Consider the following 72,089-nt stretch of genomic DNA (forward strand, 5'->3'; position numbering starts at 1 on the left):
AATACCATGCAGCATTGTAGAGAGAGATTTAGCTATGTAATTACTCTGGTAATTACTCTGGAAGGACCCCCAGGCTCTGCTAGACTGTGTGAGGAGAGACCAAACCCCAGGAGGAGGGGGATGGGTGCCCTGAGGGGAAATAGGATAATGTTGGCCCTAGACCCTGATCTGAAGTCAGATTTAGCATTTTTGTCCCTAATGGAAAGGTTAGGAGTTGGGGAAGAAAGAGTGCTCCTAGATCTGTCTCTAGTGGCAACTGTTGCCCCCTGGGGGGGGGGGTGAGTTGACTGTTGGGGCCGTATCAGGCACCAGGGATCTGCAGAGTGGGTCTGGTAACTGCGGAGTGTGAAACAACAATTATACCATTAGAAGCTAGATGCATTATTGAGGAAACATTATTGTTGTTACACTTGGTATTAACATGCTCATTTTGTTATCTGATCATGATGAGCAGCACCTCTTCACCTGGTATTAAAATACAACAGTCAGTCTCTCACCCATCAAGTCGAGTCAAGTCATCTTTATTTATAAAGATAATTTAATACAACTACACAATAAAGGCAATACAATCATGAGATATATATATATATATAATCACAATATCACAATCACAGAATCACAATATAAGGCAAGTTTATTTGTATAGCACATTTCATACAACAGGGGCAATTCAAAGTGCTTTACATACATTATTTAAAAATACAGCAAGAGGAGCATGAGATTATTATTTTTTACAATGAATAAAAGCAAATATAAAAAGTAAATAGATAAAACATTTAAAAAGACAATAGTTAATGGAAAAAAGACATTGATAGAAGTGTTTGTGTTTAATCATAACTGGTGCAAAACATGAAGGTTTTAAGCTTAGATTTAAATATTTTAAGGGTTTGGGCCTGTTTGATTTCTTCAGGGAGTCTGTTCCAGGAGCATGCAGCAGCGTGACTGGAAGCTGCTGCACCATGTTTTGTTTTTACTCTTGGAATTATTAGCTGATTATTCTCAGCTGACCTTAGGGACCTTGCGGGAATATAGGGTGGGAGGAGATCTGATATGTATTTTGGTCCAAGACCATTTTGTGATTTGTATGTAATTAGGAGGATTTTGAATTCAATTCTCTGAGAGACTGGTAGCCAGTGCAGGGATCTCAGGATTGGTGTAATGTGTTCAAATTTCTTTGTTTTTGTTAGGACCCTAGCAGTGGCGTTTTGGATGAGCTGCAATTTACGAACAGCTCCTTTAGATAGGCCTGTTAGTAGACCATTACAATAATCAAGTCTACTTGAAACAAATGCATGGATGAGTTTTTCAAGGTCTTGCTTGGACATGAAACCTCTCATTCTTGTTATGTTTTTCAGGTGATAGTAGGCTGATTTAGTTATCGAGTTTATGAGGCTGTTGAAATTTTGATCGGAGTCTAGAATTACACCAAGATTTCTGACCTGTTTTTTAGTTTTAATATAATAACAATATAATATCCATCACCTGTATCCACATGGTGGCCACTCTTGTTTCTCCTGTGTGTCATTTAACAGACACTTTTATTCAAAGCGAATTACAATTTAAGGGACATTCTCCCTGGAGTAACTTAGGGCTAAGTGCCTTACTCAAGGGAACACAAGTGGTGGTTTCCCAGGTGTGAGTTGAACTCAGGACCTTCCGATCACCGGTTCTACCACTACCCCCACAAAAGGCTCCGCTGAGATTCGAACTCAGGATCTCCTGTTTACTAGACAGGCGCTTTAACCAACTAAGCCACGGCGCCTACACAGTGATAACAAAAAACACCAGCCGGGAGGGCATGTTGTGAGCCCTCCCAAGGACAAAGTGATTTTGTTAGAGAACAGGCAGAGTTTTGGCCTTGATGCTCCAGAAGAGGCTACACTGTTTGGACGGCATCGGTTCAAACAGACTGGTTGGGGTGAATGGGATCTTGCCTCTGTAAGGGATCTTTGTCCCCACGCCAAACTTCTTAAGTCACCTGAGGTGCTGCTGGGCCTTTTTCACCACCTGTTTGATGTGCACGTCCCAGGTGACAACACCTAGGAACTTGAAGCTGCTTCCCTTCTCTACGGCAGACCCATTGATGGTAATGGGGTCCTGTTCCCGACTATTCTTCCTGAAGTCCACCACCAGCTGCTTGAGTTCAACTTAAAAAGCATTCGTCCCTGGGTGGGCTTGAACCACCAACCTTCCGGTTAACAGCCGAACGCGCTAACCAATTGCGCCACAGAGACTTGTACGGGGATATTTGTTGGATCCTTTTTTGCGGGGGGTTGGGTTCAAATGCGGAAGACATTTTACATTTAACAGACACTTGTATTCAAAGCGAATTACAATTTAAGGGACATTCTCCCTGGAGTAACTTAGGGCTAAGTGCCTTACTCAAGGGAACACAAGTGGTGGTTTCCCAGGTGTGAGTTGAACTCAGGACCTTTCGATCACCGGTTTTACCACTACCCCCACAAAAGGCTCCGCTGAGATTCGAACTCAGGATCTCCTGTTTACTAGACAGGCGCTTTAACCAACTAAGCCACGGCGCCTACACAGTGATAACAAAAAACACCAGCCGGGAGGGCATGTTGTGAGCCCACCCAAGGACAAAGTGATTTTGTTAGAGAACAGGCAGAGTTTTGGCCTTGATGCTCCAGAAGAGGCTACACTGTTTGGACGGCATCGGTTCAAACAGACTGGTTGGGGTGAATGGGATCTTGCCTCTGTAGGGGATCTTTGTCCCCACGCCAAACTTCTTAAGTCACCTGAGGTGCTGCTGGGCCTTTTTCACCACCTGTTTGATGTGCACGTCCCAGGTGACAACACCTAGGAACTTGAAGCTGCTTCCCTTCTCTACGGCAGACCCATTGATGGTAATGGGGTCCTGTTCCCGACTATTCTTCCTGAAGTCCACCACCAGCTGCTTGAGTTCAACTTAAAAGCATTCGTCCCTGGGTGGGCTTGAACCACCAACCTTCCGGTTAACAGCCAAACACGCTAACCAATTGCGCCACAGAGACTTGTACGGGGATATTTGTTGGACCCTTTTTTGCGGGGGTTGGGTTCAAATGCGGAAGACATTTTACATTTAACAGACACTTGTATTCAAAGCGAATTACAATTTAAGGGACATTCTCCCTGGAGTAACTTAGGGCTAAGTGCCTTACTCAAGGGAACACAAGTGGTGGTTTCCCAGGTGTGAGTTGAACTCAGGACCTTTTGATCACCGGTTCTACCACTACCCCCACAAAAGGCTCCGCTGAGATTCGAACTCAGGATCTCCTGTTTACTAGACAGGCGCTTTAACCAACTAAGCCACGGCGCCTACACAGTGATAGCAAAAAACACCAGCCAGGAGGGCATGTTGTGAGCCCACCCAAGGACAAAGTGATTTTGTTAGAGAACAGGCAGAGTTTTGGCCTTGATGCTCCAGAAGAGGCTACACTGTTTGGACGGCATCGGTTCAAACAGACTGGTTGGGGTGAATGGGATCTTGCCTCTGTAAGGGATCTTTGTCCCCACGCCAAACTTCTTAAGTCACCTGAGGTGCTACTGGGCCTTTTTCACCACCTGTTTGATGTGCACGTCCCAGGTGACAACACCTAGGAACTTGAAGCTGCTTCCCTTCTCTACGGCAGACCCATTGATGGTAATGGGGTCCTGTTCCCGACTATTCTTCCTGAAGTCCACCACCAGCTGCTTGAGTTCAACTTAAAAAGCATTCGTCCCTGGGTGGGCTTGAACCACCAACCTTCCGGTTAACAGCCGAACGCGCTAACCAATTGCGCCACAGAGACTTGTACGGGGATATTTGTTGGACCCTTTTTTGAGGGGGGTTGGGTTCAAATGCGGAAGACATTTTACATTTAATGGGCTGCATGCAGACCCCCAAGCATGTCTGGGTCTTCCTTTCCTGCTGTGCTTGATCTGCCAAATATCACTGGTGTTCAAGTCTCAGGCTTAGTAATAGCCTCAAGCTAAATAGTCTCATTAAGGGTTCTTGACTGTGATTGGCTGGCGAGGATTTTAGATGAGATTCTTCTGTTGATTATCAAAGCCAAGGTCAGACTATGGACAACGTTGGAGAGTAAATAGGGGAGACTGGAGGGGGGACTGGCAATGCTGGGCTACGCACAGTGGCGGACTGGCCACCGGGCAAGCCTGGCAAATGCCAGGAGGGCCGCGAGACTCTGGGCCGCTCAGAATGTATTATATAAAAAAAATATATATATATTTGTAATTTTGTCTCTGGTGATTTTCATTGAAAATAACTTATTTCAGCAGACCGCGGCCCAAAACATTTTATATCGGCCGGGCCATCCACGCAGTTCTGCATCGCGGATGCCCAGGGCCCTAAACCAATAGGAGCAGAGCTTTAGGTAGCGGGGTAAACCAATAGGAGCAGAGCTCCGCCTAAACCAATAGGAGCAGAGCTTTAGGTAGCGGGGTAAACCAATAGGAGCAGAGCTCCCCTATGGGGCTCCGCTCCACTCATAGAACTGGAGTATCTCCATAACTATCGTAGTCAGCTCTGTATCGCCAGTGGACACGCACCTCATGTCATCATTCCGTTTATAACAGCAGTTAACGTTACACTGCTTTCATTTTCAGAAGGGGGGAATTTGATGAGAGCGATGCAGTTAATGTGCAACAACTGGATGCAGGGAGCAAGTGTAGTTGGAAGTAGGAATGCACCGAAATTCGCATGTATTGGGCCGAAAATAGCACAAAAAAGTACATTTGGTGTGAAAAGGCTATTGAAAGAGATATTGACTGATGACTGCCTACTGTAAACATAATTACAGCAAACATGTCGGTAGTTTGGCATCTGTCCTCTGACTTTTTATGTTAACAATCCGTGTTGCGTGTTGCGTTTGGAAATAGGGCTGTTGTGTCGCAAATGCCAGGGCTGTTTTTTGATCCCAGTCCGCCCCTGGCTACGCATGTGTCTTAATCACTACTTTACAATCGCTTCTTGTCCCCACAGAAAATATGTAGATTCATTTTCATCACTTACTGTTTTAGGAAAGATTTGCTAAATGTTTACATTCTTGAAAAGACACAACAAAATGAAACCCAGATAATCAGAGATAAACAATGATGAGATGGAGAATGATGCTAAGGCAATCTGACAGGAAACCCTAATGCTCCGATTGTTCTTTGTCTGTCTGTTAGAATTGAACCACACAGCCCGGACATTCTCCCCAAAGGAATATCTATCCAGGAAACAGAATTTCCAGAAAGCCAGCTGTGCAAAGTGGCCTCTCCCTAGCTGCAGGAAACTTTTCCGTATTTTCGGAGGTGCGTTATTGCTGAATCTCCATAGACTTTGATTAAATGTACGGTTTGTGGTAACACTTTATTGCTCATATGTTATGTAGATAGATACCCTGTAATCAGTTGTGTAAACTTGCATGTACAGTATTTACTCCTCTGAATTTAACACAGGTAATATGTATAGGCACTTGGGTAAGGCACTTAGCCCTCAGTTACTCCAGGGGGAATGTCCCTGTAATTCGTAATTGTAAGTCGCTTTGGATAAAAGCGTCTGCTAAATGGCAAAATTATTAAATGTATGTATGCTATGAAACAATGAACAGAAAAAGAAAATAATTAGCTGTATAGTTGTTGGTCACTGTTGATTACTCTTCTAATGACTAAGTAGTTACATACAGCCTTTATAAAGGCTCTACAATTAAATAATTACATGAGGTATCATGAAGTATCTAGTAATGTAACATATCGAGAGAATCACCAATCACCAAGTTGCAATCACCAATCAGATTTTCTCCTGTGTCACTCCTCCAGGTTTCCAGAGGCAGGCTAGTCCCATCGCCAGACGTCAGTTCCCCCACGGGGGCTACCGTCTGGACGCCATGGACTTTGAGGATGACTCCCGCGGCTGGCGCTTTGACATGGACATGGTGATCATCTACATCTACTCAGTCAACTGGGTCATCGGCTTCTTCATCTTCTGCTTCCTCTGCTACTTCTTCTTCCCCTCCTTTTGAAGATGGCAGCAAAAACTGAAGAATGGGTGGATGGATGGATGGATGGATGGATGGATGTTATGGATGGGTGGATGAATGGATTATTGAGTTAGAGAGTTTAAGGAGGAGTGGAGGAAGAGTGAGTGAGTGACAGGTTGGATGTGCACTGTCTGGTAGAAGAAAAACAACAGTGTGCCAGGTTGTTTTTAGTCATCAATAAGTCATTAAAATTAGGAAACTGTGTAGGGGTTCTTAGGGGAATTAATGTTCTCTGTGATGCACACAAAAAGCATGTTCTGTTCAAGTCTGATGGATCATTAAAGCTTCCAGCATTGACTTGAAATACCTGATGATAGCAATTATTTGGAAGCTGCCTTCAGTCCTGCTAAAAGTATAATTCTGTTCAAGCATTTCCGGTGGTTCGTTTCAATTATGTATTGAAAAATAGGTGAGCACATTCAGTTTATCCTCTCAGTATCATTTTAAAGATGGCTTTTCCTGAAGTGCTCCATTTAGAAAATTAATTTCAGATGTTTTTCTCAGTAGTGCATCTTTGATGTGGATTGTGGATCCAATTCATTCTATTTTATGCTCTTAAGGCACCGAGCAGGATCTCAGCTCGTGATGGTGGACCTTTCGCACTCTTCACCTGAACAAGTACACCACATATGTATCAGTTACACTGAAACCCGCCCCCCCCCTAAAATGTGAGTGATAGGGGCTAGGGGTAAAAATGGAACAGGACCACAGAAATGTATCGTTACCAACCTCCAGGTTGAGGTAGAGCTCTCCAAGAAAGAGCACATAGGAGTGGAATTTCTTCTGAGTCTCCACATCCCCTCTCACTGCTACGTCCCTCTGCTCATACTCTGTCCGACACCTGAAGAACAGAGACAGGCAGACAGAGTAAAAGAGAGAACAACAGAGAGAGAAAGGGGAACTTGGTCATGGTAGAGAAAGCGATATGGCAAACAGGAACAGGAACTCGATATCAAACATCAGAAACACCATCAGCCTGCCCCGGCGTGGCTTAGTGGTAGCTCATCTGACAATAAACACAGACTTCCATCAGCAAGATGAAGCTCCTGCAGTCTAGAACAAGCATTTCTCTTCGTTACCCATCTGTAACAAATGTAAACAACCAGGTGTGCTCTTAACACACTTGATGTAGTTAATGACATTTACATGATATCATATATACTAAGCTCACCTTTTGAGGAGCAACTGACGGAAGTTCCCGCTTGCAGGGCTGATTGCAAGGTTAGGTTTGTTATTTTGTCTGTCTTTATTAAATACTTTTTTTTATTATTGTCACCCTTGTCTCTGTGTCCGTCTGTTCTGGGGTTCTGCCACATTTGACCGCTTTGTTCAGGCCTAACACTTGCTTTTTCTTCATGTGCTTATGCCAATAACATACTCCATTGGGATACGTGTGTTTCTGGTCATAGGTTCTGGTTGGTGTAGTTGTAGCTTATCATTTTTTAGTGTAGGTAGGGGCCCGAACAATGACTCAAGCCCAGGGGCCCCACCCCCCTAAGTCCAGCCCTGCCTAACCCTGCCACGCCCTGGACATTGCTGTGTTCTATGTGTCATGTTATCTGCTCATGGTTGAGCTACCCAAGCGGTCATTTAAATGGCGTGTGTGTGTGCGCGTGCGTGTGTGCCAGTCCTGTATGTGAGAGGGTGGGTTGAGGGGGGCGCAGGGTGTACATGTGTGTGCCAGTGCCAGTCCTGTATGTGAGAGGGTGGGTGGTGTGGGGTTGAGGGGGGGCGCAGGGTGTACATGTGTGTGCCAGTGCCAGTCCTGTATGTGAGAGGGTGGGTGGTGTGGGGTTGAGGGGGGGCGCAGGGTGTGTGCACATGCCAAAACCTCAGAACAAAGACATCACAGTCTATTCTCAGGTTGTTCTATTAAGTTTATTCGTAGAATTTTGTGAATAAACATTTATTTGTATACAGGTAAAAAATATATATTGGTGTTTGATTGGCCAAAAATATTTTTGGCAAATAAACCTCACCAGATACCAAGGAAGAGTTTTATTTCAATGAAGAGTTATACATCAACGAAATGAAATGCATTTCTCACTTGCTTTAAAATCACAATGTATATAGTTTTATTTCTTCGATTATTTTTGTAAACTTCAATACCTTTTAAATGTAATACAAAAAAATCAATGACGCACTCAAAAACATTGCAATGCAATGAATACGGTGAGTACTCCACTCCACTACGCTACACTGACTAGGTAGTAGTGGGTAGTATTGGGGATTACTCACCGAATCTATTGCATTGCAGTTTTTTGTGAGTGTGTCATTGATTTTCAACAACACTGTTTCTTAAAAATTTTCAACAACTTTTTTTTAACAATTGATTTTCAACAACACTGTTTCTTAAAATGTTTCTGAATAAAAGTATGAACAAATACATATTCTGTTATATTAAAAAATATTCAGTAAATCTGTTTCTTGACCACAGGTAGACCCCCACCAGGGCTAGTCCTCCTTCTTGTCTCCGTTCTGGAAGATCTGGAGATTCTGGAAAGAAAGAAAAAAAGATATTGCCGTATCAAAGAAGTGGTAAGGAAAAACTAGCAGACACAGTGTGGGACACTGTCTGCAATTGTAGTGGAGTCTGCACTTTTACAGAATATTGAAAAGAGAGAACAGTTTCACAAAATGCCCGAAATATGACAATTTTTGTTAATATCGGCCCAACCCTAGGCTGCAGTATGACAATCCTGTCTGTAGGGGGCGACTACCCAGGGCACCTCTTGCTGAATTCCCTGGGCCCAGTTCTTCAAAACCTTTCATCTGGATCAGAATGATCCTGATTTCTTTTGCTATCCAGGATCAGATCTATCTGGCTGACTTTGAGTCGTATAGGGGAATTCAGCCAGCCCGATCTGATTCTGCAACAGAACAGAATCGGGATCATTCTGATCCAGATTAAACGTTTTGAACAACTGGGCCCTGGCTGGCTCAAGTGTGAGGGCTGCGTCTTATCATTAAGGCTGGGCTACGTTATTCTTAATCTAAATGTGTTATCTAAGGGTAGAAGATGTATTGTGTGAATATCTACGCTCCAGTTATATACCCATGTATAGATAGTTGAGGACAGGGCAGTAATACATAGTTATATGCTGCATCTAGAAGTTGCTAATGGGTGTACAGTACCTGGAGCTTCTGGTGTTCCTGCAGCAGCCTGTCGTATTCTTTGGTGAGTCCGTCTGACTGTCTCTTCATGGCCTCCATGGCCTTCTTCACGGCTGCGGGGGAAAAAACATCAATCTAATCCTATTCACTGTCCGTTGTGGTTGCACTGCTGACATGCCACAAACAAACAGAAAATGTGTTCTGTGGGTGGGTGGGTGGCTGGTTGTGTGTGTGTGTGTGTGTGTGTGTGTATGTGTGTACGCCTGGTTGTGTGTGTATGTACAATATGTGTGGGTGTGTGCCTGGTTGTGTGTGTGTGTGTGTGTGTGTGTGTGTGTGTGTGTGTGTGTGCCTATGCCTGGTTGTGTGTGTGTGTGGGTGTGTGCCTGGTTGTGTGTGTGTGTGTGTGTGTGTGTGTGCCTATGCCTGGTTGTGTGTGTGTGTGTGTGTGTGTGTGTGTGCCTGGTTGTGTGTATATGTGTGTGTGTGGGTGGGTGCCTGGTTGTGGGTATGTGTGTGTGTGTGTGTGTGTGTGTGTGTGTGTGTGTGTGTGTGTGTGTGTGTGTGTGTGGGTGCCTGGTTGTGGGTATATGTGTGTGTGTGTGTGTGTGTGTCTGCCAACCTTCGTTTGAGGTCGCCAGCTCTCCTCTGAGTTTCACCACCTCTTCCCTCAGCAGCTGGTTGCCCTCAGCAGCTGGTTTACCGTCCTTCGGATGACGGATTAAAAAATACGCATGCGAAAACGCACGCATTGGTGTGCAAAGACCTTTAGTCTGTAAACACACACCTCACCACTGTTAGTCTGTAAACACACACCTCACCACTGTTAGTCTGTAAACACACACCTCACCACTGTTAGTCTGTAAACACACACCTCACCACTGTTAGTCTGTAAACACACACCTCACCACTGTTAGTCTGTAAACACACACCTCACCACTGTTAGTCTGTAAACACACACCTCACCACTGTTAGTCTGTAAACACACACCTCACCACTGTTAGTCTGTAAACACACACCTCACCACTGTTAGTCTGTAAACACACACCTCACCACTGTTAGTCTGTAAACACACACCTCACCACTGTTAGTCTGTAAACACACACCTCACCACCACTAGTCTGTAAACACACACCTCACCACTGTTAGTCTGTAAACACACACCTCACCACTGTTAAGGCCGGTTTAGGCTTCTGCGTAAAGTCGACGCCGTAGGCTACGCGTAAGCTTACGTAGTCCCGCGTGGACGTGCGTAGCCTGGACGTGCTCCTCTCAAAAAATCTATCCACGCGTCAGAGCGCACGTTAACCGTAAGCTCTGTGATTGGTCCGCTTGGTAGCACATGATTCAGACAAGATTCCGACTCTCTCGTCGCCCAAAATGCGGAAGTCATGACAGAAATGTCATTCACCTTTTCTGTAATTACTTATTAATAAAGATTTGAAAAATTATGATAACCATCGTATTATCTTAGTTTAATGTCATTTCAATGCATCATAGAACTTTTATTTACAACAACATAACAACAAAAAGATCGCTATTATGCCGCTTAGAGCTTTGAGCTCCGTTGAGTTCCTAACCGGAAGAGGCACAGCACAGGGGCTGAAAACACACTGCCACCTAGCGATGTGACGGTGTAATTGCAGCGCGGCCTACGCAGAAGTGTAAATTGCGAGACCTACGTAAGAATTTACGTAAGCTACGCACGTAAATTCGACGCAGAAGCCTAAACCGGCCTTTAGTCTGTAAACACACACCTCACCACTGTTAGTCTGTAAACACACACCTCACCACTGTTAGTCTGTAAACACACACCTCACCACTGTTAGTCTGTAAACACACACCTCACCACCACTAGTCTGTAAACACACACCTCACCACTGTTAGTCTGTAAACACACACCTCACCACTGTTAGTCTGTAAACACACACCTCACCACCGCTGGTCTCTAGGACCAGTGACCTATGGTCCTACTGTAGATACTAACAGTCGTGACAATCAATTCTGGTCCTGCTGCAGGACTTTTGTTAATGTGACTTATTTTAGTTATAGGCTATTGCTCTCACTTGTTTGTACCTTTTGCTAAATCAAGCATTTAGAATGTAGAGTGCATATTGTGAAATTTCGCAACGTCAATAACGCATCGGCCTCTTTTTTTTTTTTTTTTCCGTTGCGAAAGGGCCCCCGCCGCCACCTTGCGGGGGGGCCTCGGGATTTTGCGGTACGCCACTGCTCGGATCTCTTGTACAGTACCTTATATTGGGCATAGCTGGGGTAGAACTCGGGTGCGTTGGGTGAGAGTGTCGAGGTCCTGACCAGGGAGTCCAGGCTACGCCCTCTGGACGCAGGAGTACTTCTCTCTGAGGTGAAAAAAAAGAAAAAAAAAGTAGAAAAGAAAGTACTGGAAGCAGCAAGGTAGCCAAGACACTGTCAACGAGTCCTTAATAAGTGGATTCAAAATAATTATTGTAATTTCATAGCTATATTTATCACTAGTTGATGGTCGACCTGAGGCAGCTAACTTACATTGCCTGTGTATGTAATGTGATGGTCTATTAATCTATACCTTGCTACAAATACAATGCCGTAGGTCACATAGCCATAATTCAAAGGTTTTAAAAGAGGCCATATTCTGAGGAGAAACACATATTGGAATCCTTCATAATACCAACAAGCTGATGTTGACGACAGTAGAATTGGATAGAGGTAAACTCTGTCTGAGGTAAAACTCTGTCTGAAGCAGCTAGCAAGTCAGCTAACCGAACTGTGTTGGCGCGCGGTTCGCGCTTCTAGCCAAGCAGCGTTCTAGTGTTTGGCAGTTTGGCAGAGAGCACGATTAGTCAAGATTGAAATAAACCAAAGGGGGGGGGGGGGGGGTAGCTAGCTGAAGCCTGTTAGCTCACTTGCAGGCATGTAGTATTTGGTTGAACCTGAAAAGTACCTGCACCAATGTTGTTCTCTGGCAGAGGCAGCGACGTCCGAGGCTGCCTCAGCGGCTCCCGCTGGTTGAAAATAGAAGAAACGTTGGCGTCCCCGTCGCCCACCTCTACGAGGCCGGAGGATTGTTGAAACAAATAAGCATTCAGGCTTAGCATGTCAAGGCTTGTGATCCAGCAGGCAGAACAGAACAGAACAGAACAGATCCAGAACAGAGTCTTTCACAACTGTCACTGATGAACAATCCCAGACTCCCACACTGACTCCCAGTATCTATGTGTTTTCTACAACGGCATGTTAGTATACTGGATTCTGATTGGCTAGCAACAATAACGGTAAATATCTCAACAACCCACTGTTCAGACCGCATTTCCAGTATCAATGCGTCTCCCAATCAACACCTGTGCTGACCCACAATGCAATGGTTGGTGGTCTTGTTTATGGGACTATATTCTGTGGCGGAAGGATACATGTATTCTGAAACGATTAATGATTGTAAATACTGGCACGCTGCACACCCATAGGACAGGAATACTAATATGACCCGTCAAGCCAGACCCCCGAATGATACACGTTCAACCTGTGAAATGATTACAGTTATTGTCCAAAGATGCAGTAACCAACAGACAAAGCTAATTGTACAGGTATTAGCTTTAGACAGCGTCCTATCATTTATTTTACTTTTAGAAATGACCAGGTAGCCTAGTATCCTAAAATAAAAAATAAAAGCTAAACCTTATAATAGCCTACCCAAAAAATTGGGTTATTGGGTATTATTTTGGAACTAACCCAATCAAATCAAGTAGCCATATAGGTGCCACCAAAATAAATTGCACTCATAATATCATATGTCAAATAAATAACAATATGTTTATTTATTTATTATTCATTTTATTTTTACGAACATGTTCAAACAACAAAAACAAACCAGGAAAATGTGTTTTTGTAAAGTGCGGTTGGAACATTCGCGAGACACGCAACATGCATTGTTCAAATATTTCTTGGTCGCGAGACACGCTTATCTCCAAACAGACCGAAATTCAGCGCTGAGCCAAAAGATAACATATTTCCGCAAAATCTCATCACCAATTAAAATGTCTGGCGATTTATCGTGTGACAATTCACCTGTATCAGAGGTAGTGCTAACTATTTTACATTTTAACGATGTATACGAAATTGAAGCAAGAACAGAGGAACCTGTTGGCGGCGCAGCAAGGTAGCTAACTGTAACTGTAACTTAGCCTAGCCGTAACTGTAACTGTAACTTAGCCTAGCCATAACTGTCACTGTAACTGTAACTGTAACTGTAACTGTAACCAGAAAAAGTCAGAAATAACCTATAGAATAATATGTTTCGGCATGTGTGTGCTCATATAGCCTTTTCTCCGGATTGTTTTAGATTTAATTGATTTAGATTGATTTAAAATATAGCAGTAATCTAGGCTTTGTTTCTTTTTGGCGATAATTACAGCACAGCTCACTGAATTAATTGTGTTGTTCCTCCCCCCAGGTTTGCCACAGCTATGAAAAGATTCCAGGGGCTGAATCCTTTTGTAGTTTTCAGTGGTGACTGTTTGAGCCCTTCCTTGTTAAGCACAATCACAAAGGGAAAGCATATGGTAGATATTCTCAATAAATTAGGAGTCCATTGTGCAGTGTATGGTGAGTGCTTCTCTTTCCAACCATGCATTACTATTTCATTGAACATGCTGAAGAGGCCTGGGTAAACCCATTAAACATAGAGCACACACACTCTCTCTCTCTCTCTCTCTCTCTCTCTCTCTCTCTCTCTCTCTCTCTCTCTCTCACACACACACACACACACACACACACACACACACACACACACACACACACACACACACACACACACACACACACACACACACACACACATGCACATCCACAGATCCACCTATCCGTGAAAGCATATCCTGTGTTTCCCATGTCTTTATTTTTGAATGGTTTGTGATAACTTTACCTGATTTATAAAACAGGTCTGTGATGTTTCTGACATCATTTACATTTTCCAATCGCTCAAATCATCTATCCTTAATTATACATCAGTAAAATGTATCTATTCCCAAATAGTACTTAAAATATTTCCCTTTTCCTGATTTCCATTGTTATCCTGATCACATGCTGATAACATTCTTCATGGTTGTTGTGCTGATCAAAATACTGTCCACAGGTAACCATGAGTTTGATTTTGGTGTGGATCACTTGGAAGAGATGACCCCACAGATGACCTTCCCCTGGTTTCTCAGTAATGTCTATGACAAGTGAGATTTACCTTCCAATACACCTGATTCACACAATGCAGTCTCTTCTTTTTGGTGCTGGGAATTAAAACCACAGTCCAGTTTAGCATGCAAGAATTTCCCTTGCTCCATTATTTGACAAATAAATGCAAAGTTGCACACTCTACTCATCTCTATTCTTCATCTATTTATTTCACCATGACGTTTTTTTGTTCTCACAAAAAGGTTCACCTCTCAAACATTGGGCCACGGCGTGGTCAGTAGCATCCTGGAGTGGAATGGCCTGAAGATCGGAATCATGGGACTGGTAGAGGAGGATTGGTTGGATATCCTGGGCACAGTGGACAAAGACAACATTGACTATGTGGACTACGTCGAGACAGCCAATTGTCTCTCTGCGGAGCTGAGGCAGAACGGGGCAGAACTGGTCATAGCACTCACCCATATGAGGTGGCGCAATGACATCAGGCTGGCATCGGACTCCAAGGGACTGGATCTCATACTGGGAGGTCATGACCATGAGTATGGGGTTTTGGAGGTGAACGGTATCCTAATAGTGAAAAGCGGGTCTGAGTTCAGGTACCTGTCGAAGATTGACGTAGTGAGGGACCCGGATATGAAGTTCAAGTTTTGTTGTCATAAGATATCCACGCTTAAACACCTGGAGGAGGATCCTGATATCAAACAGATCGTGGAGGGATACACCAATAATCTGCAGGTATGTGTGGAGGAATACACCAATAAAGGGCAATAGTATTACAGTAGTACCTGCTTAGGACACTCAGATTTAGTCTGTTAATTTTTCCCTGTTAGTGTTCCACCCACCATCAGGTGATACAGATACTAACACCCACCTCCAGTAGTCTGTTTATATAACATGTAATGGGTTGTTGAAAAAAAATATAGATAGAATTAATGAATGTGAAATGCTGTGTCACTATCTCTCTCATGCTTTCTCCCCCCCCCCTCTCTGACTCTCACTCAGCATATGCTAGGAGAGGTCCTCTGCCATACGGATGTGGACTTGGATGGGCGCTACGCGACAGTGAGACGGACAGAGTGCAACCTGGGTAATCTGATCACCAATGCCATGCTGGAGGCTACTCATGCTGAGGTGGCGTTTTTAAATTCAGGTTACTACATTTTCCATACTCTTTGTCATTGTAATGCATGGAATGGAATCAGGAATGGTATCAAACATGTGAGTTGGTTATGAAATATGACTACCGCCACAAAGTATGGCCTGTATGAAGTAGAAATAAACAATGTATGCAGTGGAGGAGAAAAGAGCATACGGTTTTTTTCTTATTCTATTGTTTGTTTATATCTGGTGTGTGAAGCTATGTGAATAGAAATTGAATGCACATTTCTTCACCAATGTAATTGTGACTTTGTCCTTTCCCTGTAGGTACCATGCGTTCAGACCGTATCCACGTGGCAGGCCCCCTGACCATGCATGACCTGATGCAAATCCTACCCATCAAGGAGCCAGTACTGGTGGTGGAGGCCACGGGACAGCAGCTGTATGAGGGCTTGGAGAACGGCGTGAGAAACTACCCTGCTCTTGATGGAAGGTAGGCCACCCTCCTGGAGCAGTGTACCATAGAGTGCAATATAGGAAAAATAACCTCCTGTGTATCTTCTTTCTGCTCATTTTATTTCTTATTAATTTGCAAGGAAAGTGAGATATCATGTGACATAACTATGTCAAAAAACATGACGGAGAAGTGCCAAAAATATGGGAGTTTTTCACGAGGCTTTGACATTTCAGGTTTCCCCATGTTGCTGGAATCCAGTTTGGCTTTGACCCCAATAGACAACCTGGTCAAAGGGTCATTGCTGAAACTGTGAAGGTCCAAGGCAAGAGTCTAGACAGAGACAGAAAATACTTGGTTGCAATGAAAGAATTCCTAACAAAGGTATTGTATAGTACATCTGGCCTTTACATCCTCCCTAGATAAGATAAGATAAGAACACTTTCTTGTCCATTAAAATGCGAGTTGAAATATCAGTGGTTATCACTAGATTACTAGATGCTTTTTGTAAATTGAGAATAGCTAAATGAAAAATAAATGGACAGGGAAGATTGTCGCCACTAAGTAACGCAAAGGAACCATTGTCTCCAGGGCAAAGACGGCTACACCATGTTCAACAAATGCCCTCTGAGGCTTGACATTGTGAACGCCCAGCTACTCTCCACCATCCTCATCAACCACTTTGAGTCAGGCCAGATCATCAGAGGCTTGAAGACCTGCAAGTCTGGCCACTGGATGGGTCTCATCAAGGTCTCCAGCAGCCCATCTGTGACTGGTGAGGAGAGCTGCTCATGTATCTGATCATTCATTTATTAAATCATTGAATCGTTCATTCATTTATAACCATTATAATGTATAAACCGTGAAGTCTCATTAAGATAACAAATTGACACCTGAGTGGACTTAGCTTTAACCTTTTTACTTTTTTTGTTGTTGAGCTTATCACATGTTGTATGTGAATATTACTTAACCTAGACTCTGCATTATTGTGTGTTTATGCAGCCATTGAGAGAAGTGTCAGTGAGCAGCTGGAGGGAGTGGCTGTGGGTGTGGCTGTTGTGCCTGGAGTTGAAGGCAGGATATTCCATGTCCATACTGAAAGCCAATTAGAAACAGAGGGCGATGATATGGAGGAGTATTCCAAAGAGCTCAACAAGGACTCCACTGTCCCCTAGGTGACAGTGCATCAAGTGTGTCAATTGTCAAAGTTAAATATTGTCAATGAAAACAAATGCGATATTGACCATTAGTTTGTGGATAGCACATGAACAAACATGATGACATGAGAATAAGAAATAATTGTTTTATTATTGCAAGAGTTTTACAGGTGGAGACATCTATAAACTCTTACAACCTCTGTATTGATTTGTCCATGAAATTGTATGTACATTTAATTGACATTTCTCAATAGTATTCAAGTGAAGAAATGTATGTCCCATATGTAATTTGTTTACACAGAGAATCTATTGAAATGTAGACATGTCATTAACTCTACACTGGGTAGCAGCCTTTATACAGATTGATGGTAATGGGTCAGCTGATACTGTACAGTATTTCAATGGATAAGAAAATGATAAGCCTGCATGTCATGAACTCAATGTCGACTTTAATAAACTCCAGTTTTCTTCATTTCTTTGTCATAGGCCCCTTGTCACAGAAGCCCAAAATAACACCAATTAGAACAAAGGGCACCAAAAAGACTTACTCAAAATATGTCCACATATCATGAGTTCCATCAGGGGTCCTTGAACAGACATATGAGCAGGGCATCACTATTTTGCACTCATGCTCTCTGTTATTGGGAAGATGCCATTAGCTCTGAAAACACACTGGCCTTGCACATTGACTGAGATGATCTCATTAAAAAGGAATACATCCCGCCAGGGGTTGTTTCAACACAAAAACAAAGTGGCCCAGTTCTTCAAGTCATTTCCTTTTCCTTTTCATAGAAAGAAAAAGGATATGCCTCTTTTGATGTACATTCATGTTATAACACACACGTTTATTTCAAGCAAGACCATTGTAAAGACTTTGAATGACTGAGTGCAGACACAAGAAGGAACATAGTGCTCTAATGCCAAAACTAAACAAATAGAATTACACAATGGCCATGAGGGGCATTAAGGGACCTGATGAATGCTCTGTTCTCAAATCCAGTAGACGGAAACCTCATCTGTGCTGTCAAGCTGCTGAAGGTTAGAGAACCTACCCTAACTACCCTTAGAACACAAGTTCAGATAGGATATCATTAACACATCAGTCAAAAACAAATCAGTGTACTGGAGTATACATGTCAGTGTTAATAATTCAAGGAATATCGTCTTATAGGTTATTAATGTTAGTATTTGTGATGTTTGTATGTTTCTGTAGTTGACAGGCTCGGTTCTGGAGGACTCATGGAGTAAGAGCGGGAAACCAGGGTGGGTGCGTGCCATGGCAAGAGAGTGGGCTGTTTTGAGTTTATAAGAAACACTCCTCCCTCTGTTTAAATTACATCAGTCTATTTTAAACTGTTTATTTCAGTAAATTGAATGCTTCTTTCATAGGCAATAAGAAGAGCTTCTTAGATGAATGACTTAATAAATGAGGACTATTATTTCCAGTATTTTTTGCCTGCAATAAATTCTTTATAATGTGATTGTTTTTACTGAGTCTTTGTGTGAAATGCATTGATCAGATAGGTCAGTGGTTTAACAAAGGAAGTATTAGCACAGCCCATTTTAGGACACTTCATACGAAAAAATATGAACGTCTCTTTTGAGTTGAAATCAAAGATCTAAGACTTTTTCTATGTACACAAAAGGCCTATTTCTCTCAAAATTAGTTCACAAATTTGTTTAAATCTGTGTTAGTTAGCACTTCTCCTTTATCGATATAATCCATCCACCTGACAGGTGTGGCATATCCAGATGCTGATTATACACCATGATTATTGCACTGTGTGCCTCAAGATGGTCACAATAAAAGGCCAGTAAAAAATGTGCAGATTATGAAACCAGAAGAGAACATTCCCCACACCATTACACCTGTCACCACCTGAATGAATGAGAAGGTGTCCAATGAAGTGTTCGATAGGTTCAATAGGTGGCGCTCACTGGGTACTTTGGCTTTGACAGTGAAATGCTCCGTAGTGCGTAGAAGAAGATTCTCAACCAATGGGAGAACGACTTTCCTGTTGTGGGAAGTTTATTGTTGACGACCGAAACAGCATTTTCATCTAGGAGAAAGCTGATGAAGTAGGTAAACGGTGTGAATTATTACCATTTTATATTGCTGTCAGATGCAATCCGTAAACAACAGGTTAAGTTAGCTAACCTCGAATAGTGTCCGAACTCTGGAGTGATGGCCACCAACATCTTGAATATCCGTTTGATGGTCATGTATGAGAATGAATCGGTGGATGTACGTTACGGAGATGATTCACGGTTACACCTGTCACCTTGTGGTTCTGAGTTCGTATTAGAGAAAGCCCCAGCTCCTTCTGCGCACCTACTCCAGTCTACAGAAAAGGTTCGACAGAGAACGAGGTTCGCTATCAGTGACTACAAGAGATCAATTCGAATAATTTGACAAACGTGTCCACTGACTGTCCTCTTGTTTTTAATATTCACTACTGACCTGATTCATGCATTACATGACTGGTGTGGCCTCCAATGATTATCTTAAGGGAGGAAGGAACCTCACGTTGTCCTTGAATGAAATGAAAACAACAGAAGGCAACATGTGGCAGTCATGCCTTTGCTGGTCTTGTAGGAAATGATGATAGGTGCGTTGGAGTTTAGGAACAAGTATGCCATACGACCATACCTGCCAGAGGAACTCATCCCTGCTGACTGCAGAAAGGTATTGGGCCTTTGCAAATCATAATAAATGGATGAAAAAAGTGTCAATCTCCTGTATGTGTGAATATATTTGGTAATAAAAATAATTCTGATTCAGATTTTCTAATAATAATAAATGAATGAAGTGTTTCAGTAAATCAAATCACCCTCACATTACTCCTCCACTTTTCACAGTACTTTCAATGTTGGCAATTGACACCCAACAGTGAATCTGTAGTATTACTATTTACAGAGTCTTACACTATTTCAGCTTCACTTTCATCTCCCTTTTTTAACAGTAGGCAAATGCCAATTGAACAGATTTATTCATTATCCTATCTTAAGAAAACTAATGTAACACTCATCTGGGGATTTACACGGCAAATCAAATGAAGAACTACACATCCCTGATGACATATGACTGCTCTGATGAATCAACCCCTATTTCATAAATTTTCTCTATATAACGACGTCGATCATTGATCGGCAATGACACTATATAATAGTTTGCCTAACTGGCCATCGGATTTGGGCTCCTAATATCTAAAAAGCACTACGGTTTTCTTATTTTATCGGATTAAAGTAGCAAAGACCAGAAATGTCCATTGACCGCCAGTCAAACTTCTACACTGCTATCACACAAAAAGGGGCGTGGACATGACGGGAGAGCAAAGTACCCGGATGTGTTTCCTAGAACATGTCAATGCAATTGCGTTTCACCGAACTGCATAGAGAGTTTGAATTTTGTCAGCTACAAAGCAGCGCATGACTTTGTCAAATGGCTTTGCAATTGCGAATCACATTATTGCATTACAATTTGAATATTGACTCAAATAACGCAGGCAAAAGTGGCAAATGAATATGCTATTTTGGGATTGCAAAGTCATTTGCACATTAGAATGAACTTTTGAATTTTGTCAGCTAAAGCAGCGCATGACTTTGTCAAATGGCTTTGCATTATAATTTTAATATTGACAGCGAATGTGCACATCGGGTACATGAAAATGCAAATGCCAATCATTAGAATTGCATTTGAATTTGAATATTGTCTGAAAGAATGTATGCAAAAGTGGAACATGCAATTGCAATCTCATATTGCATTGGCATTTGAATTATGTCAGCTATAATGCTTCCATAGCACTAAAGACCGAAAATGAAGTTGTATACATTGCACCTTTAAGCACACATTCAAACAGTGATGTAAGTCAAAGTCCAACGTGTGGGTGACGCGTGAGTCATCATGGCGGTTGGTGAAATTGGACTCCTACACGGAAGAAGTTGCGTTTTTGACCTCGATCCCTATATTTCTCCCGTACTTCTCCTAAATGTCGTTGTGCACTCTAATGGATTTGGACCTCAAAGGAATCGTGTTGTTTATGATCGTTTTCATCCTTGTCGCCGAGATCCTAAAGAACAGAAACCCATCTAACTACCCCCCTGGACCATTGGCTCTTCCCTTCGTTGGAAACGTGTTCAGCATCGACGCCAAGCAGCCGCACATTTACCTGACCAAGGTGAGCAGAGGTTTGATTGATTGATTGAAAACTTTATTAGAAGATTTGCAGAAGTAGGTACATGAAAGTACATATTACATACAAGGTCAACTAACAGGATAAAAACCCAAGAAAGCCACTGGCTTATTTCAATTGGGGTCCTTGATTCTCAATTCATCGTTACATGTAAGACAGACAGAAAAACTAGTACTATCTACAAGATAATACAGACAAATAACTATTACTATCTACAAGATAAACATACATCCATCATGGGAAGAACAATACAACAAAACATAAGGTATGTACAGCGGGTAGGACAGGTGGGGACATACACCACAGGTGGGGGCGGGGGACAAAACACAAAGTATGTACAGTGGGTAGTTCAGGTCTTTTAATCTGATTTTTGTTTTAGAGGGTCCAGTTACGGATTGCAGCCTCCTGTAAATGTTTTTTGAGAGTGGTTTTGAAGGTGGGCAGTGTTTTACACTCCTTTAAGATTATAGGAAGGGCGTTCCACATCTTTACTGCATAGTTTGTAAACGAGTTTAAACCCTTGTTTGTGGTGCAACGCGGTTGAACGTGGTTCGTGGAGCTTCCTCTGGTGTTGTAAGTGTGGACGTTGTTCACTTTTTGGAAGTATGTTGACAGGTACTTGGGTGTCTTTGTGGTGTAGCGTATCTTGAAGACTAGGCCCAGTGCAAGCTGCTGCACTCTGTCAACTACTCGTAGCCAATCAAGGCTCAAAAAATGAGCAGCGGTTAGATGTGTCCTAGGGTTGAGGCCTAGCAGAAGCCTAACCAGTTTATTTTGGGCTGTCTGGAGTCTTGTTTTATGGGCCTTTGTGGTTCTATAGTACCATGATGTTACGGCATAGTCGAAGTGACATTGAATGAGAGCTCCTGATAGGGTACGAATAGGACGCACTGAGCCTGTTGCTTGCCATGAATTGGGAAAGATTAACCTTTTTATCTGTCATGTCCTGGTTTGCTTTATCCTCATTTGAGTTTTACTTTTTCATTATTGTATAAGTACAAGTATGGTACGGTATAAGTGTTTGTAGCTGTCTGACCCACCTTCCCTATATAATATTCCCCAGTCAACATTGTACTCCAAAACCAGAGACACTTAGAATGTCCACTGATCTGATCTCCACAGCTAGCCGCGGTGTATGGGGATGTGTTCAGTATCTGTCTGGGCCGAGACAAGAGTGTTTACGTGACTGGCTATAAGATGGTCAAAGAGGCCTTGGTGACACAGGCTGAGAACTTTGCAGACAGACCGTCCAGCCCCATCGGTGACAGAATCTATGCAGGGAACAGTAAGTAACATGATAGTGAAGTTAACCTACCACAAACACTATGATAGCTTCAGATAACATTTTTCATCTCTCTGTCTTCACAGCAGGCATCTTCTTCAGTAATGGCCAGATGTGGAGGCAGCAGCGACGTTTTGCCCTCACCACCCTAAGAAGTCTGGGCCTGGGGAAGAGCTCTCTAGAGGGGGCTATCTGTCAGGAGTACCACTACCTACAGGAGGAGATGGAGATGGAGAGAGGTGTGGGGAGAGGAGTAGGGAGAAGAGAGGAGAGAAGAGGAGTAAGCAACCTAGAGGAGAGAGAAAAGGAAAGATGGAGAAGGAGAGCAGGCAAATGGAACAGTTATCCTGTTGGATTTCAGGTCACCAATAATTCTAGGTTAGTTGGAGGAATCTTCATGTCTTTATAAACTGGAGAATAACGTCCTCTCTGTGTTTTCCCGCAGGTGAGCCTTTCAACCCTGCGTCCATCGTCAACAATGCTGTGTCCAATATCATCTGCCAGCTGGTGTTTGGGAGGCGGTTTGACTACAGTGACCAGAGTTTCCAGACTTTGTTGAGCTACCTGTCTGAGGCTATGCTGATCGAGGGCTCCGTATGGACACAGGTTGGAGACTATAGGATCACACAAAAACTGACCTTAGATCAGCATCTTGGAAAAACTTAGAGGACAAAGACTGCATGACCTGGAAATTAAATTAAAACATCTACAAAGACAACACAGTAACAATTTGGATAACAGGGTAAAACAAGAAATGAAAGACATAAGGAACGAGATAAATGAAATAGGCAATCAGGACATACAAAAAAAACTATTATTTACAAAACAAAGATACTATGAAGTAGGTGGGAAATCATTGAAACTCTTATCATATAGACTAAGAAAACAACAAGCAGATAATGCAATCTATAAAATAAGGAACCCCGAATCCGGAGCGATAGAATGTAAGCTAGACAAAATTCAACAGAGTTTCGAAAAGTTCTATAAAACACTATATTCCCAACCACAAGTGGACAACAACCTACAGATTGAGTCATTCCTAGCCTCTCTTGATTTACCCTCTGTCACTAATGAACAAAATAAAGACTTGGTAGCCGAAATAACAATAGAGGAATTACAATCAGCAATTTCGAGATTGAAGGCAAACAAATCCCCGGGTTCAGATGGTTTCACTGCTGAATGGTACAGATCATTTAGAGAACAATTAGCTCCAACATTACTGAAGGCATTTAATTGGGTACTACAGAAAAGGGAAATTCCACCCTCGTGGAGGGAAGCAATAATTTCAGTCATACCGAAGGAAGGGAAAGACAAACTAGATTGTAATAGCTATCGCCCTATCAGTGTTCTCCAGCTCGATTATCGACTGTTTACATCAATACTATCCAGAAGAATAGATAGGATTCTACCTAAACTCATTCATTTAGATCAGACAGGATTCATTAGACAACGGCAAACACAAGACAACATTAGAAGGTCATTGCACATTATCAGACATATCACACAACACGGAATAGAGGCAGCTCTTGTAAGTTTGGACGCTGAGAAAGCTTTCGATTCAGTTAGTTGGACCTTTTTATACAAGGTACTATCGAGATTCGGCTTTCATGAGTCTATTATTGCAACTTTCCAAGCATTATATGATAGCCCATCCGCAAGGATCAAAATTAATGGTGCCCTATCGGGATCCTTCACTCTGGAACGTGGAACCAGGCAGGGATGTCCCGCTTCCCCACTCCTATTCAGCCTTTTTATTGAGCCTTTGAGCCAATGGATAAGGCAAAATGTTGAAATTAAGGGAATAGACATGGCAGCTGGTGAGCATAAACTTGGTCTTTTTGCGGATGACGTCCTGGTATATCTAACACAGCCCACACAGACAATCCCAAAATTGATGGGTTTATTAAAGGAATATGGGACACTTTCAGGTTACAAACTAAATATTCAGAAGACCCAGGTACTAACACTTAACTATGACCCACCCAACGATATTAGAGGGAAATATAACCTGAAATGGGATGCAGATTCAATCAAATACCTAGGTGTTAACCTGCCAAAAGATGTCTCAAAATTATCTGATCTTAATTATGGCCCTTTGAATGTAAAACTAAAATCAGATGTACTACGGTGGAGTCTCATTCCCTTCTTGAGTTTGAGCTCTAGGGTGGAGTCTGTTAAGATGAACATCCTACCAAGGTTACTGTATTTATTCCAGACTCTTCCAGTGGAGATACCTGCTAAGCAATTTATAGAATGGGACAAATTAATATCTAGATATTTATGGCAAGGGAAAAAACCCAGAATCAGATACAAAACTCTACAGTTAAGAAAAGAAAACGGGGGATTTGGCCTTCCTTGTTTACGAGAATACTATTGCGCAGCTCAATTAAGGCCTGTAGTGTGTTGGTGTACTCCATCATACTCTGCAAGATGGAAGGAAATTGAGAGTGCAATGACAGAAGGGGTTCAAATAGCAGCGATAGTTGCAGATAGTGAATTAATAAACAACATGACAAATAAAAATAATCCCTGGATTAACGTGGCTTTGAAGATTTGGCAGGAGACAGTAAAACTGTGTGGTATAAAGGACTCACTTAAAATGCTAAGATGGTGTGCATATGACACAGACTTCCCTCCAAACAAAACAGATGCTAGATTTAAAGTCTGGGTTGGAAAAGGCCTTTCGAACTATTTAACTTTTGTCCACAAGGGGGCATTCCATAGCTTTGAATCGCTACAGAGAAAACATGGTTTAGAACAAAATGATTTCTATAGGTATCTCCAGGTCCGACACCATTTCAATCAGAATTTAGGGGGAGTATCAGAAGAGGGGGTAACAGGAATTATGGAAGTATTTACATCAGCAAGCAAATCATTGATATGCAACAAGGTGGTATCTAGACTATACAATGGCTTCCGCCAGATCAATCTCAAAACAGTCAATACAATATATATTAAAGAGAAATGGGAGAAAGAGGGTAATTTTACTATTTCTGGGGAGGATTGGGACAGATTATGTAAACTACAATGGGAAACGACATGCTCAAATACGTGGCGAGAATTTAGTTAGAAAAACCTTACAAGGTTTTTTATCACCCCCCTACAAAAACGACATCAGGGGACGGGTGTAGCGTGTTGGAGATCCTGTGGACTGAATGAAGCCAATCACTACCATGTATTCTGGGAATGCCCAAATCTAGTCCCATTTTGGCGGGAGATACACAATAATCTGGAAGCTATTTTTGAAATTAACATCCCCTTCAAATGTGACACCTTATACCTAGGAAACATCTCATTCGAAAATTGGGACAATAACGACAGAAAATTGATATTGATACTTCTGGTAGCAAGTAAAAAGGCTATCACAAGAAAATGGTTAAAGCCAGACGTACCCACAGTGGATGAATGGATAGATATAATTCATGATATATATGTAATGGAAAAGATGTCATACTCCCTTAGAATTCAGGTAGAAAAATTCTATCGGATCTGGACGAAATGGACTGGATATGTTAAACCTGTAAGGTCAGATTTCTGTTGAATTGTTAAAAGAACATGAGAGGGTGATGTAATTGTGTTTATTTTCTTGAATCATTTCCTATTCTAATCTATCATATGTAAGATGAAAGCTCCCAAAGTTCATTCGCTATTGTTTTTCTTTTTTCTTTGTTTGTTTTTGTTTTCGTTTTGTCTTGTCTTTACTTTACTTAATATAAAAAAAGAAAAAAAGACTTTGGTCATAGGAACTGAGTTGATTGTGATATGTTGAATGTAATGACGATTGTTGTAACCAATGACCATTGACAATAAAAAGAAAATTTCAAAAAAAAAAAGATCAGCATCTTGGGGCAACTTCATGCCAGTCCATGAGAGATGCAACCTCTCACACTGGTGGAATGAGCTTCCCATAGATTGAGCATAGATTACTTTTTCCTGCTATGACTAGTGGATAGATGATTCACTTACTTAGTCAAATGTATTGATCGTAAGTCACTATGCTAAATGGCAAAAATGTAATGTAAATGTTACAGTTGCAACCTTGTGCTACCATGTGCTAGTTGTAGAATAACCAAATGGAATAACTTCATAGGAAACAAAGAGCCCAAAAGACGTCCTCAGGGAAGCCAGAATGTGGGTTCAGATGGGTTCAGATGACGTCTTTCTGGACTAAGACGTCCTAAAGACGTCATCTGGACGTCCTAGAAAGACGTCATCTGGACGTCCTAGAAAGACGTCATCTGGACGTCCTAGAAAGATGTAATCTGAACCCACATTCCGGCTTCCCTGAGGACGTCTTTTGGACTCATTGTTTACTGGGTTTGTTTGTTTTGGGTAATCATCACAGCTTCTACAAACAGCACCATACCATTTCTCCTCTAGCTGTACGAGGCATTCCCTGGTGTGATGAAGAATCTCCCGGGGCCTCACAACTCTATCTTCAGCCACTATGGAGCCATGGAGGCCTTCATCAGAGGCCAGGTGGAGAGACATAGGCAGGACCACGACCCCAGCGTCCCACCAAGAGACTACATAGATGCCTTCCTCACAGAGATGGAGGACGTAAGCAGCTTGCCCTCTTACTCTGGAAAAACTAAAGCCTGACAAGCAAAACGATGATGAGTTTTCTGAATTGGTTCAAATTTGGTTATGGTTATAAGGCTTAAAGGTTTGGTTACGGTTAGGGTTATGGTCAAGTTTAGGTTATGATCTAGTCTGATGCTGGTCAGGAGTATCACCCCTCTTACTCAGATTTTTACTAATGGCTGAGATGCATCTCATTTACTTTGGTGATCTATACCTTGAAATGAATCAATCATCTTGTGTCAGGTACTCCACAAAACATGTTGTGTAGATCTTGCTGTATTTATTATCCATTATTTATCCATTAACCTCAAATTAATGGATCCACTCCCCTGACAGCACAGAGATGATAATGAGTCTGGGTTTGACCTGGCTAACCTGGTCCTGTGTTCTCTGGACCTGTTCCTAGCCGGGACTGAGACCACCTCCACCACCCTGCTCTGGGCCCTTCTCTACATGGCCACATACCCCGACATCCAGGGTGTGTAGAGTACAGTACAGTAGTAGACCCTTATTACAAATATAAGGAGTCTAACATAAAACAGGTGTTCCTGCTATAATTATGTCCTACTCTACATGAGATAGTGTGATTGATTGATCATTTGATTACGTGATTGATTGACTAAGTCTCTCTGCTCTATCCTACAGGGAAGGTCCAGGCTGAGATAGACAGTGTGATTGGCCTGTTCCGCCAGGCCAACATGGCTGACAGAGCCAACATGCCCTACACTGACGCTGTCATCCATGAGATTCAGAGAATGGGCAACATCGTCCCTCTCAACGCACCCAGGATGGCCACCAGAGACACACATCTAGGGGGATACCTCATACCAAAGGTGTGTGTGGGAGGTGGGGGGGTTCAACTAGGGTGCAAGCATTGAGTTGTAAGTACGATGCAAGTACACTATAGCCAAAGTCAAGTAAGAGGTGTTATCTTGTCTAGTTCTTTCAAATCAGAGCAGGTGTAGACACTGAGAACTTGGAACGCAGTTAGATGTATCTGGTGTGTGTGTGTGTGTGTGTGTTTTCTGGGCTGTTTCTGTGTCTTTGATTTTTCTCTCTGTGTGTGTTATGTGTTAGGGCACATCCTTGATAACCAATCTGAACTCAGTGTTGTTTGATAAGACTGAGTGGGAGACCCCAGACAGCTTCAATCCAGGACACTTCCTAGACGCTAATGGAAAGTTTGTGAGGCGAGATGCATTCATGGCCTTCTCTGCAGGTAATCCTAACCAAGAGGTGTGAGTGAGTGAGTGTGAGTGAGTGAGTGTGTGTGTCTCCCCCTATGTAAGCTTGTGTGTGTTTCTCCTTAGGTAAGCGTGTGTGTCTGGGGGAGGGCCTAGCCAGGATGGAGTTGTTCTTGTTCTTCATCAGTCTGTTCCAAAAGTTCTGGTTCTCCTTGCTGGATGGGGAAGAGCCGAGTCTGGAGGGCCAGGAAGGAGCCACACGCACACCACACCCCTTTAAGATCCAGGCCAAACCCAGATGCAATCAACTCTGACCCCTATACCTTCTCTGAGATAAGGCAAAACCTCACCCTATAAAACAAAACACACTGGACCTCTCTACCACAGCATAACCTAGTGTATACTAAGCCCTGCTGAACCTGAGACATAGTCCACCTATTTCAAGCCATGATGAAACACTTCAAACCAAACTACTGTGTGTCATAATACTGAGGTAACCATGGTGACCAATCAAGACACTACTGACAGAATTGTAATCAAATGTACAGTGAGACACATGAAAACAAATAAGGTGGTTCCAAGACACGAAACATGGTGACAATAAAATAACAAACCACCAGAGTTTGAGTATTTCATGATTTTTGTTTTTATTAACAATGTATCCCTTTGATAGGATTGTATGCTTCTTTAGGTCAACAATGTCCTAAAACATACTGTACACATTATACAAGGGAAACCACGATTCAGGCAAAAAAAAAAATCCTTTTAAATTATAATACAGTCTCAAGGAAAAATATAAATAACATTTTTTTCTTCTTTCGTTGCTCTGTCTGCTATGGTACAGATATATAATAAATAGATCAGGTCTGGCGTCATTCAGCCGATCTATAAATCATCTCTCTACGAGTCCACTTGTAGCAGCAATATAGCAAATCTAGCCAATAAGAAACAGGGCTCCCCTGTTTCCCTGGAAACCTTTCACCAATCCTTAAATTATCACATCACCGGCCCCTAATCTCAGCAAATGATAAGACAGCGATATTGTATGGTGAATACAAATCAGGGGACAATTTCATTTCCCCCATTTGTAAACGCGTGATGACAGCCTAAGGAATTAATAAAAGCATTTGGATTAATAATTTCCAGGAAAAGAAAAAGAGTGACAATGATAAGATGATACTACAGTTCTGACATGCAGTTTGCACATGCAGTGGGATAAAAGCAGAAGAGGTAAAGTACACAGAGGGAGGCAATGGGCTGTCTTGAATGTGGCATGGTAAACTAGATGATGACCTGAAGTCAGGTAAGAATGGACAGAATACCAGTCTGCTTTCACCAACCAACCTCCTGAAACCCTCTGAGAAGGAAACATCTGAACAACTATAGGAAGTAGCACATGTAGATGTATGCAGCCTAGGGGAAATGGCATGCCATTCTAGCCACAACAGGTCAGAGATGGACACAGCGAGATGGTGGTGATTGCCAACAAACAAAAACACTACTGATGCTTGATTGTCTGAGTCTTATTAAGAAATAAATAGAAAAGTAGTTGGTGGTTGAGTCATTTGATCTGAGGCTACAGCCAGTTGGAAGTGATGAACTCAGGGGATCACAGGACAACCCTCTCTAGCAGGAACTGTCTAGGGGTGTGGGGGGAGGGTCCCAGTCTCAACACAGTGGGACCCTCTGTAGTGTTTTACATATAGAGGGAAAAGAGGTTGGGTCCAGAACTCACTGGGATGGACTGAACATGCCTTTTTTTTCATTATTATTTGATAACAGAACACACCATCTCCGAGGAGAGGAAAAGGTGCATTTTTAAAAACACAGTCTTAATGATCCAGCTTGTTGTGTCAGGTCAATTCAGCGCCTTGTGCCCATTGCTCAGGTTTGGGCATCCAGTATTTGGTAAAACTACTCCCCCTGTTGGTCTGAAACAGCATTAGGAGTATTGGGTTCATTTTGTTCATAAGAGTTTGATCTCCTCAATCTTCAGCTCTCCTCTCCTTTGTAGAAGAAAACCTTTCCTCTCTCAATCCATGCTCCAATCACCATACTGAACTTGCAACGTGCAAAGCGGTCTCCCCCTCTTGTAGCCATATCCCTCCATTCTCACACTCTTCTCTCGCCTGGGCAGTGCTGATAGGGTGGAGGGACAGAGTATCAGGATTCCGTGGGGGGATCTGTTTCCAAGTCGACAGATTTTGGCGGCATTGACAGGATCGCTTCTGCTTCCTCGTACATCTGAGGGAACAGGAAATGACATAAGAACAAGATCAAAGCACAGGGCATAGGCGGAAAAGAGAGAAGAGTGTAAAGCCCCTTACCGGTATGAAGTGCACATCCTGAAACAGCTCCTGGATGAAGCGTCGTGAGGGCAGGCGGAACATGCAATGGGCCAAGAGGTGAGACACCTCTGAATACAGACAGATATCATCAAACGCATAGGGGAACTTCTCCTTTATCCTATCAAGGGAGGAGAGAGAGAAAGAGAAAGAGAGCAGTCAGACTAGTCCCCTTTTGTGGCTGGTGTGTGTGCGTGACCGTGTGTGTGTGTGTGTGTGTGTCTTACGTCAGTAGTCCTGTCTCGTGGCCTTTGGTTCCTACAGAGGAGCTGAGGTTGATGACGAGGCGAAGCACCTCCTTTCTCAGGACGATCCGGCAGGCCGGGGCATCCTCTGAGATTGCCTTCCCCCCTAATGGACACACACAACCGGCCATCAAAAACCTTTTACACAGCCAATCAAAAATATTTCCAGAATGTCGTGGCAAATGTGGGTTTGCTATAAGGGTATGTGTGTGTGTGTGTGTGTTACCCAGTACGAGGTCAGATGGGGTGGGTGTACTGCAGATGGAGCCCTGGGAGACAGCAGCGTCGCTGCAGCCTGAGACCCCAGAGAACTTGGACTGAGGCATGACCTCTAGACGATGGCTGCTCTGGCCTACCCACCCAGATGCAGGGAATTCGACGTAGTCTGTTAAAGGAGAGGATCACCATTACCTACTGGAACAGTGGCCTATTTGTATGTATACATGTTTGCATCACCTGCACAAGTGTTTATTGAACTTTGTGTGTATGTACTGCGAGTGTGTGTGTGTGTGTGTGTGTACAGCAAGCAACTACATTTCGTTGTCTCAGTACTTGTACTCTGTGCAATTTGAAGTTGAAACAAATTGAATCTAATCTAATGTGTATGTGTACAGCATGTGTGCGTGTGTAAAGCATGTGTGTGGTCATCCCCCACCTGTGCGTGTGTGTGTGTTGTTGATCTGGGGTTTCGTGTGGTAGCCCAGTACAGTGGCTCCTACACAGTAGAGGCAGTTATCGTCCGTGTGTTCTTGTAGGCCCGTCTCCTCTGGACCCAGGGTATGGTTCTGGTTGTTCTCTCTGTGGGCCATCAGCTCAGAGATACTGAACTGCTGCTTCAGCACCGGGAGAGGGGGGCGCTCCGAATCTACACACACCCAAAAGAGAGAGAGACATCATTTCACCATCTCTCCACCCATTCATCCACCTCTTTGTCAATCTCTCTACCTCCATAAACCCTACCATTCTTCTACCCATTCCTGCACCTCTCCACCAATCCCTCCACCTTCCACACTTTTTTTTCCTCTACACCAAATCTCTCTCTCTCTCTATTCATTCACTCCATTTCTCCTACAGGGTGATGGATTGAAGACAGACTCTTTACCGTCGTCTCCGAAGAAGAAATTGTCTTCCGAGAGTGGGCTGGTGCTCTGTTGGAAGTAGGGAGTGTCCCGGATGTGGAACATGGCGTTGATGTCCAGGGGCAGAGCCAGGCCAATGTAGTCATCGTTGCACCCGTAGGTGGCGCTGGAGACCATGGAGCGCACAGAGGAGCAGCGGTGGAGAGTCGTCTGGTTTATCGGGCTGAGCAGCTCCTCTTTGTCCAGAGAGGCAAAACTCAGAGCCTTCAGGAACCTGGGGAGGGAGAGGAAGTCAGAGGCAGACGGAGATATGGGGCGTGTGAGAGGAACAAAAGACAGACAGACAGACAAACGTCTCACAGCACCAGCTACAAGCCAACAGGTTCACTCAGACTACACCAGACCAGTGAGCCTACTCACCCCACCTACAGTCTAGGAGAACTAGGAGGCGTGTTAACACTTACTACTACTCTTCTAGAACCATATCTGTGAGTAAACCATAAAGGAGAAGGAGGTTTTCTAAAGGAGTTGAAGGGGAAGCAGCAGTCCACCTCAAAGGCCTGGGGCTCTAGAGACAGACCAGAGGGAGAGCTGGACTGTGAAGCACCAGGTTTCTAAGGTATCTGAAGGGGGAGGCTAGAGTAGTCCACCCACCGAGGGACGAGAGTTCTGGACAGTCTGCGATGCGGTGCAGCGGAGGTGCTGGGGCATGGCCAGCTATCCCTCTTAGCATACATCCTGACACACACACACACACACACTTGTTACAACTTTTACCCGAGTACCGAGTACCCCCTCACTCTACTTTAATGTTGGCCTGTCTGCACTGAGCTAGTGAGCTCACACACACAATGAGGAAGAAGACAACAATAGGAGACAATGATTAGAGAGACAGAGTCATGCAACCTGGATACCAGACCAGTGAGTCTACTCACCCCAGCTACAGTCTAGGCGAACTAGTGTGTTAACACTTACTACTACCCTTCTAGAAACATCCGTAAGTAAACCATAAAGGAGAAAGGTTTTCTAAAGGAGTTGAAGGGGAAGCAGCAGTCCACCTCAAAGGCCTGGGGCTCTAGAGACAGACCAGAGGGAGAGCTGGACTGTGAAGCACCAGGTTTCTAAGGTACCAGCGGGTATCTGAAGGGGGAGGCTAGAGTAGTCCACCCACCGAGGGACGAGAGCTCTGGACAGTCTGCGTTGTGGTGCAGCAGAGATGGTGGGGCATGGACAGCTATCCCTCTTAGCATGCATCCTGACACACACACACACACACACACACACACACACTTGTTACACACTTTTACCCAAGTACCAAGTACCCCCTCACTCTACTTTAATGTTGGCCTGTCTGCACTGATCTAGTGAGCTCACACACACAATGAGGTAAAAGACAACAATCGGAGACAATGATTAGACAGACAGAGCCATGCAACCTGGATATAACCAGACAAATAAATACAATTACGCACAGACAATGAGAAAGCATGAAAAATGACAAGTCAAATGACAAAGGTTGCGTTAGTGTGCCTTATGTTATTTGTCTGTGTGTGTTTGTGCTCCTTTCTAAAGGAGTTGAAGGGGAGGCTAGCAGCAGAAGTCCACCTAAAAGGCCTGGGGCTCTAGAGACAGACCAGAGGGAGAGCTGGACTGTGAAGCAGCAGGTTTCTAAGGTACCAGCGGGTATCTGAAGGGGGAGGCTAGAGTAGTCCACCCACCGAGGGAGGGGAGCTCTGGACAGTCTGCGATGTGGTGCAGCAGAGATGGTGGGGGATGGACAGCTATCCCTCTTAGCATACATCCTGACACACACACACACACACACACACACACGTTACAAACTTTACCCGAGTACCCCCTCACTCTACTTTAATGTTGGCCTGTCTGCACTGACCTAGTGAGCTCACACACACAATGAGGAAGAAGACAACAATAGGAGACAATGATTAGACAGACAGAGCCATGCAACCTGGATATAACCAGACAAATGAATACAATTACATAGAGACAATGAGAAAGCATGAAAAATGACAAGTCAAATGACAAAGGTTGTGTTAGTGTGCTTTATGTTATCTGTGTGTGTGTGTGTGTCTAGGTTACGTTACCTGCGCGGCGTAAGCCTGGAGTCCAGGCTGCCCGTCTTCATGGTGATGGTATCAGTGAACAACACATCTTTAGCTGGAGACGAGAGCGCTTCGCTGTGGGACAGAGACGGATGTATCCTCTGCTGCTGTAGCCTCCGTAGTGTGGCGTAGCCTAGGGCGTCCCGCGGACTGGTGTACATGAAGCTACAGTCCGCCAAACTCTTGATGTTGAGTACGGAGGGAGTCTTGAGGGACTGGGCTCTGCGGGGGAGGGTGTGTGAGGAGCCGGGAGGGACGAGGGCGACAGAGTTGGACTTGGAGAGGGGGAGGTGGTTGCTCTGGGCCTGGGGGGTGAGGGAGCACAGAGTTTTGACCGTCTTGGCGGACACCACCGTGTTGAGGCTAATGCAGTCCGAGGATTCGGGTTCGGGGTCGGGCCCCACCGTTTCCCTGGAAGGGCTGGAGCTCATGGAGCTGATGCCACTGGTGGTGGTGTCCGTGTTGAAGCTCTGACTGCGGCTCTTGAACTGAGTCCCTCCCCCTCCTCCCCCATTTCCTCCCCCGCCACCAGAGGAAGAGGATCCTCCATCCCCTCCTGCCAGACGCTCTCGGCTGCTGTGCTCCCGGTCTTTGTTGGGGGGCTCCACCACGGCTCCCACTTGCCCCCCTAGACCCATCACCAGACCCCCAGACCCTCCAGAGCTCAGCCCCAGGCCGGACCCTCCTCCCCGGGCCAGTCTCCCCTCCCCCAGCAACTGCTCTTCCGAGCCCCCCTTGGTTCCCACGAAGGAGGTCTCCAGGCTGACCGTGGGGCTCTTGGGCATCCCCCTGCCGTTGAACAGGGGGGTGAAAACATCCCCCTGGCTCGAGGAGTAGATGGAGGGCTCTGTCACTGTCCGGTTCCTCCTCACACCTCCCAGTTTGGGCTCGGTTGGGGTTCGGGAGCCGCCCCCAGTCTTGGGGTCGCTGGTGCTGCGTAGCTTCTTGCTGGGGAGGGAGAGGGAGTTAAGGAAGCGGTTGCGTACGAAGCGGGTGGAGGCCAGGATGGTGAAGGGACTGCGGTCCTTCATGGGTTTGGAGCGCAGGTAGAGGGAGGAATCGTCCGATTCGTCCAGAACTTCACACCGGTCATCGTCCAGGATGTACATGCCTGAGATCACAGGGAACATACATACATGTTACACAACATGCATATGGAAAAATACGTAACATACAGTTTAGTACAATATACTGTATGTGTGAGACAGAGAAATGACAGAGGATGAGAATACAGTGCTGCTTGAAAGTTTGTGAACCCTCCAGTCATTGTTTTTGTAAAAAATTATAACAACCTTATTAAATGTATATCCAAACACCAATTTGTAAAGCAGACTTTCCAAATAATGGACACAAACAAAAAATAATTATCTATTTTCATTATTTATTCTACAAAAGTGGTTTATCTCACAAAAACAGAAAATTTGACATGTGCAAAAGTATGTGATCGCTTTTAGTTAGTAGCTTGTGGCACCTCCTTTTGCAGCCATTACTTCAACCAAACGTCTTCTGTAACCACTGACCAGTCTTTCGCATCTGCTGTTTGCCCCCTCCTCCTGGCAGAACTAGGCCAATCCAGAGTACGAACCCTCTTTCTTTTCAGCCAATCCTTGGTAGTTTTGCTGGTATGCTTTGGGTCGTTGTCTTTTTGCACAACCCATTTTCAGCCCAGCTTCAACCTCCTGACTGATGGCAGGCGATTCTGATCAATAAATTGTTGATAGGCATGAGAATTCATGTTTCCCTGGATAATATGGAGTCGTCCAGGTCCAGAGGCAGAAAAAGCTGCCCCAGATCTTCACATTTCCACCACCATGCTTCACTGTTGGGAGGAGGTTCTTTTCTTGGTATGCAGTGTTGGCTTTTCTCCAAACATGGCGGTTTTGATTGTGACCAAATCATTCTATCTTGGACTCATCTATCCAGAGAATGGACTTCCAGAAGGCCTCTGGTTTTTTCCAAGTGTTCTCTGGCAAAGTTGAAACTAGGGGTGGGCATCGACGATCGATAATTGATCGATAAGGATCTTGGTCGATCACAAAAAAAAAAAAAAAGTTTTTTTTGTTTTTGTTTGTGATCGACCACATTTTTTCTTTTGTGATCGACCAAGATCCTTATCGATCAATTATCGATCGTCGATGCCCACCCCTATACATGTCTATTACATTTTCGTCTGATTGTAGACTAATGTACATTTACCTTAGCAGATGCTGCCTGAGAGGTCTGCAACTCTGATGTGTGGGTTGGCCTTTACCTGATTTATTCTTTTTCTGGTGCTTCTTGGTGATAGTTTTGAGGGTGTCCACTTCTAGGCAGCATTGCGGTCATGTTGAATGCCCTCCATTTGTAAATGATTTGTCTTACAGTGGATGGATGGAGCTGGAATCTTTTGGAGATGGTCTTATAGCTTAAACCCAGACTGATGGGCTGATGTCTTCCTGATGTCCTCGGATTATCTCCTTTCCTCTCGGCATTGTAGATCAGTGTAGGTACACCTTGGCACTACAGTGGTTTGGTTGTTTTTTTCCTCTCTCTTTTAATCTGTGTTGCCCAACCCTTTTCCTAAGGATGTCTCATTTGATTGGTCTGCTTAATTTATTAAATAAGCACCCAAATGTGTTTCACCTGAATCTATTACCTACTTGATTTTACCAATGCATTTAGGGGTTCACTTACTTTTGCACATACACTAATTCCATGTTTCATGTAGTTTTTTGGCTACTCACACAATTCCCTCTAAACAAGTACATGCAATTGATAAACATAAACCTGACATTTCATATATAGAAAACTGGTGATGATAACATAATAAAATCATAAAACAACAGAAAACTCTAAACTGCTCAAGGGGTTCGCATACTTTTAAGCATCACTGTATATTATGATTAGAATATAACAAAAGTCGGGGCGCTTAGGTGGTGTAGCGGGTTAAGCGTCAACCATGCAACCGCAGGGTTTCCGGCCGCGGACATATCCTGCATGCCATCTCTTCTCTTTCTTTTTTTTACAATAAATAAAGAATATAACAAAAGTCGGGTACTTTAACAATGGGGAAAAAATCAAACTAACAAGCTTTTTTCCCTCCAGAAAACCACTCAATGGTTAATCATAATCCTAGTGAAGGGAAACCATACTGTATGAAAGTGTCCAATGATAACCTGTCCTAGTACTCACTTGGCTGTGATTCGCTCTCACTGTTGTGTCGGGAGCTGGTGGACTCGGAGTTGAGACTGAGTGTGCTCGGTACGGAGGAGAGTTCAGAGGTCAGCAGCGTGTCCACCTCGTCTGGGGTGATGGGCCACAGCGTCCTGCGACTGTGTCTGACTGTGTCCCAGCCATACTGCTTCATCACCTCACAGCCCTGTCTGGTCTTAGAGATCACTCCCAACACGTACACACACGTCCTAGAGAGAGAGAGAGAGAGAGAGAGAGAGAGAGAGAGAGCACACAGTCTTAAACACATTGGGTAAAGAGAGGAAAGGTTAGAATCATCACGTGTGTGTGTGTGTGTGTGTGTGTGTGTGTGTGTGTGTGTGTGTGTGTGTGTGCGTTCGCGCATGTATGCTTGTGCATGTGTGATCCCCTACCCTCGTATAGACAGCACCTCACAGTGCTGGGCCATGACCAGGATGTCAGGGATAACATTCTCCTCCTGCAGGAGATTCAGACCCCAGTTGGACGAGCCAATGTTACCCTGGAGGGAAAGCATACTGTTGTTTAAACATCCTCTCACAACACCACACCAAAACTAACACAAAACCCCCCTCTGTTTTCTTAATTAATATAAAAGGTCCTATGATATCGCTGGCTGATCTATTGATCGATGTGTTGATTAGCAAATATAAAGTCCTGATTGTGGAAGTGACTGACCAGAGCCCAGAGGGCAGCCTTCAGCTGTTTGATGCCCTCCCAGGTGTCCAGCATCGGGGAGCGAACCGTGTAGCTGAGGTCAGGAACCACACTCTGGAGAGGGAGAGAGAGGTGTGTTACTCCTGGGCTGGAAGCAAACTGTTGCTCTCCATCTAACAATGATAGCTGTGAGGTTGTAATTATAAGCCGTTTGATACTAAATAGTAGAAGTATATTGTGTAATTTTAAAGAGCCATGTAGTTACCTGAGCCTCCAGCAGGTGGCAGCCTGTCTTGTCATGAACCAGCTGACCGTACAAGTGCACAGGGAGAAAGACGTTTGGTCTTTGTAACCTAGAAACAAAACAATGCGCAAACAGTGACATCAGAGAGAGAACACATCATTTTCCCGAAGATTTAGAAAAGCTGTACTAGGTAAGGGAGTCAGCTTGTGTATCAGTGTGGTTACCTTCCCCCAACCCTTTTGTACCAGCCCTGATCACCTGATTCAAGTACTTAAGACTTGTGATTAGTCAGTGCTGGGCTGAACCATGGCTCTCCAGGACCAGAGCTGTGTTTTTCACTTTACCTTTGTTTTTCACTAACAGCCACTTAAGCTCCCCCCACACACACACACACTTTTTTACCTCGGTTTTTCACTAACAGCCAGCTAAGCCCCCCCGCCCGCACCTTTGGTTGCTGCGTCTAACGTAGTTATCTCCGTCCACGGGTTTGCGGTATGTCGTTAATGCTTCGTTGAGCTGCTCCTCGATCAGGTCCACGTACTTCAGGTTGTACTCCTGCAAGACAACAGCGGTTCGGATCAGAGAGCAATAATATGTGAAAAGCTAATAAGCTTGATGCAAAGGTATTCAAAGTTACAGGACGAATAACTTCCCCATACAAAGTGTGTAAACATATCTCCTCTGAATAGAGATAAGGAAATGCGAGTATTTCTGGTTCCGTGTTGAACAACGGAACAGAGACGAACATAGTGTACCTTCTGCCATTTGTCCAGCTGTTTGTTGACGTAGCCCCTCTCGTTGAGGTAAGAGAAGCCCTTAGGGATGGACAGGAACCTGCACAGAGGGAGACTGGTGTTAGACTGAGAACAGCATACCTGTGCTCGGGATGAATGGCTGAAAATCAAAGCTGAAAAAACAATGGCATCAATAAAGGAGGGCTCTTATTACAAATACAGACCAGTAAAAAGATGAAAGACTGTTTCCTTTCTGGGAGAATAGTGTTTGTGTGTGTGTGTGTGTGTGTGTGCGCGCGCATGTGTGTGTGTGTGTTTAGGACTCACCTGAGTAGCAGCAGGAGGCCCTTGTCTCCCAGGTGGGACAGAGCTGGTTTGAGCTGGATCAGCGCATGCAGGTTGGCCTAGGGGGGGGGATCACAACAAAACCACAGCACATCAGACCATGTCAACAAGACAGTAAAACAACCTCGCCCACACACCCACACCCACACACACACACACCCCCACACACACACACACACACACCCCCACACACACCTTGTCCTCGCAGGCCTCGTCCAGTATGTCCAGGGCTTCCATGGAGACGGCCTTGCTGTGGTCATGTAGCTGGGTGACCAGCAGCTCCATGCCCCAGTTACTGAAGAACTCCACCCCCGCCCTCAGTAACACACGCAGGTGCTTAGTGGCATATAGCCTGCACGTCTGCTCAGAGAGAGAGAGAGAGAGAGAGAGAGAGAGAGAGAGAGAGAGAGAGACAGAGAGAGAGACAGAGAGAAAGGGAGATGGTTAGGGTGAGTAACAGAGGTGAGTACTCATTGACATGTGCAGGTGATTACAGTCAGCAGGCCCTTATGGTCAGATTGGGGGAATGAGAGGAATGAGAGTGCTTTTGCTCAGGATAAGCGGTGTTCAATACATTCAATATATGTTCTCATACATGTCTGGATGGATGGATGGATGTATGTCTGGATACATGTCTGGATGTACCAGAATACATGTAAGTGTGCATGTCTCCCTGTGGTCTGATCTGTGTGTCAGGCCGTACGTCGGTGGAAGCAGTGAGAATCTTGGAGAGGATGACTCTGGCCAGGCCGTCTCTGCTGTAGTCCAGTGTAGACACTGCTAGCTTCAACACTGGGTCCTGGTTCTTCACTGAGCACAGGTTCAGCAGACTGAGGAGACGACACACAGATAGACAGAAATAGTTGGGTTAGGGTGGCTAAAATTAGATTACTGAAGTGGATTACTGAAATCAAGAAGGTAATGCAGGTAATATAGGTGAGAGGTGTATTATGTTCTCATCTCTACAGTGGTTTGACAAGACTTGCCAACCGACTAGCCAAGACTGCCAAAAATGAGATAAGACAACTGGAACAGACTACACTTTTCCAGCAATTTAACCCCATGAGGGATGGTGAGGGTTAGGTTAGACATACCACTGGAACAGACTACACTTCTCCAGCAACTTAACCCCATTCTGGTGGGCAGAGAGTGTTCCCAGGAACAGGAAGTAGTGCTGGCTGAGGTTTGTGAGCAGGCCGTTGCTCTGGAGACAGCGCTCAGGCTTCAGGCCCAAGGAGGAAGACAGCCATGATACCATATCCTTGACCAGCTCCTCCAGGTACGCCTGGCCATCCTGGACACACATGGAGGGGGGTCAAGGAAGCATAGATATCGCCATTTCGACTTACTAGGTCAGGGGTAGGCAACCTTTTTGATATGAAGTGCCATTTTTGTATTTTCTTGTTAGTCAGTGTGCCAACCACAATATCAACATTAATTATGACTCGACATCAAACCAAACCAAACAGACCAACAGATCTGCACATTTCCCCCCCCCCCCCTCGGTGGATTTTTTTTTCAAAACAGTTGTAAAATAGTCAATTTTGGTGAGTTGTTTCTATACAATTTACTTATGTGACATTAAGGTAATTAATAAAGGAGACAACTACAGTATCTAGGTGGTAATCTACATCTTTCCTAGTGGCAGACTGGTTCAATCTCCTTAGAAACAAAACATAACAGATTTAGCTCAACTCTAAACGAACTGCACTGTTAAAACGCTAGATTAGACCTCACCTGTGTCCCTGTCCCTGTCACCTGTTTAGACCTCACCTGTGTCCCTGTACTTGTCTCTGCTGCCCTTTGACCAAAAGAGGTCTTTATGCCAATGTCCTTTTTTCCCCTGGCATATTTGTTTTACCAGCTCACCTAGTAAAAGTGAGACGATTGATAATATCAAAAACATGCTTGCACACACATATAACTTACTCACACACAAGTCAGGGTTACTGGCCCCAATTTGGTACAATTATTACTGAAATTATTGAGAATAGAGACATTGTTGACATACGTAAACTAGCTCTTGTAATCTTTAATGTTCGCTAACTAGCGAACTCACTAAAATAACATTAGAACATGTTTGTACTGACAACATGACATGAACTTGTTCATTAATATGTTACATTTGAACCAACAGTATGTAAATGGCATTAGTTTGTTTAACACACCTGAATGAACGAGAATCGTGGACAAGGTTTTAACATTAACGTTACTCATGGCTTGTTTATTGAGGAACCGATGTCCCGCTCCAGTGTTGCCAGATTGGGCTACTTTTGGTCACACTGGACGGGTGGATTCGGCAGCTTTTAGACTGGTTGGGCTTGAAATTGTCAAATCCCGTCTGGCAACCCTGCGCTCCACTACAGCGCCTGGCTGGTGTGGTGAGATGGAGCCGGGAGGATTTGAGTTACCGTTGTGTGGAGTGGATACAATCACCAAAATGACTAAGCGTGTTTCAGATTTTAAAAAATGTTAAGCCAGGTATGGCGAGTGCCATGAATTGCCATACCAAAACGACGCCTATTGAGACACAGAGAGCGAGCCACGCACTTTTAATGAATGGATTAAAGAGCCGCACAGAGACAGGCAAAGAGCCACATGCGGCTCGCGAGCTGCGGCTGCATTCGTAAATTCGCCCTGAGAGCGCCGGAGCGTCCCTGAGACTGCCTCTAGTCCAATCAAATGACTTGGTCCCATTGTGAGGTTGAACCCAGTGTGCGCGAATTTACGAACGCGGCCAACATATAAAAAAAATTAAAAACATTCTCCCATTCTCGCACTTATTGCTTGCGTGCCACTGATTAAACTGTCGCGTGCCACTGCTGGCACGCGTGCCATAGGTTGCCGACCCCTGTACTAGGTCCTCCTATACCGAGACATGGTACCACCATGGGTATCAATATCAGTGTGTGAATGTGTGTGTCTCACCTCCTCAGACTCCAGAAGGAACTCGACAAACTGACAGCCCACCACAGTGAGCTGTCTGGCCTTGGCGTGGTCCAGCTCTAGCCCAGCATACAGTTTACTGCTTGGCTTATAAAAGTACAGCAACCTCCGCACAAACCTGCAGAACACCCCAAACAAGGTCAGTTATATAAAGTACAGCAACAAAAGCTGGTTCGATTCGTGTGGTTGTGTTTGGGTTGGTGGACGGTCTTACTTGTGCATCTGCTCATCTTTGTTGTTCCTGAGGTTAACATTGGGCCACTGAGAGAGAAAACAAAATTGCATTGAATCCAATGATTAAGACCATGGCTAATAGCTGTTAAGCCAATTTGCACCTGTAGTCCTAGGCAGGAACAAACAACCATATGATGAAACAGAAGCTAAGAGACACACTGGTGCTAGGCCTTACCTTGAGGATGGTAGCTATAAGGAGCCAGTTCCAGTCAAGATTCTGCTTGTGGTTCAGGATGTGACTGTCTCTCAGGTTCATCATCAGTGCTTCCTCGGTGTCCTAAAACACACAGGTTGGTACATACGCACACATACGCACACACACACACACACACACACACACACACACACACACACGCACGCATGAGGACTGACCTATAAAAATAAATGTACACAATCTACTATGAAAATGTGTTTGTGTGTGTTTGTGTGTACCTTAATGGCATAGATGTCCCTGTGTGCACGTGTGTATGACTCCTTCCTGTGGTGAGCTGACGCAGACTTGCGGACTATGTGGTCCAAATAGAGGCTGTATGGTTTGGGTCCTCGCTTCTTCTTCTCATGGAAGCGCTTTAGGTGGTTGACCGCTGCACTCGCCCGACTAAAAAGTCAGAATAACAATCATAAACAAAGATCATTGGGGAAATTGGTGTGCTTCTCAGTATTTCTCCTGTGTGTGTGTGTATCCGTGTGTCTGTGTGTCCATGTGACCGTGTGTCCGTACTCACAGGCGTTTTTCTTGGGGGATGTCAAAGGAGGCGGCCATGTTGATGAGGGTGGGTAAGCAGTGCAGATGGTGACTGTGCGAGTGAGGGAGGATGGTGTTGGCCTAAAGGACATGAAGGAAGAGGAGAGAGAGAGAGAGAGAGAGAGAGAGAGAGAGGGAGAAAGCAGGTAATTAAAACAGTAATATCAATGTAACAACTGGGCAGAAAAATGAGCCGTATCATATCAGGAACAGGTTCTCTGTAATAGTACCATGTGCAGGAGTTCTCCTAGGAGGATGGTGGCTCTCACAGAGGTCTGGTCCTCAGCGCTGGTCACCACCTCAACCAGGCCCTAGAGAGAGGGGACAGGGTGTGTTAGACATGTTTTGTCAGTCTACTTAACATGCGCTCACAGGTATTGCTAAAGTACACACACTTCCTCTCATGTTTCCATACCTCTAGAAGCCCACTGGAGATGAAGGCAGAGAGAACCAGGCCCAGGTAGTTATCCATCAGGTCAGGCCTGAAAAACACACCACCAAAAACATATAAGGCACATGGGAACAACATCCTGTGGATTTCATAACTGTTGGCCATTTCTTCTCATTCAATGGCATCATCATCCTCTCACCTGGACCGTGCTCGATGCGGGAGAATGACTTTGGCCTCGGCAGCCACGAAGCCATCGGACAGTCTCCAGCTGTCCTGGCACCTACTGGGATCTGTGAGGGATAAGAGGACAACATGGCTCAGTAACGCCTCTGGAAATACGCAAGACATACCAGAGAGGAGGAGGATGCTGTGTAATGTAGTTGTATAAGCCTGGACACCAGATCGTTTCTGCTACCAGGCGACTGGTCGTTGTCTTGTTTGACAAAGCAAAGACTTATCGTTGATGAGTACAAAACTAGAATGTGACGCTAAAATGCTAATAAGGAGGTGGATATGTTTACTCACCCACACTGAGAAGAGCTTCAGTAAAGTCATGCGTTACAATGGGGAGAGGAAGCCTGAAGATCTCATACAAGACCTCCAACAAGCTTTTCTGCGGGGCACAAGGGATATACAGGGACATGCATTTAATGTTCTCTTCATGTATAACAAACCATAGAGATGACATGATCTTGACATTTCATCATCATCAAAATTACAGTTCCAATACCCACCCTCATTTCTACATTTGATACACTGAGCAGGTCCAGGAGGACCCACCCCCACTTCCATATTTGGTATAGAGAGCAGGTCTAGGACCCACCCCCACTTCCATATTTAGTATAGAGAGCAATTCTAGTACCCACCCTCACTTCCATATTTGGTATACAGAGCAGGCCAATTAGAGACTGTATTCCAGAGTTCCCAATCCTGCACAGGTTGATGATCCCTGCACACAAAAGGAGATAAGAGTCAACCCTTTACACTTTCATGATAGCAACAATAAAGACTTCAAAAACAGGGAGAGGTTCTTACCAGACCAGGAACGGAAGGCTGCCACTATGGCCATCCGACTGGACAGGAAACGTGCCTCGCGGTCCTCCCTGAGGACACACACACAGAAACACTTAACATAAAACATGATCACAAAATTGACACATGACACTGGACATACTGTAGGAACAGGACATGTGCAGGACACACACACACACACACACACACTCACTTGAGCTGCCCTTCTGCCGTGTCTGCATTGTGCCGGTAGTGGAAGTCTGTGAAAGGTGCGAGGATTTGCTGGAAAGACAGAGAAGAACACACCAAGTCATACACATGTAGTAGATGAGTGCAATCTTCTTCTTGTCAGGATTCAGAAACATAACAACATCAAGAATGGAGATATTTCATTTGCTGTATCGTGTCAATGGGCATTTGTTGTTATAGTAAGTAAGTCCCCACATTCACAGTGATACAGATCATGGATATCATATAGTTATTTCCATCAGCCTATTATGACTATGAGTCAGTGCTTGGTGAGGTGCCCCCTGATCTAGGTATGAGGAGCAGTATCTGTTTACAGACAGGACATGTTGGGGAGAGAGAGGCTTTAGAGGGCTGATGTAACTGATCACTGTAATCTCCATGGGAAAGAGAAAGGCAACCCGAGGTTAATCCTTACTGAAATGGTTCCCGGCCTAGTGGGCTCATCATAATAGTGGCTTCCTATGAGTGTGCGTGTGTGTGTGTGTGTATGTGTATGTGTATGAGAGCGAGAGCGAGAGCGAGAGCGAGAGCGAGAGCGAGAGCGAGAGAGAGAGAGAGAGAGAGAGAGAGAGAGAGAGAGAGAGAGAGAGAGAGAGAGAGAGAGAGAGAGAGAGAGAGAGAGAGAGAGCCTGTGTCGATGCGTACCTCGAGCTCGACATCAATTCGCACATACTGCCTGGTGTGTGGGTGGTTGAGCAGGTGGAGGATGGTGGTGATCAGGGCCTCGTTGATGCGGCTCAGTTGACAGTCGATCACACTCTTCAGTATGGTGCTGAGACCCCCTCTCTTAGCCACCACCTCTGGGTTCTTCAGAGCTACAGGACAGGAATGGATGCCTTACATATCAACGTATAGAGAGCCTTCCTCTTCCTTATTGACAGTACATAAAAGTGAGGTCTCTTCTTTTCAATATATTTCCACCTGTAGGTTCTGACACATCAGGGGCGCATCTCAATAGTCTACAATTAGTTCCTCGCCTAGTCCCTTTTCCTTAATCCACAACCAATTTGCCTTAAGCAAACTCTCTACAAGTGTAGACCTCGGTACCCACCCAGCTCACAGACGATAGCAATAGCAGCACGGACCATGCGGTCTCTCTCCTGAAGCCCATCCGTTCCCACGGCAATGAGAGAGTTAGCGATGGAGCTGGGGAACAGCATCGCGTTCACTGTGATCATCTTGAGAGGGAGGAGGTGAGGAGAACAGGTGAAAGGGAGAAGACTTAAAACTAAACAGTCTTAACTAGAAAACATTGGTTAAGCTGCCTTATTAACTAGCTTCTGGCTGATGTAGCTACTCTAGAAACCTTTTTTGACACATGTCAAATGAAACAAACGATTGAGCAGATATTTGAGAACATATTCTAGTGTGCAATTGCCACCAGGGTAAAGAAAACAACAACTGTGAAATGGTTGTTGCCTGGGCAAACATATTGGGCTTTATTAGGTTACTGAATTCCAGTATGGTCACTGGTCATTAACTTAGCTAAGTGTTGTATATAGAAACCAGAGCCACTGTGTGTGTGTGTGTGTGTGTGTGTGTGTGTGTGTGTGTGCGCGCGCGTTAGCGTTTACAGTAAACTACAGATGGAGCTATAAATACTCCAGCCCGCAAGCCTGTGCGTACCATCCACATACTCACTCCAACACAGAATGACTATATTATACTGGTACCGTGCTGGCCCTATGCAGATCTAGCATCTGTCACCAAAATAGCTTTAAAGTACAACGTGAACAAGGGTATCCTCTCATCATCATGTCATGGTCTGAAACAGTCAAAGTGTCACTCCACCTATGAATTCACAGTCATATGTGTTCGATCCCCGTCTGGCCACGTGTCGAGGTGTCCTTGGGCAAGACACTGAACCGCAAATTGCTCCCAATGAGCGGGGAGTGGTTGCTTGCTGCCATTGGCGTGTGAATGTGTGTGAATGGGTGAATGAGAGGCCATTGTAAAGTGCTTTGGAATAAGGCGCCTTAGAAGTACAGTCCATTTACCATCGATGTGTCATGATCATAATAAAGTCAGAACATTAGGCAGGTACCGTGTAGGTTCATCCAGTATGCATGCAGAGCATGGTTATGCAGTAAGACACAGGGCCATCTTACCTTTCGGACCAGTCTCAGAGCCTGAGTCCTCTCTCCCTCGTTGCTCTGTTGGATGTCAATGCACCTGAGCACAGCACACAGGGAACAACAGATCACAGACCTGATGAATGACTTTCAACATCGCTGCTAAGTGTAGTTACAGGTGGTTCCTGCATACATATTGATACATGGTCTAGTTTCCCAGATTTAGGATTTGGGGTACTGTGCAACCTGATCCTAGATCTGTAGTAAGGGGCAGTGAGTGGGGGTGGACAGGATGGAGGCCTCACCTTGCAATCAGGTAGTCCACCTGCAGTGTGAGGACCTTCTGTAGTACACTGCTGTCTCTGATGAGGTAGCGCAGCGCCCGCAGCCCTGCAGCACGCACCTCCTTCGCCTCATTTAGAAGGGCTAGCCGCAAGCTGGGGGTGGAAATTACACAAGGCGGTTAATGCACACGCACACTGATACACAATGGACACTCAGACATCATGTCATACATTGGACACGCACTCTAGACACACACCAATGGGCACGTACCAGCTAACTATGAACCACCAATTGGCACCAAACTTACCAAACAATGATTTCTTCATATGTAAATCCAAACTTCTCCTCGCTGTGGCCAATGCTTAATAGCACCTGAAACACAAAGTACAGCACTTAACTTGCTTAACTTTGAGGGAGAATATATTGGAGCTTCTGACTGTCCTTTTAACATTGAAAACATATATATAAACACAGTGACAGAGACGCACGTCAACTATACTATGAGTTCATGGCTACTTCAACACTACTTTTAACATAGGTATTATGTTCAGGCGAATCAATGGTGATAATAGCATTACATCTATGTGGCATGTTGTTCCTGTGTGCACAATGTGAAATCGTATATCACTTTTCATAGCATAATAATAATAGTGAACTTTAGCAGTTAGCTCTAAGGCTGAAACAAAACACCATGCTCTTTAACTGTGCACTGCAGAGCAGGGTGGGAGGGGAGAGATGATGTTTGGGATCAGTGGTGATGTCAGAGCCCAGGCGGGCGGGGGTGGGCTGGAAGGGAGGGGGCATGTGACACTACAGGGGGATTAGGTCACCCTTCTCTGTCCTGGAATCCTTAAAAGGAGACACAGCACGCACGCGCACACACACACACGTGCACACGCGCACACACGTGCACGCACGCACACACACACACACACACGCACACACACGCACACACACACACACACACACACACACACACACGATTCTATCCAGCTGTAAACAAGACAGTCAGGTGTAGACACACAGCTCTGTCTCAGCCCTCTTACTACTAGTCGGCTTAGTTAGTTACATCTTCCTAAAACCTGCAGGATAGGATAGCAATGAACCCATAGAAAATAAGTGGACAAAAAAATGCTGAAATTGTAGGTTTGCTCTCCCCAGGGCTCTAGTGTATAAAGAAACTGAATCAGCATGGGTTAGAAATGCTAAACAAAGCATCTTACTATTTAATACATCGTTCCCATGTCAGGGATGATCAAGGACCCCAGCCACCCCAATCAGAAACTGTTCAAACTACCGCTGTGGTACGACTACCATCCCTTTATTACCGTATTCTACTTTATTATTATTACTTACCTCACTTTTTCTTTATTCTATTATTGTTGATTTTGTATCCTGCTGCAATACTTGTCGAAGAACCTAAGAATTGTACTCTTGTGTACCTGTACATTGGATGTAATAAAAACTATTCTGATTCTGATTCCTAACACAGGTCAGAACGTCGAAGCTTTGTGACAGAGGCTTGTCTTACTAGTTCAAGAGACACAACCTTACTTTAACACCCACTATCAGCATAACAACCATGACATGGGCCAGGGGGGAGCAGAAGGTACAGATCCAGCATTGCAGTGCAACCTTGGAGAGAAGGGAGACTCCATATCCAACGTCTCAAGTTTCATAAGAACAACAATACCAGACGTTGAAAATCTCTGGTTTCAAAACCAGAGTGCTGTTGATGCACATTAGCTCACACAGAGCTGCTCTATCCCCATCCCTAGAGCTCCTGTTACACTTACTGTCAGCATCACAATGACAGGCACAGCTAGGCCTGTTGGCATTGGCACCAGGGAGGAGAGGGGCAAGGAGAGGTCGACGGCTACAGAGAGAATAGGCTCAGCGGGCGCAACTCAATAATCTAATGTGGGATATCACAATAGTCTAAAGTGGCTTCCTCTCCTTATAAAAGTGAAACTGAAACCATAAGGTAAATACAACATGGTAGACAATGATGGCTGTCATCTTCATCGTCATCACTACATAAATTAACATACCTTTATGAAATTGTTCAAGTGGCCCAGTTTCCGCATATTGGTCACGCCATGGGGTTTGGCTACATTTTGAAGGATTTCACGCAGGTTGTCAGAAGGTTCTGTGAAAGTAAATGTGCGAGAAATACAACATCATTTCAACAGAACAGCTCAAGGAACCACTATTGGTCTGTAGCAGAAACTCGTTTTTAGCTGGTCACATGAACACAATGTGTACAGTAAACAAACCCGGGGCATCGAAATGGGAGGCATGTTTCATCAGGGTCAAAAGTCGGAAGTGTCTTTTGTTTTTCCACGTAAACTATATATGGTGGCTGGAAATCTACAAATAAACGTGGCTGTATTGACGGCTCTGTATAACTCGACATGCTTGGCAGAATCTGGTGTTGTTATTCACGAGTGGAAGTGCTAGGAGCTTCAGGAATAATGTGCAAATATGTGCGAAGCTCAAATGATGTTCACTCGGGTATTGCCGAGAGGCGTGGTCCTTTCAAGGATGTCGATCGGGCTCAAATGAAAACACTGTCTGGTACCGTCGGCAAGAGTTGTTGTGATGGCAAAAGCAACCATCTTGTGTAGGACCCGTGGGGGCTAGCTTCTTTTGATGAATCTCAATGTTGCACCCAGACATAGTTGCCAAATCGACACAATTGAGAAAACCCACATGTGCAGTTAGCAAGAGGATTCCTCCAAATAAGCGGACTTAATTCACAGGGCTACTCCTCTTCGCCATGTTTATTATAGCTTGTAAGCTGCTTCTGAACAAGACTGTTGTTGCAAATCTGACAGTTCGTGTCACATCCAACCATTGGATCTTTGAAAACGGTATGCACACGCCAAATCATCATAAACATTGGAGAGCTAAAATAGACCTACTTCTCCCAGGGCATAACAAATATCTCTCGAATAATAATAATACTAGCCAGGCTGGCTAATGCTAAGCTATCCCACTCACTAATCAAAACAACACCGCGTCATCGTGGCTGGAGGAGAGCTTTGCTGCTACGCCTCTTCGGTGTGGCTCGATGGAGGTGTTCCGACAAGCTGGCGGAGTATTTAGATCCCTAAGTTAGCTAGCTAAAAACAACATTCGTATACAGATACAATCATATGAAATACCCCCTATCGCATCGGTTGTTGAAAAAAAACAAAAAAACATCCATTTTGGCGAATAAGATAATCGCTTTCACTCCGCGAGTCCCACGTCTTACCTCTGGCCAGGTCGAGCGGTACGTTCTCCTCTCCGCTGTCATTCCGACCTGTCAAAGGGACACATGGCGGACATGGTGAGGGGTCACTCCGGGGTCATCAGAGACTAAAGAACACGGGTGTTTTTGATGTGAAGTTTCTAAAGCCGACGTCGGGTCGAGGTGTTCATGCTTACCTCGCATCCGAAGACTTCGGATAGGACGGCCGCGGATGCTGACCGCCATGTTTCCAGGAACATACACAACACCGGAAACTTCGTGCCTTGTCGCGAGACTAGAACATACACAACACCGGAAACTTCGTGCCTTGTCGCGAGACTAGAACATACACAACACCGGAAACTTCGTGCCTTGTCGCGAGACGACACGGAATGCGTTTATCGTTCGTGCACATCATTTCCGCCAGAGTGGCGTGTCCGCGCCGCTCTCGTGCGTCCTGACAATAGTTCAAGCTGGGTTCAAAGGTGACCTACTAGTTTAGTGTAGCGAGCTACATAGTGAACATGAACTTTTAATGTAGCAAAGTGTCATATTTGTCCAACCTATCTGCTCTCCTTTTGGAGAACTTCAACTCCAAACCCTTTCCCAAATCTTAGCCCCAGCCTTTTAGCAAGCCTTCCATTCACTTGAATTTCACTAATAAACAGAACAAAACCATCATGTTAAAAAACAACCACATTTGAAGTATTTTATTCCAGATAAAAACATGATCAGTTGCACTACATTTCAGTGGTGTCATAGGCAAGGCAAGGCAAGTTTATTTCATACAACGGGCAATTCAAAGTGCTTTACATACAGCATAAAAATACAGCAAGAGGAGGATAGTAATTTAAATTAAAATTGCAAGAATTTAGAGAGAGAGAGAGAGAGAGAGAGAGAGAGAGCAATTAAATAGATAAACATTTAACAAGATAAGAGACAATGAATAAAAAGCAGATATAATAAGTAAATAGATCAAACATTTATGAAAGCTGCTGCACCATATTTTGTTTTCACTCTTGGAATGATTAGCGGATTAGTCTCAGCTGACCTTAGGGGCCTTGCTGGAATATTGGGTGGGAGGAGATCTGATATGTATTTTTGTCCAAGACCATTTTGTGATGGAGTACTTTGAATTCAATTCTCTGAGAGACTGGTAGCCAGTGTAGGGATCTCAGGATTGGTGTAATGTGTTCAAACAATTTTTGTTAGGAGCTTAGCAGCGGCGTTTTGGATGAGCTGCAATTTACGAACAGCTCCTTTAGATAGGCCTGTTAGTAGACCATTACAATAATCAAGTCTACTCGAAACAAATGTATGGATGAGTTTTTCATGGTCTTGTTTGGACATGAAACCTCTCATTCTTGCTATGTTTTTTTCAGGTGATAGTAGGCTAATTTAGTCATTGAGTTTACGTTTGTTTGTTTGTTTGTTTGTTTATTATTATTATTATTATTATCCCCATTAGCTAATGCCATGACATTAGCTAGTCTTCCTGGGGTCCGACACAATTTTTGTGAATTTGTTCAATGCAATTACAGAGATTGTCAATGGGACTATACTATAGTCATTCAGTGAGAGGGCTATGTAGATTTGAGTGTCATCCGCATAGTTGTGGTAAGCAATTTTGTTATTTTTTAGGATGTGTCCCAATGGAAGCATGTAGAGATTGAATAGAAGGGGGCCAAGGATTGATCCTTGGGGAACTCCACATGTCATTTTAATTTGGTCGGACACAAAGTTGTCAATGGGGACATAGTAGCTTCTGTTCTGTAGATAGGATATAAACCAGTTTAGGGCAGTGCCCGAAAGTCCTACCCAAGTTTTTAGTCTATCTATTAGAATATTGTGGTCTACATTGTCAAAGGCAGTGCTAAGATCTAGTAGTACCAAAACTGAACACTTTCTGGAGTCGGTGTTTACACAAATGTCATTAAGGACCTTAATAAGGGCCATTTCAGTTTCATAGTTATGAACTCTAAGGATTCATTCTCAAGTCCAGTCTGGACCAAAATGTTTTCCCTGTCAGTGGTTCTCAGTCATTGTCATAGATACAGTCTGTAAGAGGACAAAGAAAAGTACTCAGAATCAGCATGTTTGAAATGAATAATTTCACAACAATTACAAACAATTCATGATAAATTCATATTGTAAGCCTATACTCTTTCATTATGATAGTTTCTATGTCTTGGCCATGCTATTACATATGCTAGGGTCTTCTCACTACATGTTTTATATCATATGACAACCCTAACTTGGGTGCCTAGTAGAAAGTTTAAGGAACATACCTTCACCAATGCAATCATAAATATCACTGTCAATCCTGTAAAAAGTTAAACATAGATCTATCAAAACAATCAAAATGGAGACGTTGCTGATGAAAATACATCTTCTCTTTCTTTCTTTTAGTGTGTGTGTATGGTGTGTGTGTGTGTGTGTGTGTGTGTGTATGTGTGTGTGTATATATGTGTGTGTGTGTGTGTGTGTGTGTGTGTGTGTGTGTGTGTGTGTGTGTGTGTGTGTGTGTGTGTGCGTGCGTGCGTGCGTGCGTGCGTGTTTCAACAAATAGCCACAACACTCAAACTTACTGTACAACATTAACTGTTGACACATAGCCAACTGGGAAAAAAGGGATAAACATGGCAATTAACATCAGTTAATATTTTCCACTTAGAGGTTAAAAGTTAATTATCTACAGTACAATCATACACAAGTCATACAATAATAAATGAATCAGTAATGACAGATTCCAACTTACATGTCCCTTCTCTGTTCCTGCCGATCAGTTTACCGTCTGTGGGTTTGACAATGACATTGATCACCTCTCCTGGCTCCAAAGGCAGATCTTTGCTTCCCCATTTCTTAGTGACCAAGATGGGAAGTACAGTAACATCATACAGCACCTGGATCTCCTCTTCAAACTATCACAAGACATCAAACATGTTAGAGGGAGACCTAGATTTATTCTTGCTGCATCATCTTCATTGTGCCGTGAAAATAAAATGTCACAATATGTAGAACATCTCACTTTGAACTTCTTTCTGAATTCCTTTTCCTCTTTCTCGATGTTATTTTTCTTTTTGGGGTCGATCTCCTGTACCTTTCCCTTTGGTGCCCTGCAAATCAGCAGACTATATAGGGTGTAGTTGACCTCAGATGATCTGTAGCACACTGAACACACTGACAGGTCCTTACCTGTTGAGAGGAGGGGGAGCAGGGAAGCTCTGGGACTCAACATCATCATAAATATCATCTAAGGACACAGAGGAGGGCACTGTTAATACTGTTTCATTGTTTGATCTCATTGTCAACAATAAGTTCAATGTCATATATTTTATTGACTTAATTGGTGTATATTTCACTGAAAAATCGGTAATAGCAGCTCATTATGTTTTGACATCTTTACCTTTGCCTGATATCAGTGGAGGAGTTGAAGTGGGAAATCTGAGAATAGGGATGAAACAGTTATAGTGAAGCTCACTAACTTCATCATTAAAAAGACCAAGATAAGGGAAAGGATAAAGACTCCAACATGTGTTACCCCAATACTGACATCATCAATACTGAGTCAGCATGGTGTTTGCAATAATATTTTTGACCACTAGATGTCAGTCACATATAAGGATTAAAAAGTAGCTGATTATCTCAACGTCAACATTTGAAAATGCAAAAGCCAACAAGTCATAGACTCCATAGATGCAATACCAACATGAACATATTCATTGGTATATGTCACATCTGAATATTGCATCACAAGAAAAACCCTTACTTGCTGCCTTGATCCTTACTCTCCACATCATCATAGATATCATCCCCAACTAGTGTAAAGGGAAAGGAAGAGAGGTCATGGCAAATGGGTTCTTAGTCAATGATGTAAATGGCTGAAGGCAACAGTTATGTTTTCTGATTACTTACAGACAGATTAAATAAATAGGAGACTTACCATCTAGGCCCTCGTGCCCACTGAAAAAGTTTTTTTTAAAATTATCTCAACACATCAAATTGACAAGAATTTCAAAACACAAGACTGATGAAAAAACTGAAAATATTATTACAATGTGCAAATTGTTTATTTCCCTACCTGCAGGCAACATCCTGGACACCTACATCATCATAAACCTCTGGGTCTATATCAGTCTGATTAGGAAGGGGTCCTCTCGTCTGCTGCTTTAGTCGGTCATAGTCAATGTCCACAGACTCAGTCTTCACGTAACCATCTACAACACAGCAAAGCATGACTTCTGCATACCTGACTGAAGAGACATTTAAGGACGTGTGTGTGTGTGTGTGTGTGTGTGTGTGTACTTACAGTATCCCTCACTGTTCCTGGCAAGCCACCGGCCCTCTGGATTGTCTGTGATGCGGATGACTTCTAGGGTCTTTCCATGCTTTAGCAGCTGGTCTGTCTTCCCGCCTTTAGAGCCTGTCCTAGCCTTCACTCTGTGAATCAGCACGATATCGCCTGACAGCTACATTAAGCAAAATATGGTTACTTGACTTAAACCCTTACATCTACTATTATTACATCTAGGTCTGTCAAACTACAATTTATTTCAATCATTGGCTAAATCTGATATACCTGATGTAACCTAATGTAAATGTTCATTTGATGAAATTACAAAGTCTTCCCTATGATGTACTCTACATTTCCAGTGATATATGATATGTTTGTGTTCAGTGTTGGGGGTAATGAGTTACAAAAGTAAAGCATTACAATAATTTATTGCTTTTTTGAGTATCGGACAATTTGAGGACAGTACTAAAGGAGAATGTACTGTACATCTTCACCCATCAGATACAGGTAGGTCTATAGTGGAGCTCGGTGCTGAATGGACAGCATAAAACAAAAGTTATATAACTATTATGTAATATACAGTACCAGTCAAAAGCTTGGACACACTTATTTTGACTGGTACTGTATTACTTTCCATGCAAAGTTATATTGTAACATAAGAAGATTACTTTTGTTAAATGTGATGAAGTAATATGTAATAGATTTGTTTTTCAAGTAACAAATCTCAACACTGTCACAGAATACTTGTAACAGATTCACAGAGTGGGCAGATCCATTCGGCTTACTTTGTATTTCTTTCTCGCTTCTTGCTCCCTCTTCTCCCTTGCTTTCTTCAGTTTCTTCTCTTGCTCTAATCGTTTCATCTCCTTCTTATCGTTCTTCTTCTCTTTTGTTTCTTTTATTTCTTTAGGTTCTTTAGTCTCCTGTGCAGTCCTGTTGAGGGAACGGGTAAACATTGTATTCAGATTACTTTACTTTTCTTTATTTTACTTTATTCATCCGACAAGGCAATAAAATACATAATTGAAATGCATTCAGTATTTACAACAATAACATGAATAAAGTACACATGGATAAAAACACCGAAATACAAGACGTACAAATTAAGAACAGCATAGAGAGACATAGAGACATTCATTTAGTTTCTGTGCTTAAGACGCCTCACCATCTCTCCTCCAGGTCCTCGTACATCTCCTCATCAATCAACTCCTCCTGCTCAAGTGAAAGACAGACATGGCTTTACATCAAACTCTCATATCGTTAGCCTCATAGCATAATTGCCTAAGTCATGCTTCACTTGTGGTCACCGGGCCATCTTTGTATATAGTGTAAAAATGCCTATGTCAAAGAGATGACTTGGGCAGATAGTGATTTTGGAATGTAACAAGCATTCTGATAGGCTGATGGCATAGGCATTAATGCACAGTGAATCAGCAGTGTTAGGAGAGTAGAGTTAGGCAGATATCTCACATACTTGCTTGTCAACTAGCAGTGGGGATTACTCACCGAACCCATTGCATTGCAGTATTTTGGCTTGACTAGCGAGTTTGTGTTGTGATTTTCAACAACGTATTTCCGTGTTCCAAAATAAAAGTCAGAACATTTTGATTGGTTGCCGACTTGCAGCCCCAATTGACTAGAACGTGTCACATATTAGTCTCTTTCAAAAGCGAAAATGTTTTACTCATTTGACCATTCAATCTAATGTTCAATCAGTGTTGCTTACTTGCTCTTTCTCTTTGAATTTCTGCTGTTTCTTCTCCTGTTCTAGTCTTATCTTATCCTGTTTGCCATTGTTCTTTTTTGAATCTTTCTTTCCTTTATCCTCCTGTTCAGGCCTGTTGTGAAAGAGAAAAAGCATTGGATGCAGAATGACACCAACATGGAGAGGTAGTGTTGTGTGTACTTAACCTATATTGTATGTGTTGTATTTCTGTGTTAAAGACCTCTCACCATCTCTCATCCAGATCCTCATACATCTCCTCACTGAACTCTGCCTGTTAGAGGAAGGGACAGACTATACATCAAATTAATGTGAAGGTTTGTAAACAAATATAAGCCTGAGTCTCTTTCAAAATATATAACATACACACATATTTCATCTGAATGTTGCTGCGGAAGACTACTGTAGCAGACTTTCTTGGGTAAGGCACTGCAGCTAATATTTCAAGAGCTTGTGTATGTTGCGGCAACTTGCAGGTATTTGGACAGTACGTACTGTATATAGTATCTTAACTAAACCAAATATTGAATGAGATCATGTTCAGCCAGTGTCTGTTATATTAGTGAAGCTGCATGCTGTCTCGGACCCAAACTATATCTTAACACTGATCCGTGTTAGAAAAAACATCCCCTTAGACCCAGCAACTTTAATGCAACATACCACACATACTTTAAAACCAATTTAGTACCCTATGTAACAGCATTATATATGATATTCTCGTACTTCAATGTGCCAATTTAAACAACATTAATTATCTTACCTCGACATTCTTACAAGGGTGTCCTGTAATGAGAATAAGTCAAGTAAATCAAACAAAAAATGTGTTGATCTACGTGTACAATATCTATTTTAGCTCTATGTGCTTGTACCACAACTGATCAGCTGTACACAATATATTTCTATTCAGATAAGAGGGAACCTAATTGATGAATGCTTGATGTACTGATTGATGTATTTGATTGATTGATTGATTAACACTAGACGCGCAACGTTTTTTTACCTACTTTTAGCGCAACGAGGTGTCGAATCACACGACCACTCTTCACAATGGGGGAGTGTGTACTGACGCACAAAAATCGCTGGATGGCGATGTCACACAAGAAGAGAAAATGACAAGACACTACCTCTAAAAATGCATAAAGTTCCAGAGAAGCGGGGACAGAGCAGAGAGTCAGCTGAAAAGGAACTATGGAACAAATGATGGCCTATATATATATATATATATACATGTATATATATATATAATAACATATGCATGCCATATTGTAGATGTAACGTAAGTGGAGAGGAGATTGATCTAGGAGATTGATCGAGACTGCGGGAGTTTTCATTACTAACGAATGAAAGTTGATTATCATTATTTAAAAATAACTGTAAGATATATTGCAATGTTGTCCCTTTCACACATAGTTCCATGTAATTCCCTTGGAATCCCAAGCTGTGTTGACCAAGAAAACAACATTATATACAAAAAAAACAATATACAATATTATAAATATCTGTTCGTTATATCGTTGATAATTACAGGCATAATCAAATGTAGGATTTGAAATTACATACTGTACAGTTTATACTTGTATAGCCTATATATAAACACATTATGTTATCAGTCTTATCAGTCTTATTCACTGTAATTCAGCACTGAAGCCTGAAGATTGAGCACAGTGTGTGTCCCCTTGCGACCTCTGCTGATATAAAATAGAATTGCAGCCTTGGAGAAAAAGATGTCAGCCGAATACCTAGGCAAATACACAGAAACACACAGAAATACTGCAAAATAAATAAATAAATAAAAATGTGCTTTATACTAACTCGATTTTGAAAATGTAAAGATGCTGGGTGGTAGAACGCACAGGACGAGGGAGGGGGTGGGGGAGGGGGTGGGGTGTTTGCCAGGGAAACAATAATATCTACTTCTGTGTTGCTGTTTGCTTGTTTGCTCACACTCACACGCCCACACACTCATACACACACACACACACACACACATACACACACACACACACACACACACACACACACATACACACACACGCATACACATTTTAAATGCTTTATTTATGTCCACATACAAAGTACAATTCTAAAGGACATAAATACTAACAGTGCATTTTGACATCCTGGAAACAATTTGTTACAGTAATGCTGAGCCAACAACCAGTTCTGCCACACACAGGATGTTATTCGCACCAGACCAGTGGGTTGATCAATACTATAAGACAGACAGTATCCCGCTCATCGGTACAGGAAGCACCGCCTTCTCCATATTGAGCGGCTACCAATAACAGCGGATATTGAGCAATATTTTGCTAACTGTTTGGCCCTTCTCTTAGGAAGACCAGCCATATGAAGGCCTCTAACAACAGACTTATGAACATGGCCCAGGCTGCCAAATATAAAAACACACACACACACACACACACACGCGCGCACACACACACACACACACACACACACACACACACACACACACACACACACACACGCATCCAAACACACACACACACACACACACACACACTACAAAGATTTGTATATATTTGTATATATATTAAATATTTTATTATTTATTTTATTTGTAATTTTCACTCAGCTCACAGTGTGAGAAAGCATTAATTATTTATTTATGACTTTATTATTTCTGTCTTGTATTTGATGACTTATTATTTCATGTACAGTATTACCTGTGCTATGTACGCTTTTACTGTGTGATGTGATTTTATCTGGCGAGGGACTATGGATGAAAATGTGCCTTCTGGCTAAATCTGGCTTATTTAAATGTTTAATATTCATTAATATGCATTGTCCCTTTACAAATAAAATACATAAATTAATTAATTACAGACAGATTCGGCAAGGAATCAGACAATAAACACATTTTTTCTACATTTATTTTTATTCCCAAAAGCTAAAATTGTTATTATATTGTTTTAAATTATCGTTACATTTTCTTTTCTTTTCAAAGATAAACAGATTGAGTTATCATGGAAGAAGTTGAGATGGCTGACTACGTCAACCACCAGGCTGTTGAGGCATATGAGGACAATACAATCACACCTAGCACAGACAGACTCATTCCACAACCACAAACACTCGTTTATTTCCTCTTTCTACACTTCCCTGCCGGCTGAGGCAACAACAACAGTATCAAATTCAGTTGTCAGTCTGGCACACATGCTAACACAGCTACACAGACGAAGAGAGACTATACAGTAGAGTTGAGGTAAAGTTAGAACAAAAAGTATTGGAAAGATGTCTGAGGTTATCTATGCCATGCCTGACATGGCTAAAAAGGTCAGGTTCAACAGAGGGGAGGTGGAGGAGAGGATTGTTGATATCTACGTCAGTGCAGATACGCCCGGACTCCATGACCCCAGCCCTGGGACAGAGGACGCCCCCCCAAACACCGTAGCAAGTGATCAGCTGTCAGGTACTGAGACCTCAGAGAAGAGACCCTTCAGAGCTGCTGCAGTGTGTCTGGGGCTGCTGTGTGTTCTCCTACTGGCTGGGATCATAGGTCTGAGTGTCTATTTATACTCCACCAGAGACCAGTTACAGACCAGTTACAACAACCTGACTGAAGAGAGAGACCAGTTACTGACCAGTAACAACGCCCTGACTAAAGAGAGAGACGACCTTCAGAGGAAAACCTGTTGTGCAGAAGGATGGAGGAAGTTTGACTGCAGCTGCTACTTCCTCTCCGCTGAGTCTAAAACCTGGGAGGAGAGCAAACAGGACTGCAGAGACAGGGGAGCAGACCTGGTGGTCATCAACAGCAGAGAGGAACAGGACTATATCAGTGATTTGATTAGTTTGTGGGCCTGGATTGGTCTGACTGAGTCACAAGGGGGGACCTGGAAATGGGTGGATGGCACACCTCTGACCACAGAGTACTGGGGGGACAAGCAGCCAAACAATAGGGATGATGAGGACTGTGTTGGCATATATAATTATGAAAGTAAACCTTTTCAATGGCATGACTTCAAATGCAGTGACAATATGAACTGGATCTGTGAGAAAATGGTTTAATCATAACAGCAATTCCATTTTGTGCACGTTTAATACCTGTCTCTGGGTTACTGCAACACCTGTGTCTGATGCTGGGGGAGAGGGAGGCTTGGAGGCTGGGGTTAGGGGGGGGAGGTGGGGGGGGAGGCTGGGGGAGAGGGAGAGGCTGGGGGAGAGGGGGAGGCTGGGTTAGTGGGGAGGCTGGGGGAGAGGGAGAGGCTGGGGGAGAGGGAGGCTAGGGGAGAGGGAGAGGCTGGGGGAGAGGGAGGCTAGGGGAGGAGGAGGTTGAGGGAGAGGGGGAGGCTGGGGGAGAGGGAGGCTAGGGGAGAGGCTGGGGGAGAGGGAGAGGCTGGGGGAGAGGGAGGCTAGGGGAGAGGGAGAGGCTGGGGGAGAGGGAGAGGCTGGGGGAGTTGGGGGGGAGGCTGGTGGAGGGGTTTTCTGTTGGGGTGTTTATTTTGGGGCGTGTGTATGTCACAATTCTCTTAGGGGAGGCTCACTGTCTTGGACTTTGAAAACCCCTGCTGTAGAGTATGTGTCGGGTAGAGTATGCCTACTACATCCTGTTTTACCATATAAGGGCTTTTCAGAATGTCTGGTGTCTGGGTGGGGCTGTGTGTACGGCTGATGATGATGACGAGGGGTTGAATGTTTGTATGTGAAACATGTTAGTGGGGTTCAGGATAATATCACACTGGTCTGGATGTGTGTACTGTATAGTGATGGTTTGTTGTTTTGTGATGTGTGTTTATTAGTGGAGGCTGGTGGAGGTAGAAATGGGAGGACTGGCTCATTGTAACTGATGTAATAGAATGAGGAATAAGGAATGGTATATTCCTCATATGCTGTATAAACCATCATCATTCCCTTCTCTGCAGTACCATGAGCCAGTCCTCCCATTTCTACCTCCCCTAGCCTCTGCTGGTTGTGATGCTGGGTTATATGCTGTTGTGTTGTGTGTATGGTGGCTTGTTTGAGGTGGTGGTCGTTTTTAGGTATCATTTAAATATATAATGATATATTAATTAATATATTAATATTAGGTGTGTAAATGTTTAGGTGTCTTGTCAGAAAAAATACATTAAAAAAGTGATTTTAATTTGTTTATTTTTGCTCATAAATGATAGCTTGATATTTGGATACATTTTAATTACTTAGACTGCTTTTTTATTTTAAGACCTTTTAATTTTCATACATCTTGAATGACTTTGTAACCAAGCCTACAGAGTGTGGAGTGTGATAATATGTGCCAGAATCAGTTGATTTGTGACTTTCCACCTAAATGTATGACGTGTTTAATCATGATAGAATGATAATGAGTTCCTTGATAAAATAGAGTGTAAGAAGTTAGTGCTGATATTGTTAAGCTGAGAGAAGCATCATAGAGAGCTGAGAGAAAAGTCATGAAAGGTGGGTCCTGAAATTTGATCGAGTGCAAAGGTAGAAATGTTTTGGTACTCACTGAGATCAAATGACACCTCACGGCTGCCCTAGTGTTAAAGCAGTCTTACCTCCAGGGGGAGGAGGTGGTGGGAGGTTCATGAGGCCAACGTCATCATAGGTCTCCTCCTGGTCCGGCTGGGCTCTGGTACAAGGTCAGAAAGATGCAGTGCTTATGAAATTATGGAGGTATTGTTTTTCGGACTTTTATTCTGAACAATTTTTTTTCAGACTTTTATTCTGAAACTTTTTTTTTTCAGACTTTTATTCAGAAACCTCAAACCCAGGCAGCGGGACCAGCAGGAAAACACAACTAGATCTTCTATAATTCTAACTGGATAGTACTTTGTTTCCAATCATAGTTAGCTAGATTACTTACTTAGTTAGCTAGCTTACCTTTACTTATCAAATGTACATTTTGTGATATAAACGCAGTGCACACACACCGACAATGCATGTCTAGGATAGGCACAGCACATCGGCATAATACCGATATTTTTGTTTTGCTTGTTGTAAATAAAAGTTATATGATGCATTGAAATGACATTAAACTAAGATAATAAGATGGTTATCATAATTTTTCTAACCTTTATTAATAAGTTATTACAGAAACAGTAAGTGACATTTTCCGAGAGCGAAATCTGTTGTGGTATTTAAAAATGGCGGTTAAGGGTGAACAAACTTTTTTTTTACCTCACACAACGCCGGCCGGCCAGGGACAGCGGGGCGTACAATGCCCAGGTCTGGTCTATACCTATCAATAGTTCACACTGCAGCAACAGCAGCATCACATCCGAGATACAGTGCCAACTAAGTTACAGTAATAATGCTCTACAACAAAACTAGAGAAGTAGGCTACCTACAAAAACTTTCTGATGCCAAAAGCGCTCTCTCTTTGTTTTTTTTCTCACACACACTTTTCTCAGTACACAATATCCCATGCCATTTTTAACAAAAACACAATGCGAGAATGATTAAATGATAGGCTACATGATAGAAGAGACGCTCTATCATAGCCTAAAGGGCTCTGCACACAGCGTGCGATTTCTGTTGCGCATCAACGTTCCATTTTGAAGTTTGAATGGAAGTCTATGAGAACATCGCATTTACCCACACACGGCCCCGATTTTAATCGCACGGCGAACATTCGATTCCATTCATTTTGAATGGGACAAAGCAGTGCGACAAAACTCGCACGCCGTGTGCTTTGTCCCATTCAAAATGAATGGAATCGAATGTTCGCCGTGCGATTAAAATCGGGGCCGTGTGTGGGTAAATGCGATGTTCTCATAGACTTCCATTCAAACTTCAAAATGGAACGTTGATGCGCAACAGAAATCGCACGCTGTGTGCAGAGCCCTTTAGCCTACAATATCAGAAAAGGTCCGCTATGCACTACCAAACGTGGTCCAATTGTAACATCTGCCAACAACTCAATTGGTGCTTGGGCCTACCTTATTTGAAGAGAAGCTCACATTGCCTTTCTAGGACGCAAACAGGTTAATCACCATGTCATTGAAGTCCGGTGATTTTTGGATGAAGTCCCGCTCAATAGATAGCATAGCCAGGGCGTTCAGCCTATCTTGTCAAGTGTACTGAAACACCTCTCTGACTCTGCCGATGTCATAGGGGTTGTGATTGCTATTTGTGTCAATTTCAATGTCTCAGAAAAAGTGTTCTGAAAGTGTTCTCAGTAATCATCCTCAAAAATGACATTGCAGATGTTAAACCCACAAACTCCACACTACTGTACATCACCATCAGCTCCCCTTTCAGTTTCTCTTTGCAGATCATCGGGAAATGTTCACTTGTACTTAGCTACACTTGCCGTTAGCCAGTCCTTTCGTTGAAACCAAGAAACCCACAATTTACGGTTTTGTCGTTTGACCTTTTGTGTTATTCGAACACCTTTTGGACGATGTGCCCCCTGTCTCTTCACTTCCAATTTTTCCTACATTAACGAAAATGGATGAGAAAGTAAAGAATCCACCTCGTTTAGCATGCTAATACCCGCAATTGCCGCTTCACTTCACTACTCTTCTCCCCCCTACAGTCGGCCTGCCCTCACTGTACTGCTATTGTACTGCTACGCCCTGTCATTGGTAAAAGTCAGCCTGGGCTGAATTAATTTAGCCCAACATTTTTTGGGCTAAATTACCTGTCAATCACGATGTGACAACAATGATTGGAAGATGATGCTAGGAGTTTGGGCTGTAAAAAATCAGCCCATATAGATATATCCTGAGTTTTTTGTGACTATTCGGTGCTGTTGCTGCTCTAGGTTCCACCAAAATCAATCAGTTCTAAGGTTTAACAATTATTATATATGAATTATATTACTCAACAATTATTATATTTTAATATTTCTTTAATTTAATAACTTTCTCATATTTATTGTAAAAGATAGGGGGGCTTAGCCCTGCTAGCCCATTGATACCAGCCGTCCCTGATGAAATGTGTTTCCGAGTTTCAAAATAAAACTGAACGTCTGAACATTTTGATTGGTTGCCGACTTGCTGCCCAAATGACCAGACCGTGTCACAATTGTACTGTAGTAGTTGATAATAAACGTTGCCTTCAGTCTGTCATAAAAAAAAAACATATTTAAAAAGTCTGCAGTCTGTCTACGGGAGAGTAGCTAGTTCTTCTGTGCTGTGATGTTCATAATGTAAACCTGTGAACTAGAGAACAGTGGGAGTGGGATCTCAGAAACCCCAGCGTCCTGTGAGAAACAGTTCGATGTGGACTATTGAGGCCTCAGAGGCCAGACAACACCACACTGACAATGGCATAACATTGGCCCGGGTAGGCAACTCTGGTCACAGAGTCATACAGTGAGCAGGCTTTTGTTCAAGCCGAGCACAACAATGAAAATGCTGCTTCAACTATTCATGGTTTTGGACTACTATGAGAAGCACTGTACTTACATGGCTGGAGGGGGTTGAAAGGGAGGGCAGGGCAGTGGAGGGTCAGGGCTGCTACCGGTGTGAGGGGTAGGAGGAGGGGGAAGAGGACCTGATGTCTTCCACCCTGGGCCTGTCACACAAGAGAAGAAGCCAAGGAGAAGGGGATTTTTCTGCTTTCTTTGTCTTACCCACCAATTATTTCCCATTATTGTAGCTACAAATTACTTTAATTCTCTTAAGGCAACACATTGGCTCAAAATGTCAACCACGTCGCAGATATGAGGAAGGATGAAAATGATGCTTCTAAATAGAATTGAACTCACTGACATTTACTTTAATTCTTTCAGTCGTGCAGTGCACCACATCCAATAAATACGCTGTGCAGCATTGACATGTTTGAAAGGGGATTACTTCATACATTTTAGAAGTTCTTAAAGGCAAGGGAGCAGAGCTCTCACCATCTTTTCTGGAAACTCCATTCCCTCTAAAGCTCTCTATGTTAACATGAGGTGGTCTGTTGGGTTTCAGAGGAGGGCTTCCCAGAGCAACTTTATGAGGCAGGGGCTTCCTCTTTGGAGCAGAGCGGTCATCATTGTCCTTCTGAGAGACCGTTCCATCCTTCCCTGCCAGGTGGTTAGGTTTCTGGGATGGGGGAGGTGTGGGAGGCGTAGGATCACCAGAGTTCAAAGCTCTGTCGCTTCCTCTCTTCACGGCGACATTGTCTACCATACTTCCCTCTTTGGCAAACGCATTTTGTGCCTTTGGTGGAGATTTTAAGATAGAGCTCTGGGGCAGTTTGGGGGTAGCACACTCTGTGGGTTGTTTCTTTGGGGTCCCCTGGTCCAAGTGAGAAGGCAGTGCTGAGATGGAGGTGGTCTTTGGTTTGTGGGCGGCGAGCAGTCTGGGGCCTGTGGTGGAGTTTTCAGCCCCATTGTCACTCATCCAGGGAGGCTTAGCTGAGAAAACATTTTCCAGAAAGGCAGTGTTGACTGACCTCTGGAGAGGTCTGGGGAAAGAGGTGGACCCAGATCGCGTGGGTTCATTACACCCTGTCGTCTCCAAAGGCTGGGGCCTGAAGGCCTGTGGTTTAGAGAAGGAAGTCCCTACATTCTCTCTGGTAGGGGTGTCAAATTTGTTCTGAAACATAGGCTTGGGGGCTAGGGGCGGGTGGGTGGTCACAGCCCTCCCAGCCAGACACTTTTCCAGAGCAGCCATCTTGGCTAGGAGAGGGGAGCCAGCAGAGTGGCTGGAGTGGGTTGCTAGTTTGGGCCGAACCTCCTCCATGGGGCTGTCTCCTGTATTGACGTGAGCAATAAGAGCCCCGATGTCTGATGTCGTTTCCTGAAGAGGGAGAGCAAGTCAAAGACAGAGAAAACATGGGCAAACTAATTTTACCAGTAGTTTTCAGATGGAACTTGTTGTCAATATTCTATGTTTGTATTCATGAGGCCTTTATATTAGAATCATTTTAAACAGGTCACATACAAACCAAAGCCCCAGGACTAAGGACATTGGAACAAACCACAATATTGCACACTTTATACATTTGGTTTTGGTTTACAACAAATGTCTGAAAGAGAACCTCATGATATAGACCTACTGAACAGTACATCTGCAATCAAAATATTGTGTCCGTAATGTTGAAGTAATAAACCGTAGGCAACATTTTTCTCTCTGAACTGTATTTAAAGCATATTGCTTCTCAAACCTCCATTCACTCCTTGATACAGTATGCCCCCTTCCACCACAAACTCACCCGATGTCTGTGAATCTCTACCACACGCTGTGAGCAGCCCTGTTTCTCTGTGGGTCTAAAACAGTGTGAAATACTGTCCTTCAATAAGACCTTTAATGCTGTGAATGTAGGGAAGTGCCTGCGGAATAACTATGCTAATCAAGACAGGTGAGAAATGAGAAGTGCCTTCTATGCTCTAGAAACAAACCAACAGATACAGCCCCGCTACCAGTAAAGTGGTTTGATGGGTAGTCTGCGGGCTTAGTGTTGACTCAAGTACAATACTCTACAATGTGTCTTGACAAAGGTGTACAGAAATGCAGACATGTACCTCCATTCAATACATGAACAGTATATTAATTTACCTAATACTGAATTATCAAAACTCAAAAATGACATGGGAAAGAATACAATACTCACCATCATTCTTGAGGACAAAGCACTTGAGAGTTTATCTCTCTCTCTTTCTGTATTTTTCATAGCACCACCCATTTCTGGTTTTGCAAGACTCAACAGAAATTATCTGCAGAGGGAACATCCTCACAAACAAGACAACCCATATTAGTATTCATTTTGAGAATCTTTCGGTTTTATTATTAAGTAGTAATAGTTTAGGCTTCCTCAACAAGCTGCTTGGCACACACAACAGGACTCACAATATCAGATAAAGACTGCATTATAATCAGACAAGACAATAACTTGATATTTCCTGTAATTATTTGACAACAATTTGTAGTGATCATATCAACACACACCACAGCACCATTATGCTTCATTTTATTGAGTTGGCTGACCAGTCTCTAAACACACATGGGTGGAAAGGAAGTCAGCTTTGGGAGGGTGTTAGTCAAAGCCTCTGAACCTCTCAGCCTCAGGGTCCACTTGTGACCTACATGCAAAATCTGTAGAATGTAGATCATCAAAATAGTATGGGACCTTTAAAATAGGTTTACTAGTGGGTCCATCTGCAGATAGAATGAGTGTAGTGTGTTGATAAGCAGATTTTTTTCATACTGTAAACCCCCCACATTTCTACGACTGAGCATCACAACACATAACATGCTAAATGTTTAGAAACTAACAAGACTGGATGGGTGTTAAAATAAGACATTCTCAATGATCTACTATCTTTGGGCTCATTTTCAAGCTGTCATTCCTGACTTCAGACCGTCTATCACACAGGAGTGTTTGGAGTGAGTATTGCGCTGGAGAGGAGTGTGTCGATGTCCTGGATGGCTTTGGAGGTTCTCTGGAGCGCCTCGGCGATGCTGCTCCGACTAACTGGATCACAGTGGGAGGAGACCTGGTCTTTACAACCATAGGCTAACCCTGGGGAGTCCCTCTGCTTACTGAGCAGATTACTGTTCTCTAGCATAACTGGACACAGCAGGTTAAAGAACATGAATTGATTATTTACTGTATAGCTAATCAATTTAATCTATTTTGTTATAACCACCTAGCTGGCAAAACAACAATGTACAGTAGCTACATTAGCATTGTTGAAAAAAATAAACATTCATGTAGCAAGGCTTGTGATCCAGCAGGCTCCAGAACAGAGTCTTTCACACAACTGTCACTGATGAACAATCCCGCAGCCCACCCAACATGAAGTACACTATGTACAGTATCTATGTATTTTTCTACAACAGCATGTTAGGATACTGGATTCTGATTGGCTAGCAACAATAACGGTAAATATCTCAACAACCCACTGTTCAGACCGCATTTCCAGTAAATAATTAATAATTAATTATAATAATTTAATAATTTAATAATAATTTTGCCATTTAGCAGACGCTTTTATCCAAAGCGACTTACAATTACGAATTACAGGGACATTCCCCCTGGAGTAACTGAGGGCTAAGTGCCTTACCCAAGGGCACACTAGTAGTGGTGTGGCTTCAGGCGGGATTTGAACTCACAACCTTCCGATCACAAGTCCAACTCACTATCCACTGGACCACCACTACCCCTGTATCAATGCGCCTCCCAATCAATCTGATTAAGAACACCTGTGCTGACCTACAATGCAATGGTTGGTGGTCTTGTTTATGGGACTATATTCTGTGGCGGAAGGATACATGTATTCTGAAACGATTAATGATTGTAAATACTTAAGCAATATCACACGAGAGGGAGTGTGTTATACTGAATATCAGCACGGCTGTGATTCGGTCGTAGGTACGAGGCCGTGCTGATATTCATTATAACAGCACGACCTCGAGTGTGATATTGCTTTTATACAAAAGTTCTACAGCGCGATTTATTAGTTAACAGTAATAAGCGACAACAGATTATGATTTGTTTGTTTATTTAATCATAAAAATAAAGAAAAAATAGTTCCGCAACTGAACTTGAAATGGACTGTTGCCTAGTAACCTGAACACAAAGACATGTACCGGTAGTCTAATTAACGGTCATTTAGTAGAACATTTGTGCGGCGGAGTGATACATATAGTTAAAAGTCCTAGTGCTGTTATACTGTATATCAGCACTCATGGAATGCCTCTTGTCCAATCAAATTACTTGGTCGGAACTAACTGTTGTATAAATGAATTTAATGTTAAAACTGTGTATTTATTTTTTATATTATGTGGTGGCTGTTGTAGAAAAGCAATTTACCATTCGAAGGCGAGGGTTGTGAACTCATTTACCACTGTACAGGGTTTTCCGTGTACCAGTGGTAAATGAGTCCACAACCCCCTTCCTCTCATGGTAAATTGCTTCCATTTACTACTACTAAGTACTTCATGTTTTGCACTATATCACTATTTGCACTTCTGGTTAGATGCTAAACTGCATTTCGTTGTCTGGTACTTTGGTACTCGGCATTGACAATACAGTTTAATCTAATCTAATCATTATGAAGGATACAGTTGAAGCGTCTTATCTTCTCCAGCTCTGCAGCAACACTCGGCAGCAAGCTAGGCCTGAGACAGGAAACACAAAGTGAAAATAACAGGACAAAACGTATCTACAGTAACCAATCCCATTCTTTAAATCAAAAGTGGACACCAAAGAACACATACATCTTACCTGTTTTGTACCATGTGATCAGACTCATAATTGTGTACTTCCTCTTCATATAACCTTGGTTCAGAGGAATTGGTCTCCTACACACAAAGAAATATTCATACCATATGAATATATGAACATCTAACTATATGTACTGTCAAATGACAGAATAATCATGCTGCCTGACCTTTTCCAAGCAGCTAGGTGTAGCAGAAAGCTTCAATGAGTGTCTGGCTTGGTTGTAGCAGTGAAGAATCCTGTAAAAACAACCAATGTGTAAATGTTTATATTTTCAGAGGATTGAGTAAGTGTCTACTCCATTTCAATTCAATAAACATAGGACTAGGAGCAGATCTCCAAATAGGGCTCTGTCTTCACTGAGCAGTGCCGAAGCAAGAGAGGAGAGCACTTTTATTGAACTACTGAGTACCATGAAGGTACCGTGGTGTTTTACCTGCTGGCACGAGTTACAATGGAGTACACAGAGAAGACCTGGCCAGGCTTGTCAGGAGGAAGGCTGCTCAGGTGGTATGTTACCTCAGTCACCTGGAACACATGAGGGATGCATTCTCTTCCTTCATTAGTGCCAGGATATAAGCCCCATATGACGACATCACACTCACACACACACACACACACACACACACACACACACACGCACACACACACACACACACACACACGCACACACACACACACACACACACACACACACACACACACGCACACGCACACGCACACGCACAGGCACAGGCACAGGCACAGGCACAGGCACCCCCCCACACATACACACAGCTTACCTCCCCAGACCCAGGCCTCGCTCTTTTGTGGGTGAAGTAGCTGGCCAGTATTCCATTAGACCTGATGACTGAACCATCGCCTGGGGAAACCTCTATCACTGGGATTGCCCCATCCACTATCCTGAATGGGAGAGATAATAATGGACACAGCAAATAGAGTGATTTAAAATGATGGAGGATGTCCATCAGTATTTACATGTTATCCATGTGCTTTTGAGTGAATACTACAGTATACTCGTACTGAAGTTGACTACCTGTAGACTACCCCTTGACACCACAGCACTCTGACCAGCTCTGTAGGAAGGTCTTGTTCTGGGTCCTGTTCACCTTGGTCAAGACAGTCCCTTAATTTCCACCTAATAAGAGTGGAAGAGAACATCATTATCATGCAAATCATAGACCCACTGTCTATGTTCAGATAATCACACAGCATGCATCAGGTTTTTTTGCAAATAAGATGTACAACCCTGCCCATGCACCAAGGCTGACTGTGTTATAATGTATTATGTATTTCTATTGACATATACTTTAGATAATCAATCAGTCAATCAACCTGTGCTGATGTGGTGAGGGGCATCTAATAGGCAGGGATTCAGGTAGACGGAACCGCCTCTCTCCTCTTGTTGTATTTGGTATCATTGTTGTTCTCCCCCTCTGATCTTTCCCTCCCTCTGTCTCTCCAGCTCCATCCACCGTGGTCTCTCTTGAGGGCTGGGAATTATGAGTCCTCCAGTGGTGGAGGGCCAGAGAGAGAGGGTACCGCCACACTAACTGCACACAGGAGCAAGAGTGGTGCTGGACCACTCTGGTGGTCAGGTACAGCTCTCCTGGCTTAAGATATAGAAAATAATAGAATAGAATAGAAACGATAGGTTAGTGGGCACAACAAAGAAATGTGTACCGTAATTGTCTTCACACAATGACACTAAGAGATATGACTAACATTAATACAGCGCTCTACCTTAGGCTGACCAGGTCTGGTGTAGCCATGAGGAGAACAAGACCGTGATCTTTCTGAATCATTCGCTCTGACTCCTCTGTCCTCAGCCTGTTTGGTCTCCTCAACTCTTGTCTGCAGATGATGGTTGTTTCTTCTAAAGCAGGTTTGGTTGTTTGTCTGTTGGTGTTGACGGACTGAGCTCTCCCCTGGGTCCTCTCTAGTCAGATCCTTGTGGTGTGGGTTCTGACTGAGACTGCACGTGAACTCCACCGAGAACTCCTCTCCAGAGGGAGACAGCAGCAGGCTGGCCCTCCCCTCCACTGAGCTGACAACGGTCTCCCCGTCTGGTCCTACCTGTACCTGACAAGAGTGAGATGCAGGCCACTCCACCTCTGAGTCCATGCTGAATAACTTCTGCAAGACAAGGGAAATTCAATAGGATATTGTAAGTCTCTGTAAATAGTAATACTACAGATCCACTGTTGGGTGTCAATTGCCAACATTGAAAGTACTGTGAAAAGTGGAGGAGTAATGTGAGGGTGATTTGATTTACTGGAACACTTTGTTTTCATTCATTTATTATTATTAGAAAATCTGAATCAGACTTATTTTTATTACCAAATATATTCACACATACAGGAGATTGACACTTTTTTCATCCATTTATTATGATTTGCAAAGGCCCAATTAGGGCTGGGTTCAAAAAATCGATTTCCCGATTCTGAATCGATCTTCATTAAAATGAGCGATTATCGATTCATAAATCCCGAGATCGATTTTTTTTTTTTTTTTTTTGCTTGCAGCTTCAACCCGCAACGAGATCTCGTGGCCAGAT

The 72,089-nt window shown here is 43.4% G+C and overlaps 4 protein-coding genes across 4 annotated transcripts in view; 2 read left to right on the forward strand and 2 right to left on the reverse strand.

Annotated features, from left to right (window-relative positions):
- Positions 1–5,135: 5,135 nt before the first annotated feature.
- LOC308157773 (E3 ubiquitin-protein ligase RNF180-like) lies at positions 5,136–6,002 on the forward strand (the record flags this gene model as incomplete). Its single annotated transcript, XM_080531380.1, has 2 exons — positions 5,136–5,292; positions 5,800–6,002. The coding sequence occupies 2 exons, from the start codon at positions 5,136–5,138 to the stop codon at positions 6,000–6,002; spliced, it is 360 nt and encodes a 119-aa protein (XP_080387506.1).
- Positions 6,003–20,935: 14,933 nt separating this feature from the next.
- On the forward strand, positions 20,936–28,875 carry LOC308159020 (cytochrome P450 2J2-like). Its single transcript, XM_080532760.1, has 9 exons — positions 20,936–21,202; positions 22,340–22,502; positions 22,586–22,738; positions 22,945–23,105; positions 26,880–27,059; positions 27,420–27,561; positions 27,729–27,916; positions 28,161–28,302; positions 28,394–28,875. The coding sequence occupies exons 1-9, from the start codon at positions 21,014–21,016 to the stop codon at positions 28,579–28,581; spliced, it is 1,506 nt and encodes a 501-aa protein (XP_080388886.1). The 5' UTR covers positions 20,936–21,013; the 3' UTR covers positions 28,582–28,875.
- A 176-nt stretch (positions 28,876–29,051) lies between these two features.
- LOC308159006 (rapamycin-insensitive companion of mTOR-like) lies at positions 29,052–50,642 on the reverse strand (the record flags this gene model as incomplete). Its single annotated transcript, XM_080532744.1, has 37 exons — positions 29,052–30,511; positions 30,595–30,733; positions 30,840–30,963; positions 31,084–31,242; positions 31,513–31,722; positions 31,960–32,210; positions 34,042–35,170; positions 37,231–37,460; positions 37,644–37,750; positions 37,927–38,019; positions 38,171–38,258; positions 38,595–38,704; positions 38,905–38,983; positions 39,211–39,287; positions 39,424–39,588; positions 39,932–40,058; positions 40,323–40,522; positions 42,157–42,292; positions 42,389–42,435; positions 42,584–42,685; positions 42,841–43,006; positions 43,134–43,234; positions 43,384–43,464; positions 43,569–43,635; positions 43,744–43,834; positions 44,070–44,157; positions 44,411–44,493; positions 44,580–44,647; positions 44,770–44,837; positions 45,450–45,619; positions 45,856–45,982; positions 46,913–46,976; positions 47,182–47,313; positions 47,469–47,533; positions 49,213–49,310; positions 50,421–50,468; positions 50,594–50,642. The coding sequence occupies 37 exons, from the start codon at positions 50,640–50,642 to the stop codon at positions 30,431–30,433; spliced, it is 5,220 nt and encodes a 1,739-aa protein (XP_080388870.1). The 3' UTR covers positions 29,052–30,430.
- A 17,031-nt stretch (positions 50,643–67,673) lies between these two features.
- cUnh5orf34 (chromosome Un C5orf34 homolog) overlaps positions 67,674–72,089 on the reverse strand; it is a gene marked incomplete at both ends in the record, with an annotated part of 5,360 nt that continues 944 nt past the window's right edge. Inside the window, 9 exons of the mRNA XM_080531381.1 lie at positions 67,674–67,876; positions 69,374–69,429; positions 69,536–69,612; positions 69,702–69,771; positions 69,969–70,060; positions 70,315–70,435; positions 70,569–70,670; positions 70,868–71,145; positions 71,450–71,668. Coding sequence (XP_080387507.1) covers positions 67,674–67,876; positions 69,374–69,429; positions 69,536–69,612; positions 69,702–69,771; positions 69,969–70,060; positions 70,315–70,435; positions 70,569–70,670; positions 70,868–71,145; positions 71,450–71,668 — 1,218 coding nt within the window. The remainder of the gene's footprint in view (positions 67,877–69,373; positions 69,430–69,535; positions 69,613–69,701; positions 69,772–69,968; positions 70,061–70,314; positions 70,436–70,568; positions 70,671–70,867; positions 71,146–71,449; positions 71,669–72,089) is intronic.

This window comes from Nansenia antarctica (assembly GCF_963989245.1).
Source record: "Nansenia antarctica genome assembly, chromosome: 5".
Lineage (NCBI taxonomy): Eukaryota > Metazoa > Chordata > Actinopteri > Argentiniformes > Microstomatidae > Nansenia > Nansenia antarctica.

What these genes read in the sequence shown, in the direction of transcription:
- LOC308159020 (XM_080532760.1), top strand. Translation starts at nt 21,014, where the DNA reads ATGTCGTTGTGCACTCTAATGGATTTGGACCTCAAAGGAATCGTGTTG. An exon ending in CACATACCCCGACATCCAGG is followed by an intron (nt 27,562 to 27,728) that starts GTGTGTAGAGTA and finishes TCTATCCTACAG; the next exon opens with GGAAGGTCCAGGCTGAGATA. An exon ending in ATTCATGGCCTTCTCTGCAG is followed by an intron (nt 28,303 to 28,393) that starts GTAATCCTAACC and finishes GTTTCTCCTTAG; the next exon opens with GTAAGCGTGTGTGTCTGGGG.